This window comes from Spermophilus citellus (assembly GCF_964194105.1).
Source record: "Spermophilus citellus genome assembly, chromosome: 11".
NCBI classification, from domain to species: Eukaryota; Metazoa; Chordata; class Mammalia; order Rodentia; family Sciuridae; genus Spermophilus; species Spermophilus citellus.
Window position 1 is genome coordinate 63160887 of NC_138192.1, and position 72089 is coordinate 63232975.

Genomic DNA, 72089 nt, shown 5'->3' on the forward strand with positions numbered 1-72089 from the left:
CTTAGCATTTACGCCTTCCAGTTCATGTCCCAGACACCATGGAGTAGGGACAAGCCATCCTTGTTATAGGACCTTTCCAAATTCCTGACCTGCAGGCATCTTAAAATGGTTGACAAAAGAGTAAGTTCCTCGTATTTTCTTGTGCCCTCTCCTCCTCTCTCTTTCAACCTCCATAATAGCAAACAACCCCACAGAAGGAAAAAAAAAACTAGATCAAGGGCAGCTTCTTTTTCTCCCAGTCCTGTCCTAAGCACTGTGCTGAGTGCTTTCTCAGCGTGGTGTCATTTATACTCACAATTGCCCACAGAAGTGGCTGTTGTTCTCCCAACCTAGGGATAAGGAGGCCATGGCTCATGAAGTTAAACAGCATGAGGAGCCGAGCCTGCCCTGGAAGCCCATCATGTGTGAATCCCGGCGCTCGCTCCCAGGCATAGGGCTGTCTTGCATTTGAGCACAGCGTGGGTGTCCCGAGCAAGCCCCTAGACAGTCTTCATACAAATTAAATTTCCTGGAAGTTTGTGTTCTTGAAAAAAAAACAAATCAAAGCACTGTTGAAAGGGGCACAGCAACTTAGGAAGGATTAATCATATCAAAACACCCCTGGGCATGTTTTACCCCAAGATGGCACAGGCAGTGTTCATTTGGTTCCCTTATGTGGATATTTTCTTTTAAATTCACAGCAAGTGTTCGCCTCGACAGTGAAAGACTTTGCAAGGTACAAGGTCCTGTTTCCAACTCTATCTATCCTTTGTGGGAAAGCAGCTTGGCAGTGGGCAAACCATGGGGTTGCTGTTGCCACAAAATTCTTTCTATACCTCCTGGGGTTTTCTGCTCAGATCTCCTGACATCCGTTTGTCCAGAAGGAAAACAAAAGTAGCTTTTCATGTGACTTGTAAAATTAAAAAGTTGAAGAAACAACTTTATATTTATCGCGCACAACCCTTTTGACTTGTGGTTTCTGATACGGCATTTAAGGAGCTTAGAAGTTGCCACTCCATCCTAACAATTAAAAACCAGAATACAGAGAACCACAACACAGAAGCCGAAATCCATGAACAGAAATCCCCATGGGAACTTGTGCTCGGGTAGAAAACCCTCAACTGTAATCAATGGGTTGCTGGAGGCTTGGTGTAGATGAGTCTGTGGGTTAAAGACTTTGGGGGTCCCAGTCTCAGGGAGCCCCCACACTTTGATGAGTTCTATTTCCAAAAGCACTACCAGGTTCTCACAGTGAGAATGAGAGAAAAATCCCCTCGTGATCCCTGCACAAGGAACCATATTTGAAATACACAAAAGGACTGTGTTCTTTTTTTTTCCTTTTTTTAAAATTGATTATTTAAAGCATTACATAGCTCATGATATATCATCTTTCATACATTTGACTCAAATTGTGTTTTGAACTCCCATTTTCACCCCAAATACAGATTGCAGAATCACATCTGTTACATATTCACATTTTTACATAATGCCATATTAGTGACTGTTATATTCTGCTACCTTTCCTATCCCCTACTATCCCCCCTCCCCTCCCCTCCCCTCCCATCTTCCCTCTCTACCTCCCCTGCTGTTGTTCAATTCTCTCCCTTTTTTTTCCCTCCCCCTTGCCCCTCATAACCTCTTATAATTCTATGTATCACTGAAGGTCTCCTACTATTTCCATGTGCTTTCCCTTCTCTCTCCATTTCTCTCCCCCCATTCATCTTTGTTTACTGTAGTCTTTTCCTCATGTTCTTCCTTCCTGTTCTGTTCTTAGTTGTTCTCTTTATATCAAAGCAGACATTTGGCATTTGTTTTTTAGGGCTTGGCTAGCTTCGCTTAGCATAATCTGCTCTAATGCCATCCATTTCCCTGCAAATTCTATGATTTTGTCATTTCTTAGTGCTGCATAATACTCCATTGTGTATAGATGCCACATTTTTTTATCCATTCATCTATTGAGGGGCATCTAGATTGGTTCCACAGTCTAGCTATTGTGAATTGTGCCACTATAATCATTGATGCAGCCGTATCCCTATAGAGTGCTTTTTTAAGGTCCTCAGGGAATAGTCCGAGAAGTGCGATAGCTGGGTCAAATGGTGGATCCATTCCCAGCTTTCCCAGGAATCTCCATACTGCTTTCCAAATTGGCCTCACCATTTTGCAGCCCCACCAGCAGTGTACAAGTGTACCCTTTTCCCCACATCCCCGCCAACACTTATTGTTGTTTGACTTCATAATGGCTGCCAATCTTACTGGAGTGAGATGGTATCTTAGGGTGGTTTTGATTTGCATTTCTCTGATTGCTAGAGATGGTGAGCATTTTTTCATGTACTTGTTGATTGATTGTATGTCCTCCTCTGAGAAGTGTCTGTTCAGGTCCTTGGCCCATTTGTTTATTGGGTTATTTGTTATCTTATTGTTTAATTTTTTGAGTTCTTTGTACATTCTGGATATTAGGGTTCTATCGGAGGTGTGGGGGGTAAAAATTTGTTCCCAGGATGTAGGCTCTCTATTTACCTCTTTTATTGTTTCTCTTGCTGAGAAAAAACTTTTTAGTTTAAGTAAGTCCCATTTGTTTATTCTTGTTGTTAACTCTTGGGCTATGGGTGTCCTATTAAGGAATTTGGGGCCCGACCCCACAATATGTAGATCGTAGCCAACTTTTTCTTCTATCAGGCGCAGTGTCTCTGATTTGATATCTAGCTCCCTGATCCATTTGGAGTTAATTTTTGTGGATGGCGAGAGAAAGGGATTCAGTTTCATTTTGTTGCATATGGATTTCCAGTTTTCCCAGCACCATTTGTTGAAGATGCTATCCTTCCTCTATTGCATGCTTTTAGCCCCTTTATCAAATATAAGATAGTTATAACTTTGTGGATTAGTCTCTGTGTCTTCTATTCTGTACCATTGGTCCACCTGCCTGTTTTGGTACCAGTACCATGCTGTTTTTGTTACTATTGCTTTGTAGTACAGTTTGACCTCTGGTATCGCTATACCTCCAGATTCACACTTCCTGCTTAGAATTGCTTTTGCTATTCTGGGTCTTTTGTTTTTCCATATGAATTTCATGATTGCTTTGTCTATTTCTACAAGAAATGCCGTTGGGATTTTGATTGGCATCGCATTAAACCTGTAGAGAACTTTGGGTAATATCACCATTTTGATGATGTTAGTTCTGCCTATCCATGAACAGGGTACATTTTTCCATCTTCTGAGATCTTCTTCTATCTCTCTCTTTAGGGTTCTGTAGTTTTCATTGTATAAATATTTCACCTCTTTTGTTATGTTGATTCCAAAGTATTTTTTTTTTGAGGATATTGTGAATGGAGTGGTTTTCCTTATTTCCATTTCAGAGGTTTTGTTGCTGATATACAGGAATGCCTTTGATTTAGAACTCAAATTACTAACATACGGGATGAAAAAGGCAATATCACAACAGACACTACAGAAATACAGAAGATAATTAGAAAGTATTTTGAAACCCTATATTCCAATAAAATAGAAGATAATGAAGATATCGATAAATTTCTTAAGGCATATGATTTGCCCAGATTGAGACAGGAAGACACACACAATTTAAACAGACCAATAACAAAATAAGAAATAGAAGAAGCCATCAAAAGACTACCAACCAAGAAAAGCCCCGGACCAGATGGGTATACAGCGGAGTTCTACAAAACCTTCAAAGAAGAATTAATACCAATACTTTTCAAGCTATTTCAAGAAATAGAAAAAGAAGGAGCTCTTCCAAATTCATTCTATGAGGCCAACATCACTTTGATCCCAAAACCAGACAAAGATACTTCAAAGAAAGAAAACTACAGATCAATATCTCTAATGAACTTGGATGCAAAAATTCTCAATAAAATTCTGGCGAATCGAATACAAAAACATATCAGAAAACTTGTGCACCATGATCAAGTAGGATTCATTCCTGGGATGCAAGGATGGTTCAATATACGGAAATCAATAAATGCTATTCACCACATCAATAGACTTAAAGACAAGAACCACATGATCATCTCGATGGATGCAGAAAAAGCATTTGACAAAGTACAGCATCCCTTTATGTTCAAAACACTAGAAAAACTAGGGATAACAGGAACTTACCTCAACATTGTAAAAGCTATATATGCTAAACCTCAGGCTAGCATCATCCTAAACGGAGAAAAACTGAAGGCATTTCCTCTAAAATCTGGAACAAGACAGGGATGCCCTCTATCACCACTTCTATTCAATTTAGTTCTCAAAGTACTAGCCAGAGCAATTAGACAGACAAAAGAAATTAAAGGCATAAAAATAGGAAAAGAAGAAATTAAACTATCGCTATTTGCGGATGACATGATAATATACTTAACAGACCCAAAAGAGTCTACAAAGAAGCTGCTAGAGTTAATAAATGAATTCAGCAAAGTGGCAGGACTGTGTTCTTAATGAGGCCTGCCCTCAGGAGAAACTACTGTACCAGAGCCTAACCTGCCTGGAGAAAGGGGAACCCAAGTTCAGCTCCCTCAAGGGGGAAGGTAAATACTTGGCCAGGGCCCCTCTAGACTTCCTGTCCCACTAAGGCAGGGGCTGGGAAATATGAGAAGCACTTGTGAAGAAGAAGCCTGGGGCACAGGCTCACCAAAAGACTTGGGCAAATCATAGGACTGTAGACTACCTCCCTCCTCATAACTTACCATAACATTACTGAGTTCCTTTTACCCAATTGTCCCTGGTGAGAGAAGCGCTCTCTCTGCCTCCTGGCCACCATGTCCTGAGAGGCTTTCCTCTACCATGCCCTTCCGCCATGATATTCTGCATCACTTCAGACCCAGGGTTCTGGAGTCAGATGACCATGAACTTAGCCTCTGAAAGTCTGAGTCAAATAAACTTTTCCTCCTCTAAATTGCTCTTGTCAGGTTCTTTGGTCACAGCAATGAAAAGTTGGCTATAACACCGGTGCACAATGTCTGGATTTTAACAGAAATTACAAAGCATACTAAGAAATGCAATTTGAAAAAAGAATCATCAGAACCTGACTCAGGTATGACAAGGATATTGGAATTCTCAGACCAAGAATTTTACATTGCTGTGATTAATATGTTAAGTACACTAATGGGAACGGTAGCAACAGGCAAACACAGGTGGGTGCTGTAAGTCAGATGAAAATTCTTTTTTATTTTTATTTATTTTTATTTTTATTGGTTGTTCAAAACATTACAAAGCTCATGACATATCATCTTTCATACATTTGATTCAAGTGGGTTATGAACTCCCATTTTTACCCCAAATACAAATTGCAGAATCACATCGGTTACACATCCACGTTTTTACATAATGCCATATTAGTGACTGTTGTATTCTGCTACCTTTCCTATCCCCTACTATCCCCCCTCCCCTCCCCTCCCATCTTCCCTTCGAGATGAAAATTCTAAAAAATAAATTCGAAAGAAAGGTTAGAAATCAAAAATACTATAACAGAAATGGAGAATGCCTTTGGTGAACACAGTTGAGGGAAAAATTAGTGAAACTGATGATATGTCTGTAAAAATTTGCACAACTGAGAAGCAAAGAGAAAAAATACTGAACAAAATATCCAATGACTGTGGGATAACTGCAAAAGGGGTAACGTGCACATACTGGGATTATGAGAAAGGAAAGAAAGAAAGGACAGAAGAACTATGTGAAACAGCAATGCCTGACTGAGACTTTCCCAAAATTAATGTCAGTGAACCATAGATTCAGGAAGCTCAGAGAATACTAATCAAAACACATGCTAAAATACTACACCCAAGAATATCATATTCAAACAGCAGGAAGTGAAGGATAAAGAAACAACCTTTTACAATTATGAATAATAAATGCTACTGTGGTGAGGACATATAATTGAGACAACAAAAATAAGGTTGAAAAATCCATCCCAACTGTAATCGCTGGTAGCATTTTGGTGGTTTAACTTTCCAGATTTTTTTTTCTGACAAACTGGGAGGATAATTACAAGGAAATACCAGTATACACCTATTAGAACAACTAAAACCCCAAAGACTGACAGCACCAAATGCTGATGATGCTCCTGCACAATAGAAAATTTCGTTTACTGCTGGTAGAAATGCAAAATGATGTAGATAACCTGGAAGTTTCTTACAAAGCTAAACATAAAATCCAGCAATCACACTCTGAGAAATTTATCCAAATGAGGTGAAAAATTATGTTCACAGAAAACTTTCAGGGGGGATTTTAGGGTAGTGAGAGTGTTCTATATAATACTCTAATGATGGCTACATGACTTTATATAGTGCTGAAAACACATAGAACAGCACAAAAAATAGACACTAACATAAACCATGGATATGGATTGTAACAATTGTACCATAGTAATCCAAGAAACTAGTAGGGAAACTGTGGTGGATTTGGGGAGAAGATGCATATGATAATTTTGTAAACCTAAAACTGCTGTAAAATTAAAGCTTATTACTTTGAAATGAAATGGGATGGTGTTGATGTACTCTTTGATAACCTGCTTTTCTCATTCACCAAATTATAAGTACATTTGCAGTCATCAAAAATCATTTTAATATTTCATTAAATTAATGTACCTTAATTTTCTCAGCTAATGTTTTTCAGTGAGTATATGGAGTTTTTAAAACAATTCACTTCAAATGAACTTCTGCCCATTATCTGTTACTTCTGAAGGAGAATCATTTTTAATATACTACCTAAACTTCCACTATTTCCTGAGTTCACATAACCAAGCAGTTCCCTGGATCATTTAGAGAGACATACTTCTTCTCCAGAATGGAATAAAATTTTGGCAGTGAATCACATTACTAATTAACTTTATGCTGCAGTACATGCAAACAGTGGTTTCTGAACAATGTTGTCCAACCAGTGCCAGAGTATGGGATCCTGGCCTGGATCTGTGCTTTTCAGATTACTCCTGGTGGATGATTCTGTGAAGTTTCCACTTGCAAGCTGTCATCCGCCCCCGACAACATCTCTTAAGATACAGTTATCTCCTTTTTTTGTTTTTAAAGCCTCTTTTTTTAAAAATCTTTATTTTGTTTATTTATTTTTATGTGGTGCTGAGGATCAAACCCAGGGTATCACACCCACATCTTGCAAATTCACCACTCCTCCACTGCACTACAGTCCTCCAAAGACATCTAAAATGCTTTGGGATCCTTTGCAAGTTGCCTGGAGACAACCACGTGCCCTGTGTGTCACTCCTGTCAAGCAGATGAAGGAGAATTTAATGCCTGTCTGCTCTTCTTTTCATGTAGAATGGCTTAAGTTTTACTCTGTTTTTAATTGACACATACTGGTCAAACACATTTATGATACACAGTGTGCTCTTTTGATACATATATAATCATAATGATGAATCAGAACATAATGTCTTCTAAATTAAACACTTTACATGTAGATATTTACAGATTTAAATGTAGTTATAAGAAATAATAGCAATAGCATGTATCCTTTACCCAATTTCCCCCAATGGAAAAATCTTACAAAACTATCCTACAGTTACAACCAGACATTGATATTGATGGCCAAGATACAGAACATTTCCATCATCATGACACATCCTCAAGTTCCCTTTGTAGCCAGATCCAATTCTGCCCCCAAACTCTTTTTTTGTTGTTGTTCTGGGGATTGTACTCAGGGATGTTTTACCCATGAGTTACATCCCAGTCCTATTTATTTTTTATTTAGATACAGGGCTTCATTAAATTGCAAAGGCTAGCCAAACATGCAATTCTCCTGCCTCAGTCAACAAGTATGTGCCAACCTCACCTCCTTTCTAACTCCTAACATCCACTAATCTGTTCTCTGTTTCTATAAATTCTGTAATTTAAAGAATGTAATGTAAACAGAGTCATACAGTAGAAAACTTTTGAGACTGCCTTTTTTGTTCATTCAATATCTGAAGATTAATCCAGGTTGTTCCATGTATGAATAGTCTATTTCTTTTCATTGCTGAGTGGTGTTCCACAGTTTATTTAATTATTCATCCATTAGAGGACATCAGGTCATTTCCAATTGGGGGCTACTGCAAATAAAACTTCTATAAATATTTCTATAAAAGTTTTTATGTAAACATAAGTCTTCATTCTTCTGGGATGAAATGCCCAAGAGTACAATTGTTCTCAAGTTTGTTGTGCTATAGTTCCATGTTTTGATAGCTCTAAGAAACTGCCAACTGCTTTCCAAAGTGGCTGTGCCATTTTACACTCCCACCAGCAGACTCCATGTCCTCTCCACATCTCTGCACATCTGTTGTTGCTGCTACCTTTTACATTAGTCAATCATAAATGTAGATTAGATCCTGTCAACTGAGGTTGTGAAGTTTTTTTATCCTTGGTTTTCTGTCTATTGTATCAATTGTTGAGAGAGACATGCCGAGTTCTCCTGCCATAGTGTGAGTTTTCCTTCTTCTCCTGTTCATTCAAGTAGTGATTGCTTTACATATTTTACAGCTCTGTTATTTGGTGCATATACATTTAGAATTACCGTGTTTTTTGACAAATTGACCCTTTTATCATTTTATAATGTCCCTCTGCATCTCTGATAATTTTCTTTGTATTGACATCTACTTTAATATTAATATAGTAGATTGGGCTTTCTTTTGATGAATGCCTGTGTAATATATCCTTTCCTGTTTACATTTTTGCCACTTCAACCATTTTACATTGTTGTACAACCATCACCACCATCCACCCCCAGAATTTTTTTCATCTTCCCAAACTAAAACTCTGTACCCTTGAAATCATAGATGTCTGTTTTCCCCTTTACTCAGCCCCTGGCAGTCACCATTCTACTTCCTGTCTCTATGAATTTGATTACTGTGGGTACCTCAGGTAAGGGAAACCATGCAGTATTTGTGTTTTTGTGACTGGCTTAGTTCACCCAGCATCATGTTCTCAAATTTCATCCATGTGGGAGCAAGTGTCAGGATTTCTTTCCTTTATAAGGATGAATATTATTCAATTGTATGTATATGCCATATTTATTTGTCCCTTCATCCATTGATGGGCACATGGTTTGCTTCCACCTTTTGTCCGTTGTAAATAATACTATTATGAAAATGGATGTACAAATATCTGTTCAAATTCTTTTGGGACTATAACCAGAAATAGAATTGCCGGATCATATGACACTATCACGTTTGATTGAGCAACCACTGTTATTTTCCATTACAGTCACACCATTTCACATTACCATTATCTGTTCAAAAGAGCTGCAATTCCTCCACATTTTTGCCAATATTTGTGAATATCCGATGTGTGTGTGTTCCCTGATAATTGCCATCTTCATGGGTGTAGAGTGGTTTGATCCTTTTACTTTCAACCTGCCTTTATCATTATACTTGAAATGAGTTTTTTATAGACAACATACAGTGTTATGGTTTCGATTTTGTATCCCCTAAAAAGTTCCCATGTGAGACAATGCAAGAAGGTTTGGAGGGGAAATGATTGGGCTATATCCTTAACTAATCAGTAAATTAATCCTTGATGGGATTAACTGAGTGGGAACTGGAGGCAGGTGGGGGGTGGCTGGAGAAAGTCCTTCATTGGAGGCGTGGCTATGGGGTATATATTTTGTATCTGGAGAGTGAAGCCTCTCTCTCTACATTCTGAACGTCATGTTGTGAGCTGCTTTCCCCCACCGCACTCTCCCGCCATGATGTTCAGCCTCATCTTGAGCCTCGAGGAATGGAGCCTGCCTTCTATGGACTAAGACCTCTGAAACCATGAGTCCTTCAACTTTTCCTCCTTTAAAATTGTCTAGTTAGATCTTTTAGTCACAGCAGCAAAAAAGCTGACTAAAATATAGTTAGGTGATGGTTTTTGATTCACTTGTGAAACCTCTGTCTTTTAATTGATATTTTTAGACCACTTTTGGTTAATGGGATTGTTAATGTTAGGGGCTGTCTGCTTTTTAATTTTTTTTTCTGTTTTCAATTTCTTTTTCTCCCCCCACCCCGCCCTTCTAGTGAATTATTTGAATGTTTTATAGAATTCCATTTAGATTCATCTATAGTTTTGTAGTGTATCTCTTGGTATAAATTTTTAGTGATTGTTCTAGGTACCACATTATACATACATAATTTATCACAATCTATTGGTGTTATTTTAGCAGCTTGAAATATAGAAATCTTACTTCCCCTTTGATTACTTTACACTCCTCTGTTTTTCAATATTACTACCTTAAATATTTTCTCTATGTACATTTAAACCACCTTAGACAGTATTGTGATTTTTGCTTCAACCATCAAACATAATTCAGAAAACTCAAGAGGAGAGGTAAGGCCTATTGTAATTACCCATATTTTTGCTCACCAGGTTCTGTCTTTCTTCCTGATATTCCGAATTTCCTTCTTTTTGTCCATTTTTCCTTCTGCATAAAAAGTTCTTTTTCCCCCCCTTTTTTAAATGATATGTTTGCTTGCAACAAATTCTATTAGTTTCCTTCATCTCAAGGTGTCTTTATTTACCCTTAATTACTAGGATATATTAGCTGGCTATAGAATTCTGACCATTCTTTTCTTTCAGCACATGTTTGTTTGTTTGTGGTCTGGAGGTTAAACCCAGGGTTTCTTTCAGCACTTAAAAATTAAGGCAATTCCTTCCGGCCTCCATAGTTTCTAATGAGAAACCAGTCATTCATATTGTTTTTGGTTTTTGTTTTTCCCTATAGGTAAGGGACCATTTTTCTCTGGATGCTCTCAGATATTTTACTTGTCATTAGCTTTCAGAAATTATTATATATGTTTTGGTGTTTCTTTCTTTGGGTTTATCCTATTTAATATTTGCTCAGTTTCTGGAATCTATAGCTTTTTATTGCTTGGTAAACTTAGGAATTTTCCAGTAATTGTTTTTTTTTTTTTTTTTTTTTTTTTTAGAGAGAGAGAGAGAGGAGAGAATTTTTAATATTTATTTTTTAGTTCTCAGCGGACACAGCATCTTTGTTGGTATGTGGTGCTGAGGATCGAACCCGGGCCGCACGCATGCCAGGCGAGCGCGCTACCGCTTGAGCCACATCCCCAGCCCCTCCAGTAATTGTTTTTTAAACACATCTTTATTCCAACCATCTTTTCCCTCTCTTCCTGGAACTTTAGTGATATCAATTAGATCTTTTGATATAGTCCCACAGAAGCTGTATTCATTTTTTGGAGTTTTCCCCCAGTCTGTTTTCTCTATGTTGCTCAGATGGGGTCATGTCAATTGTCTATCTCCAGCATACTCTTTCTTTCCTTTGCCCCCTCCATTCTATTGTCGAGTCCATCCATTGAGTTTTAAATTTTTGCATTTTATATAAAAAATCCATTTCATTCTTTATATAATCGATGCCATTGTTGAAATTATCTATTTCTTTGCTTAAGCTTTCTATTTTTTCTTTTGTTTCTAGCATGTTGATAATTACTAGTTGAAGCATTTTTATCATGGATGTATTAGAAGCATCATCAAATGATCCCAACATCTCTGTTGGGATCATCTGTGTTGATTCCACCAATTGTCTTTTCTTATTCAGTTTGAGATTTTCTTATTTTTGGAGTATAATGGGTAATTTTCAATTGAAACCTGGGTGTCTTCATATTATTTTTTGCTTTACCTGGCTTTTTTTGATACCATTCAAGCAGGGAGAAAGGGATTAATCTGTCTTGTTATTGCTCTGTGAAGGTAGAATCCTTGGTTCCTCACTTAGCCTCCATTGACACAGGGGAATAGGAGGGCTCCTGACATCATTTCCACTGGCCCCATTGTGGGTATGGCCTCATGACCACTATACATTGGTGAAAGTCCTAACTCTCCACTAGGTCTCCCCTAACACCACCACAGCAAGGGGTGGGTGTGGGGAAGAGCATACATTATCAGCCTTGGCTAGGGTGGAAGTTCAGTCTTGCTTTGTGATTCACACTAATACTGTGGGGCAGTTGGGTGCACACTGCCAACCAATAAGAGTTAAAGTCCCAGGTCCCTGCTTGGTCTTCTCTGATGCAGGGCTGCTGGAGTGTTGGAGCTCCTCATTATGGCAGTTTGAGGCAGAAGTCAGGGCTCCCTGATGGCCTTTGGTAGCGAGGGTGGAGATGAGCCAGATTTTTTTCTGTGGTTCTGACTGTAGTACAGCTGTTGTTGTCTAAAAGTTTGTGTATTGCAAGGCTACCCTTTCTCAGTTCTTTGGAGAAACAGCAGACTTTTGTAAGGACCTTCTTGTATGCATTAATTGCTGTTCCCAGGGTGCTGGCCTCTTTAGCTGAAAGTCTTAAATATATGCAGTAAAAAGAAAGCCCAGAGATCTCATCACTGTGTCATTCCTCAGGTTCAGAGTTCCTAGCCAGTCTGACTTCTATCTTTCAGAGTCATCTTTCATTTGTTTTATATATAATTCCCATGGTTTTAAGTTTTAAGGAGGAATAGAGAAAAGTATATCTTACTCCATCTTCCCAGAAGTCTGAGAAAATGACTTTTAGCAGAAGAATTTTTAAAAATGAGGTTGATATCAAGAACAGCATAATCTTGTTTAGTCAAAGTCAATCAATACTATAGATATTTTGTATAGCCAAAGGCATAAGAATGAACAAAAGCATTTTGCACTTTGTTCTGTAGCTGTGACATGTGAAAATTATTCCTTTGTGATCAAAAATGTCAGAAAAGCTGCATTTGATCCCCTCTTGAGACTCTCAAAGAAATTATAGTTATTGCTCTGAGAAGATCTGTAGTATTAAGAATGTATTTAACTTTTTAATCTAGTGTTTCCAAAAATTTAACCAAACATGAAACATGCTTTTCTATAATATCTAATAATATCCTGTAATAATGTGCACTTTGGAAATACTGAGCTGCATAATCCAGAGAATTAGCTCAGGGCCCAGTCTCTGCAAGGGAGGGAACTGGCATTTTACTATAGCAGCTGTCCTGCTAGGTCCCCAAAAGGGCAAGACAGACACAGTAGAGTGCTGGGGCGGGGGGATACAGTCATCCTTCTTTTTATTTTATTTTATTTTTCTTTTAACTCTGTACACACTTCTACAAGGTAGGAAAGTATCACTGTCTCCATTTTCCAGGTGACTGGCAGAGGTAAGAAATGTAAGGAAATACTCCTAGAAGAACCAGATCTAGAACTACAGTCTTCAGACTTAAAAAAGCCTTCCATAATTATTGAGTCCTTGAAATTACAGACTGGAGCCCTCTCTTGCCAGAGCCAGTGCAGTCTGAACTTCTGGGTCTGCCTTCTAGGATCCTGACTCTTCTCTGGACCTCCATACCTAAAAGACACCTGAGGAGCTTCTAGAACATTGCTTTCTGCTCACCTCCTTACACAGGGCTCTGCCAGGGATGGCCTTCCTGCTTTCCAGAAAGCTTTGTTCCATAGAAAACAAGTGCTGTTTTCCAGAAACAAAGCCTCCAGGGAGGTGAAGGGAAGCTAGAATCCTAAATACAGGATGAGGATCAAAATTGCTCCCTGACCCTTATTTCCTTCTCAGCCATCACAGCCCACTGTGCGACTCAAGAGAGGAAGTGGCTGGGACTTCAGAAAGTGGACTTACTAAGAAGAAAAAGGCAGCATGCCCCCACTCCAAGGACTACACAATAGAGACTTGTCTGCCATGTTGCTTCAGGGAATAGGGAGAAGGAAATGACCACTCTTATTTTGAGGAAGGTTCAGAATGAGGGCAAAGTTAGCACATAAAATGAGGCATAGGGTGATGCTGTAAAAATGAAAATTTGTTCCAGAGAAGAATTCCTTCTGAAAGATATTCATCTGCCTCCATGGTTATGTCACAGTCCCCCTTCTCTCTACAAATGGAGAGAGGAGGGAAATTCTTTGGAAAGGAAAGAGAGAACAGGAATTTCATGGTTAACATCACTGGACTTTCCAGAAAATGGAATTTATTGTGGCCCTGCAATTAGTTCTTCCTTCCTGTTTAGCAATTCTTCTTGCTATTAAAGGTATTAACTAAGTCATTACATTCTTAAATAATTCCCCCACTAGCCAGGCCTGGTTAATGCAATAGAAGTCATTGATGGCCATTCTTAAATTCTAGCTATAAACCCTAAGAGGGAAAACAGGGTCAGTTGTTTATGCTTTAGCTTAGATTCATTTTTCCAGCTTGACCAGATAGGCCTAAGGAATCAGATGTGGTCATATTGGAGTCATATTGGATTGGGAGGGATATCAGAAGTAAGAGTATGTCTTGGGAGAGACTCCGAAAGTCTCTGTGGTCAGTCTGGGGCCAGCAGGAGAGCCCTGAGTCCTTGAGGCAGGCCCTGGAGTCACACTGAGATGAAAGCAGAATTGTGAAGTCAGGTGAAGTCACCTCCCCCAGCAGCGCTGGATGCTGCTGGGCGGCAGCTGATCCTGCATAAACACTGCCCTTGGGTGGGGCCCAGAGGAAGGAACAGGGAGCGGCCCAGGACCCTGTCTAGACCCCGCCATCGCCACCTAGCGGCATACAGGGGTAATTGCAGCGCTTTCGCGGCAACTTCCTCCTGGGGCTAGATGGCGCTTCCAAGGCCAAGGAGGGGAGGGCATCTTTAATTTTTATATGCCTATCTTTCTATTATATATTCATCTCAACCTATTATAGAAATGTATGAAGTGAAAAGTGAAACCCACTCCACGGAGATCATTGCTACCACTCCACCCCCACCCCGCCCACCCCTGCAGACCCAGGGTTTCATTTCCAGACAATTGGAGCAAAGAGTTTAAGATCTTGAACTCCAGAACCAAATAACCCATGTCAAATCCATGCTCTGTTCCTTCCCAGCTGTGAGGCCTTGAGCTCAGCTGTCCCAGCCTGCCTGTTTCCTCATCTGTAAAACTGGGCCAACGATAGTATCTGTGATTCTGTGAATCATCACAAAGGAACGTGACCGTGTCTGACATGAGGTCCACGTATGCTTGCTGTTTGTATTGCCTCTGATCTCTGCTTACAGTAAGGGAACAGTAAACATAGCAGACGTGGGTGCTACCTTCAAGGTAAATTCAACTCCTTGAATATCCTTGAACTACTTGTTTGTTTTGTGCATCCCTGTGCAGACATTTCACAGAAGGAAAGAGATGCTGTTTGGAGCAGACGATGGAGAAGGAGCCACCCAGAACTGTATACATAGCAGTGTGCTGTTCCTTCAATGATGTGAATCCTCAAAAGGAAGCTGGAAGACCTGTTTCAAATGAATGTCTTAAAGAGGCATTAGGAAAGGGGGAAAAAGTAACCAAAGACAAAACTGAATTTCGTATTAATAATGATGTGTGTTTTTTAAAAATCTGTTTCATGCAGATATTCCCAATCGGGCATTATTTGGCACTGAATATTTTATAGCAGAAAAATGTTTTGTGTCTGAAAGAGCAAACAAAATTTTTCTGCCTCCATGGCACTGTCTCAGATGGATTATATTCTGCCTTCTTCACCCACATCCCAAATTAGCCAATGATATTTCCAGGCTCCCAGCAGCGTTCTCACCTGAATGCATCCTATGGGGCCTCTTCAGTACATGATCTCAACAACTCAGCCCTGAGCTGATAATTTGGTGTCCTGTAACCTCAGATTTCTAGTCACTCCAATTAGCCAGGCCCTACAGAGGCTTTCCCTCCTGTCTCTGAATTCTGGTTGCTCCTTTCTCTGGTTCCTCAATGCTTTGTACATATTACAGAGGGTCATGGGGCTGGAGAAACCAGGGGCTGGTTGGAGTCAGAACCTCACCTAACTTCCATAAGGGCTCAGCATCCTCATCTACAAAGTGTCCTAATACTAGTATGAGCCTCAGAGGCTTTTGGCAAAGTTTAAGCAAGATGATATAAATAAAATGCCTAGCATCATATCTGATACCTGATGATTTTTTTTTAATTCTTGTAAAAAGTTAACAATTCCCCTTGTTACTTCCCATTAGAATACATGTTAGTCAGGCTGTCAGAATGCAAACTTGTAGATTGCAAACTTCTTAGTGGTCAGAATTATGTCTTTTCCATCTGATTTTCTGTGGTTCTGGACTCCAGAACAGCAATAGTGTATAGTAGATAGCCAGGGTATCCATTATGTACTGCCACAATTATGCTATAGTAAACCAAACTTAATATAGTAATCTCCCTAGTGCATGATTCAGCAATGAGGCTGTTTAAACCTAGCTCTGCTGGGTGGTTCTTCTGGTCTTGGGTGAGCTCAGCTATGGGTCGTAAATTACCAGCTCTGCTTCCGGGGATGAAGGCAAATGGGGGAGGGATAGGGCGTGTGCCTCTCATCAGCTATGTCTGAGCCAGTTTACCAGAACCCAAGCCTGACAGGTTTCCTACAGAGAGTGGAAAAGCAAAAAGCCAGACAAATCTGGCACATTGTCACAAAATCTGGCACAGCAGGTCACAAAGCCAACTGAGGTTCAGGGGAGAGAAAGACTTCATTTTCTACAGGGAAGGACATCTTTTTAAAGGGCATGGATTCAGAGGGATTGAATTGTCACCAATTTTGTAATTTACCACACCAATTTTTTTTTTTAAATAAAGGAGGTTAGTTAGGGAGAGAGAAATGAACCAAAAGGGCAATAAGAAAAAAAAAGTCCAATTTATGTCCTCACATTCATGGGCAATGACACTTATATTCTAAGTTGCTCAATACCAGCAATATGAAAATTGACCTCTCAAACCATTAAGTAGTTGAAAGTTCTCTAAGGTGTAGTAAAGAGAATATGTGCCAATTGGGGGACAAATCAAGACACTCCTCTCCTGGTGTCTTGGGAAGGCAGACGAGCCTGGATTTATGGAGGACACTCAGCCTCCTGACAGCAGGATAATTACAGACTCCAGCATCATTAATCAGCAATCCACTGATAGCCAAGGGAGTCTATAAACCTCTAACTTGCTCCATTCCAAAATTGATTGACTGAAAAACAATTATTCAAATTCCACATATCTGAGCATTTGGTTTAGGAGAAAGTAGAAAAAAAATATATTACAGAGAAGTTTGTGTTTTTTTATTAATCACCAGCTCCGAGCATCTTTTATTAGCCTTTTAGTAAAGTAATGAACCTTCTGTTGCAACACACACACACACACACACACACACACACACACACACACCCCTTCTATCAGAGATAATGTCACCAAGGATTCTACAGAATCTCAGACAATTCAATTCAAGGATGAACCAAAGGGCCCACTGACCTAAAAGATATGTTGCAAAGACACATGCACACAGCTAGGTGTCTTTCATGAAGCCAGTTTCCCAGACAGGTTCAGTAAGTCTCTACCTTCATGTAACCATCTTTTCCACAGGTTCTCCATCCTCTGGGTCACCTTTCCCTTCACAGCAAATACAATGACACCGGTGCTAAGACAAGTCCCCATTGTACTTAATGTGGGAAGTCCAGCATCCTCCAGTGCTTCTGTGGACTTCCAGGGGCGGGGACTCACATTCTTCTGGTCAGTGCTTGTTTACAGTCTGCTGCCTCAGTGTACCCCCACTTTCTGCAGGGCCCATTTCTTCTCTTTCTTAAGGTGGTCTGCTATGGCACAAAACCCCTTTTCCTTTTTTCCTGAAAAGTTCTCTGTACATGAGCCACCTGTAACAGATTTTACTGAAGGTTTTGTGGCTGAAGTGGGCCATTACAGATAGATGAACCCTAGACCCTCTGGACCACTGGGCCATCTGTTGGCCTGATCTGTCCTCTCATTTTCCCTTCCTGCTGGATGCCAACAAAACCTCAACATTTCTTCGTTCCCAGAATCAATTTAGCCTTCCTTTCTTTTGTCCTTACCCATCTAGTTTAGGCCCAGTATCCTCTCCTCTCAGCAGCAGCAGGTATCTGTCATTGTTTCCCAAGCAAATGTTCAGTGTGCCCCTTAAGAACAACTCTTTCTTCCAAACCAAGAAAAATAGTGCACTCAACTTCTGAGATAACAAGTGTGTTCTATCATCAGTCTATTGTCTGAATGCAGTTTGAAAGCTCAGAGGGACCTGTCGCACCCGATGCCTAACACTCATACCAAGAGAGTCATCCCATCAGGTGAAGGGATTATATCCAGAAGCATAATCAAACATTGTATCTGGGAGAAGTAACCCACCAGTTCTCAAATTAAAAGTTCTCAAACGTTTGTATATATGAAAATCTTCTGGTGCACATGTAAAAATACAACTTCCCTGGTAGAATCCTGAGACAATTGATTCTGAAGACTTAGGTAGAGCCTAAGAATTTGAATTTTTATTTATTTATATATTAATTGTTTTTATTTTGGGGGGTGGGTACCAGGAATTGAATCCAAAAGTGCTTAACCATGCGTCACACCCCCAGCCCTATTTATTTATTGGTACAAAGGATTGAACTCAAGGGCACTTAACCACTAAGCCACATCCCCAGCTATTTTTTGTATTTTATTTAAAGACAGGATCTCACTGAGTTGCTTAGGGCCTTACTAAATTGCTGAGGCTGGCTTTGAACTCACAATCCCCCTGCCTCAGCCTCCCAGACTGCTGAGATTATAGGTGTGCATCACCCCACCCAGCTTTATGTTTTTTCTTTTGAGACAGGGTCTCGTTAAGTTTCTTAGGGCTTTGCTAAGTGGCTGAGGCTGGCCTCAAAACTTATGATCTTGGGCTGGGGTTATGGCTCATTGGTAGAGCGCTTGCCTAGCATGTGTGAGGCATTGGGTTTGATCCTCAGCACCACATAACAATGAAATAAAGATATTGTGTATACACCTACAACTAAAAAACATTTTTTAAAAAAAACAACTTGCGATCTTCCTGCCTCAGTCTCCAAGTTGCTGGTATTATAGGCATGTGCCACCAAATCAGGCAGAAATTTGCATTTTTAAAACGTGTCCCACCTCCACCTCTTTCCCAGGCAATTCTGAATAAGGATCACCTGCCTGTAAGGTGCAAAATGAATGATGGGAATCAGATTAACATCTCTTTTAGTTTCCTAGGGTTTCTATAAACAAATCACCACAAATTTGTAGTGGTTATTCACAATGGCTAAAAGGTGGAAGTGACCCCAAAGTTCATCAACAGACGCATGGATAAACACAATGTGATACATCTAGACCATGGAATATTATTCAGCCTTAGTCCGTTATGTCCCATCTCCCTATGTAAAATAGAAATTTTGAGACTTAAGCAGTTAAAGCAGAAGAAAATTCTGATACATACGATAACATGGACAAACCTTGAGGACATTATGCTAAGTGAAACAAGCCAGAGACAAAGGAGTAGATATTGAGTGACTCCGTTTAAACAAGGTACCTAGAATAGTCAGATTCATAGAGATAGAGAACATAACATTAATTACCAGGAGATGGAGGGGAGAAGAGGGAAGGATGGAGAGTTTAGCTTAGGGATGAAGAAAGTCTAGAGATGAATGGTGAAAATACACAAAATACAAAAAAAAAAATATGAATGAGCTTCATGCCACCTAATGATATTTTAAAAAAATGAGTAATATGGTAAATTTTATATTATGCATATTTTAACATAATAATATTTAAAAACAAGCCCCAGAAATTTATTCTCCCACAGTTCTGGAGGTTAGATGTTAAAAATCAATATCACTGGGCACCATCAAGTGTCAGCAGGGCCTGCCTTCTCCAGAAGCTCCAGGGGAGATTCCTTCCTTGCCTCTTGCAACTCTGATAGCCTCAAGAATTCTTGGTTTGTAGACACATCACTATAATCCCTGCCCCCATCTTTACATCACCTTCTCCTCTCTGTGTGAAATCTCCCTCTGCCTCCCTCCTGTAAGGACATTTAGGATAGATTCACCCAGATAATCCAGGATAAGCTCCCATCAATCACATCTGCATAGTCCTTTTTCACCATACAAGAAGTCACTGGTCCTATGAAATACCATGTAGGCTTCCTATGCAGACCATTATTTAGCCTGTTATGCCATTTGTCAGGGTTCCCAAGAAATGGGGCCAAGAAGCAGGGAAGAGAACCAGAGAGTCAAGAGCTGGGATTTTGGCCATGGGGAAGCAGGTCCAGAGGAAGACAAGGCATCCTGCTCATGTGAGGGCAGTCCTTTGTAGCTTCCTGGTATTAGGGGTGCTTCCCCAATTCAGGGAACAGTCTAGCTCAAAATGAGGTCACTTGTCAGGGAAGAGGGTGGCAAAAATGCAGCCAGTGTGCCAAGGTCCCTGCCCAGCCTCACAAATACTCCATGGCTGACCTGGTGGGAACCCAGGTACACCCAGCATCTCAAGCTGTGGGATAGGAGGCCAAGCTGGATGTGACTACATCCCCCCTTATGCACATGTGGGTCCCGCTGACAGCAATCCACGTCTGAAGAAGGAACAAAGAGTCAAGTTTAGTTCCTACTTGGTGCCAAGCACAGGGTCAGGTATTCCCCATCCTTAGTATCTAATCCCCACCCAGCTCCAGGAGGGTCACATCAGGGCTGCTTCCCAAATGAGGCACCCACTGCTCAGAAAGGAGAAGTAATTTGCTCACAATTATGTGTGTCCACATTCTGAGTCCTGGGAGTTCTGTTAAGGTGAAGGGCTCCAATTGGAATTGGACAAACCTGAGGTCACTTCTTGGTCCTGCGTGCACTGGCTATTGATCTCGGACACCATCTCACTGCCCCTATTCCCTCATCTCTACACCAAGAAGCAATATAGTGGCATGGTCTACCTGATAGGGTAGGGTTAAATATGAGGATAAACACAGATCTGAGCAAGAGTTTGGCACCAAAAAACACTCAGATAACTAATATTAACATTCCCAGTCCTGCTCAGGTGCAGGGGCATGGTCTGTGCCAGCCAGCCAGGCTCCTCCCTCCCCTGCCAGGTGGGGCGAGCACAGGAGGGATACTGAGCAGGGCCTGGCTAGAAAGGGGAATTATAAACAAAGGCACTCTTGGGTTTGGAACAACTGGACTCTGCTAGTCCCTGCCCCTTCTCCTCCATAGTGAGTCCACCATTAACCCTCAACAAAGCAGAGAGCAGGGAAGCCCCAATATAATTCCCTGTTTGTCCTCTACCACCAAGGCTGACATGAGTCTCAATGGGCTTGAAGGACTGTGTTGTTCTGCTTGCTCAGAGCCTCTCAGCAAGCCCAGCCTCATGCCCAGTGCCAGCTGCAGCCATGGGGCTGGCAGCCAGACTGCAAAAAGCAGGGGTGACCCCATCCATGCCCTTGGCTGGCTAGGGGATTCTGCCTAGACAAGAAGTCCTTTCACAGCTGTGAATCTAATTGCAGGACAAGCCTGTGGTTGTGCAAGTTGTTTAAAAGAGCTTTAGAAAACACAACTGGTCCAATAATCGCCCAACTAACATTGACTCTGGAGGTCACAAAGCCCTGGACGTCCACAGGGAAACCACTGTGGCCCTGCCTGAGGCATCTGAAGTCTGGCAATGGGCGGATAAGGGAAATTGCACTTCACACTCACACAGGAAGGAGGGAATCTGTTCTTCATTGAGTGCTATTATATGCCAACCTCTGTCCTCCCCATCACAGATGAGGGGCAGAGCCCTATAAAATGCCCTGTGACTCTGTCCCAAGGCCTCACTGAATTTGGCCCAAATGAACATTCTCCCCTCAGAAACAAAGCTACCTGCTCCAACCTGGTATCTATGGTTCTCACTCTGAGTCCCCTAACTTACTTCTGTTTCTCTCCCCAGACCTTCAGAGAGGGCGGTAGGAAGAGATCCAGGCTCCCCAAGAGCTCCTATGCTGCAAGCACATTCCTGTGTGCCTGGCCCAGATGTGAGTGGCCAGTGCACACTGGCCCAGCACTCACCTCCCAGCTCACAGCAGCTTGTTCTCTCTATTTATCAAAATTCTATGCATCTTAATGCTCATCCTTTAAAAATAAAAAGTCCTGCAGACACAGCAATACGCCCTGGGCCTGCTTTATCTTTGACATCAGGAACAAAACAGAATAAAAAAGCACTGGGCAAACTTTCTTCACTTTTATTAGAATTTTCTTAACTTCTTCAGACTATGGAGCTGCAAAGGGCCTTGAGAATGTGAAGCCAATTCTTAGTTTTATAAATTAGGATTTGGAGCAAGGTCACCTCCCAAGATCTGCAGCTAGGACTGGAGTTGTAAATCGCCTGAAAACTCCCTGCCCACACCCATCACACATCATTCCTGCTCGCAGGATGACAGTCTCCATCGCAAGGTGCACAACTGCAGTCTTCTCAGAAGGACTCTCCTTCAATGAGGATGTCAGCCTTCATTTGGAGAAGAGGGAGTTTGCAGAATGGACTCCGGACAGCCTGGGATGTATAAAGGCGATACCTGGAAGAGGGTCAGGAGGCAAAACAAGTCACAAACATACCAATTGGAATAGCTTCACAGATACTGGCAGAGAGGGGCACCCAGATTCCAGCCCTGGGATGGCTCCAGACTTAGCTTTGAGGTTGGGAGGGACTCAGAGATGGGACCCTCCACTCCCACAGGGCTGCAGTCATGACAATGGCTAAATGCCACTGTGTCTCTGGTTTCCCTGTTCTTATGAAATTGGATAGCTGTCCAAGTTCTCAACTCTACCAAGTTCAGAATCTGCTTTTTTTCCCCCTATTAATATGAAGTAGAAACTTATCATCTGGATCAAGATTAATTCTTTTCAAAATCAACATAAGCAGGTCTATTTTTGTATGTTTAATGATATGAATAAGAACAGTTCCTCCCAAGCCACCTAAGGTTCTTCCCACCAAAGAAGTTGTTTACTCATGCAGACAAACTTTGTTAAAATACACACACACACACACACACACACACACACACACACACACACACATGCTGGGCCAGTGTGCATATTTTTTTTTTCCCAACCTATCTGTGTTTTCCCCTTTCTGGTTTGGCCTGTGTAGGTAAAATAAGAAACTGAAAATTTAACTAATTTTGTAAATCCATCTAGCTCCATAATAAGCTACAAATCCTGCACTGGGAAGGGATAGGTTAGTCAATAGTCTTCATAGGTGGCCCTACTACTCTGGGCCTCAGTTTCTCCAATTATAAAAATTGATAGAAGATGGAAAGATTTATGTAATGAAACTTGACGTTCAAGGGCCCCACTTTCACAAGAAATTTCAAGGCTTGTAAGTAGTATATTTATAATTTTTTTTAAAGAAGGCACCCAAATTGCATATGCCTAAGACTGTAAAACCTGATCCATCCCCAGATGGTATCATTAAGCTAATTCAGAGGCACTAAAGATTTACAACATTTTGAAGAAGAAAAAAAAACACTCCTTAAAAGACTGAAAACCATGATTCCTTATCAGTTTTTGAAACTTTTTTTTTAAACCAATACTAAAGAGTTGGAGATGTTGGTAACGGCAGCAGCTAACACCAGATATTCATTAACATGATTCTATTGAAAAGCTACAGAGCTTTCAGTTACAATGGTGTCTATTATTAATGAAGAGATAAGGAGTTTCCACTGTGAAAAATAAAACTAAGCTCATACAAAATTCAATGTAGCTAATTTGAATTGAAAGTTGCAAAGCAGGAGGAAGCCAGGAAGGGTAGAAAAAAGAAGTAGGAAAGACTGTGAAGCAGAGAAGTAGTGGGAGACTGGTCTCTAGAGAAAAAAAAAATACCATCCTCTTATCTTGGGGCCTCTGCACACTATGAAGAAGACACTACCTGACCCCAGCTAATGTTCTATGTAGCAACTGAGAACAAAATACAGAACAGACCCCCTTCTTTGCTAAAAAATTACAATGATGTGGTATAAGAGGATTCAATCATTCATTGTTCATTCAACAAATATTTTCATTATTTGTAGCTTCATGCTAGGGACATAATGATGAGCAAAGTAGACATAACCCCTGTGTCCAGTCTGGAGGGAATGTGGCCTTGCAGAGGCTAGTGTGATTTAGTGTGATATGTGTTTTATCGATGGAGGCAGGGGATATTAGGGGAACACAAAGAGGGGCATCTAATCTACTCAGGATCCAGAAAATCATGTGAGACCTGCAAAATGAGTAGGCATCCACTAGAAAAAGGTATGAGAAATGTGTTTTTGGCAGAACAGAAAGGGAAGCCGTGTTCTGAAGCACCATGGACTGTGTGTGTTGGTGTTGAGGGAGGAGAGTAGAGGAGGCATTATTTAAGCAGCTGATAGGTCATATGGGTTTTGAAAGCCTTGGTAAAAAGTATGGACTTCACCTCAAATGACAGGAGACTGACTATGATAATGCCCAGATGGTGTGGGGGACTTTCTGCAAGATTGGGAACAAGGAGAGCCAGCTAGGGAGCCACAGCAATTGAGGCAAAAGATGATCATAATCCAAACAGAAAACACAACCACTTATGAAGGGATGGACATGTATTCAAAAATTATTTAAGAGGCAAAATAGACATGCTGTGATAGTTGGTTAGAAATGAGGTGTGAGGTGCCCAAGGAATCTAGGATGACCTCAGATACATCTGACTTGAACAGTTGGGCAGCCAGATGGTAGGACCATTTGTGACTCCAGGAGGAGCCTGTTCAGTGCTTGCGAACTGAATCGCCATTAGGCTAAAAGGAGGCTTCAGATTCCACAGCAGAAGGTCAAGTTGAAATGCCCAAGAAAGATGGACTTACTACAATATTGAGGTCAGGAGAGAGGAAGAAAAAGCAAGAGGTTGAGGAGTTCAGCTGAAAAGATGTTCAGATGAGAAAAGCAGGCTACAAAACCATATGTACACTAAGATACACACATATGCACAGAATGTGGACAAGGAAGAGATGGAGATGTCTCCATCAATGTTGTAGTTAATTTCTTAGATCACTGGTGACTTGTAGTTTTTTGTTTGTTTGTTTGTTTTGTTTTGTTTTGTTTTCTGCTTGGCTGTATTTGAGAAATTAAAGATTACACAATAAGTGTGAGGTATTTTGTAATAAAAAATTATTTTTTGAAAAGTGGTTATGTAAGTGAGTGAGACATTATGAAAGGCTAAAGGCAATCAAAGCCAGGTGGGCATAGTGGTGCACACTTAAAATCCCAGCTACTGGGAAGGTGGAGGCAGGACAATCACAAATTCAAATTTAACTTAAAGAACTTAATTGAAAAGGGATTAAAGGAGGTAAGATGATTTGCTGTCTCACAAACTTGGTTGGAATCATTTGCAATGTTTAAAATATACTGGGCCTAAATCCCATCTCCAGAGATTCTGATTCAATTGGCAAAAGGTGTTGTCTGAGCCCCAGAGATATTTTTTTTAATGTTCTCCAGGTGATTTTAATGGCAGCAAAGATGGAAAACCACTTAAGTAATTATGAGAAGTAAGAAGGATAACGTTTTAGACTGTCAGCCTGAGTTAATTAAAAATAAGCAAGAATCTTGAGAAGGTTCTCGTGGTCAGGCCCTGAAGCACAGTCTAAGATTATTCATGAGACAGCATCCCAAGGCTGGGCATGGGGTTCATCAAACAGCATGCTCTCAAATGACCGGTAAAGTGAGCTGAACTCAAACTAACATAAATAAATAAATAATAAAGGAACTCCAAGAAACTCTGCAAAAAAAAAAAAAATGGACATTTTACAGGGAAAGAAAATCTGAGATCCTGGAAGGTTCTCCATAGTTCAGAACAGGTGGGAAATGTTAATGTATTCAAGGCAAGCAGCTTGCACATCCCTAGGTGTTAACTCAGCAAAGGGCAGCAACTCAGCTGAACACCTTCAATGCATGAAAGACAGCACATGGATTATTCACTAACATGAAGAAATGATTTTCAAACAATCTGTCACCAGAGTGTTAGCAGTGGTTGTCCATGCCAAACTGCAGTTTTCCTGGCAGGATCACCCTTCCAGGGACACTGGAGATGATGCCACCTTTGAATTCAGTTTCCTCCACAGTCTAGCCTTGATTTCTCAGGTAAGGTATCTCATTGTCCTGACCTCACACTCTGCATCTGTGAAAGAATACTGCTACTTTTTTTCATAGGTTTCCCAGATTTAAATACTCAATAATTTGTGAAAGCAGATAATTAGGCTTTTCAACATTTCCTGATTGCTAGAGTTTGAAATAGGAAGAGAGACTACAGAGCTGTTAAAGTCAGCTTGGGTGTGGGTGGTGGCTCAGTGGGAGAGCTTTTGTTTCGTGGGGTTGAGGCCCTGTGCTCCATATCCAGCACTGCAAAAGAAAACATCTGTACGGGTCTTCTTGTCTCTCTTTCTTTCACCTGTCATCTTCCTTTAATCTCAAAGGAAGGTGGCTAGAGAGTAGAATACTTCTTAGTAAATTAATGGCATAGAGTAGGTGGGCCTTTGAAAAACATAAAAATTTAAGAAGCAGAATCAATGAGCTCAAAATTTTATGTAAAATATCTTGATGTTAATAATCTGCAGAATGTTGACAATAGTTATTAAAATGGAAACTCTACAGAAAGACTAATGGCAATCATAGCCAGGTGGGCATAATGGTGCACACTTAAAATCCCAGCTACTGGGAAGGTGGAGGCAGGACAATCACAAATTCCAGGATAACCTGAGATATTTAGCAAGACCCTGTCTCAAAATAAAAAGGGCTGGGGATGTAGCTCAGTGGTAGAACTCTTGCCTAGCACAAAGGTAGGCCCTAGGTTTGATCCCCAGTGTGAAAAGAAAAGAAAAAATAATTGTAGTGATATGGAGAGAGGGGTTGCTTATATTTCATTAAACCTGAAGTGCTTTTATTATAAGGTACACCATTGTATACATGATTAAGGGAAAGAGACGTTCCTAAACTATGACACGATGCTTTCTTTACTCATATATTTTTTCCTTATTGAGAGAACTTTTAGATTTATTTAAACATCTGTTGTTACATGTACCACTCTTGTATGTATCTAAAAAAGGAAACAAGCAAAATTAATTGGTTAAGGTGTTTCTCAAAACTTTGTCATTCCCGTTTTTCTGAATCACTTTTTTGTCATCGATACCCACATTCTTTACACAGTGATGTCTCTAGGCTTTCGGGTGAATTGATGACATGCTCTCATTTTCTCCTGTATTTTCTTATGAACCTTTGACATTTCTCTTTGCACACTTTTTTTGCCTAGTGTGTGATAGACAATGTCTTCACTATATCTTGATAACAAAACATAACTCAGCTTTATCTACTTGTGGCCGTCTTCCCTTCTTAAGTCCAGTAAAGCCTTGCTTCTCAAACTTCTGTGTTCATACAAATCACTTGGGAATCTCGTTACAGCAACTATAAGTCTGGGCTAGAGTTGCAATTCTGCCTTTCTCACAAGCTCCCAGATGAGGCCAATAGTGCTGGTCCCAGACCGACTTTAGGTAGCAAAGCTATAAAGCAATTGATCCAAGTGGTTGCTTTTTTTTTTTTGCAAGGAAACATGGGAGTGTGATTATTCCTCCAACAAATGTTTGTTTTGCTAATATCAAATTTATGCCCTGTTCCTCTGTTTCCAGTACTCTTCTGTGTGTGCAATAATTTTTCATTTCAATGCCAAATTGTAGTATAATCTTTTTGAAATCACTTAAATAGCAATGAACTCAAGATGTATAGCATTAGCAATGCACATAATTCATTGAGGTGATGGCAGAGTGCAGAGTTAGGGCCAAGTTAAGGCTGCACAGTCAACGATGCACCCCAAGGCCAACTGTAATGCACAACCGACTACAAGCTGCACCCCAATGTCAGATGCTAAAAAAACAGAAAATATATGGCTTCAGATCAAGGCAATACGGAGAAGCTGTTGCAAACCTCTGTACTATTTTAGCTTCTGCTCTTTGCAGTTTTTTTTTTTCTTTTTCTATTTAAGAAAGTGCTGAAATCAGCATTAGGAAGTATGAGTGAAAGCAACAATAACTCTAGCGTGCTTCTCACTCTCTTTGCTTTTAACCTTTCGGCTTCACCTTTGTGAGTACAACACACAGGATGAAGCCTCTCAGGGTGAGCACCAGGGATTGTGTTTACAGATGACTTCCCAGCAGGCAGAGACACCTGAGCACTTCTTGCAAATTCCTAGCTCTGACCCAGTTGACTGAAGCAGCATCTCTGGGTCCCATCCAGGAAACCCTTCAAGTCCCCCAGGAGAGGCTGAGGCCACTCAAGATTGAGATCCACTGGTTTAGGGTCTTTGGACCTTCCAACAGGATTTAATTCCCTTTCATTAGAAGGCACTTACCATGTAGCCAACACTTCCAGGTGTTATGGGGTCCCAGCAGCACTCCTCCCCACCTAACGGAGCTTATACTCCAAATAGGATAAAAGAAAGAGAACACTATGGGCACTCAGAAGGGGGAAGGAAGAGGGTTATTTTCAGTAGATATGATTTAAAACGGTTTTTGGAAGAAGGTGGGAAATGTGCACAGAATGGGAGTGAGAAAATGTGCTTCAGGCAGGTGGCAGAGCATAAGCAAGGGCAAGGAGGTCAGCATGACAGAGTCCTGCGCCACGGACAGTAGGCCAGGTGTTCTAAAGAGATAGTTCAGGTAATAGAATCAGAAAATAGATACTTAGAAATTTAACTGAGAGTATAGTGATGCCCCAGGAGAATTTGCCATTTTGTATCAATCCTTCCATCATTTGATTGGAGTTAATTTGTTATTTTACTTACTTCAATGCTTCTTTTTCTTCCCTCTTCAAGTTCAGAGAGAAGAGACCCAGAGCCTGTAGTTTTTCATCAGGGCCTCAGGACACATCCCAATCTTTTCCTTGGTGCAGGCTTTCCTAAATGTACTTCTAAACGGCCTCCTCTGTCCAACTCCCCTGCCGTCAGCTGGTGCACAAGGAGAAATGCAAGCTCATTGCAATAGTAATCTGAGCAAAACACAACTAGAGAGGAAATTTTGCTGCTCTGTTGCAAATAGCATATGGTACATCACAAAAGCCAAAAGAAATGATTTTTTAATCATCTGCTGTTCAGGATTATCCACGCTCCCTTTCCTTAACGTGGATAATTGAAGGTTGGCTGTATTTGGATTTCAAAGTACTTTGGACTTTATTGAAAACCAAGGCGCCCAGTTGGCTCCCTGCCCCCAGTGGGTATCCATGCCTGTAATTAAATTGATCTGCAAAGGGAGGGCAAGGAGGTGCCTCTGACGTGAGTAGTTACCAGAGAAAGACAATTGACATGTTTGTGTGTTGCACATGTGTCCCACATGTGGGAACAAAATGATAGCAACTGCTTTCCTTCAGGAGAGAAGCTCCTTGTGCTGTGGCCCTATGGTGCCCTTCTCTCTGGATATTTCAGATCTGCCCTCCAAACAAGGCTGCACACCTTTTAGAGTAAGACCTTACTATGGCTCCGGTGGGTCTCACAGTGATGCAAGCAGAGACATTAGAGGGGATTTGTTTTTTAGTTGGGCAAAAATTAGCCAACACATGTACACACACATTCTGGGAGCTGAAATTTTAAGTCAAGGGAACCAATGAATTTAGCATAGTTAGAAAAAAACATTTTTTTCCCATGCAGGTGTGTGCAATTTGTGTGTGAGAAGAAAAGTGGGCAGCCTCTTCAAGGATCCGTGGGCTCAGGAGCAGAAAGTGTGTTATTTCAAACAGAGCTCTCCCTATATTCAGGGGACAGATGAGGTAAAAAGAAAAGGCATGAGGCAGCCCTTCACCTGGATGTGTTTTCCATCTAGGCAAGAAGGAAGAACATTTTTTAAAATAAAAACACAGGGGTCTGGGGTTGTGGTTCAACGGGAAGGTGCCACAGTCTGGCTGGGCACAAATCACGAGCCACTCAAGCAGGAACAAACTTTATTTCTGAACTCTACCAGCACACTCCACACACGCTCCCTGGGAGCTCTCTCCAACGCCACACAGCTCCTCCAGGAACCACCAACCGGAAATCCCTCCTCCGGCACTTCCCCAACCAATGCGAACTCTTCAGGAATCCCCGCAAGAGCTCAACCGGAACTCAACGGGAACTCCTCGAGAACTCAAAAGTCATCATCTTAGTGGCTTGCTGGCGTCACCTCTCAACCACTACTTCTGAGCAAAAATGCCAGCGTCATCCCGACTTGGCTGTGGCCCTCAACAGGAAGGCGCTGGCCTAGCATATGGGAGATGCTGGGTTTGATCCTCAGCACCACATAAAAATAAATAAATAAATGAAATAAAGGTATTGTGTCCAACTACAACTAAAAAAAAAATAATAATAAAATAAAAATAAAAACTTAGGAACACACACAAAGCAAGCAGTTGAGGATGTTCTCGGCAGCTGCAGGGGCTCCTTATGGATTGGAGGGTGGAGATATTGGGAGTGGGTGAGGGGCCAGGTTGTCACTGGTTGGGCTGCTGGCTAAGCCAACTTGGGGGCCATGGAATCAAAGCATAGATATGTCAGAGCAGGACTGGAACCCTGTTCTGGCTGGCCAGCTCAGGAGATGCATCAACTAAAGCGTCTTGGGCACTGTCAATGACTTACCTGCACCGTATTCCTCCCAGTTGCCAGTGGCCATAGACAGTGTTATTCTGCCCCACAGAGCCAAACTCAGTCCCCTGTTGAAAAGCAGAAGCTGGATGTGGGCATCATGTTTGGCCCCACTTTTCTTTGCTGCAGACAGGACACACACACCCCTTATCACTATCCCCCCTTAGCAGCCTCTCCCCACCATTCCCCCTCCATGCTCCCCCCCATCAGCATCCTGCTGCAGCCACGCCCACATCTGGTTTGCCATCTGGCCCCAGCTGGCCCAGGAGAAAGGGCCAGAATCCAGGAAGGCACAGCACATGTGCAGTGGCCAGGCCTGCCTCTCACTCTTGCTTCTCCAGCTCCTCAACCCACTTTTCTGCCGCACCCCTGAGACACTGCTCCACTTACCTTTATAATGTCACATGCTCCCATCAAGATTCCCTGCACTTTCCTGGAGCTTATTACTGAATATTTATGCCTCTCCACTGTCCCTTGGCACCACACAAACACTGAGAGACGGCAACCCTGCACAGCCAGCTGGCTCGCCACTGAAATGAGAATGAGCGTCTGGGCAGGAAGGATAGCCATCCAAGGCGTCATTTTGTGCCCTCCTTGGAGAGGACAGCCCTGCCATTTTCATGATTAAACCCACTAACCACTCCCACCAGCCTCTGCGACAGCTTCTCCTGACCATAGTGGTTACTGATTAAAGAGAAGCTGGGTTATTTTTCTTAGAAGATAATTAAAACCAAACACACAGAGATAGAGAGTTCTGTCCACTGCAGTGTTCTTGATGGGAATTACAGATTGCTCAACCCATCTTTGTTGTGACACCAGGCATCCCTGGTCACCTAGGAGATGGTCCAGGGATATGTGCTGAGTCCAAGCAAGTGCGCATGTCATAGAGGTGCAGCCACTATGGTCTTGCCCTTCACTGAGCATATGTATTGAGTCCCCTGGATCATCAGGCACTGTGCGGGTCCCTGAGTGCAGAAGCAATATGTTCCCAGGCTCCCTCTGCACAGGGACCCGGTCAGTATGAATGGAGTGGCTGAAGGAAGGATTCAGGAAGTCCCCTCTCAGGCTGCTATATGATGGTTGGTTCTGCTCCAGATAAGGAGCCATCCATCAGCCTCCAAGGCACTCACTGTCCCTCTGGTTTGGGAACAGTGAACTGTCCGTTGGCAGTTTTCCCACAGGAATAGCAAATCTGTGCTTCAAATAAAGTTTCCTCTTAAAATAATAATAATAATAATAATAATAATAATAATAATAATAAGGCACTACCCTGGTGTATGAAAAACATATGAAAAATGTGTGCCTGACTAGTGAGTGCACCCTGGATGGCTCAAGGATTTCTGCATGGAAGGATGTGGAGGCAGCGACTTGATCAGAAATATTCTGGCCAGGTCTCTGCTCATTGAGCACACTGGTTATTTGGGAGATGCTGATGGAAGCTTGGAGGTTAGACTCTCTCCCATTGCTTCCAGCAGTCTTTGGTAGCATCCCAAATTGAGCATTTGTTTTGTGAACAAAGACAGCATAAGAAATCAGAGGAACCACTTTCTGGTTTTGACTCTAATCAGCTAGGGGACTTTGCACCATCCCAGAATTCTTCTAAGCCTCAGGATTCTCATCTGTAAAGAAGTTGGGATTGGGCCACATCATCTGTAGGCCTTTGGGAAGCAAAATAAATTGGAGATACAGTCCCTAAACCAGAAAAAGCTAATGATGGTGAACATATAGCACCAAAAGGAAAAATTGTACCTAACTGTAAATGGTGGAAGTAATGGAAAGTTCTTGCATTTTGTCCACAGGCATCTATCACCACTACTTCTGGCAACAGCCCCAACACATTGCTTAAGCATTGTCTAATTAATCCTCACATAACACCAAAGTAGCTCTGCTTCCATGTTTCCCAGATGACTGCGTAAGGCTAAGGGGAAAAAATTGAGTGACTTAGCCAAGGTGATAGTCCGTAAGGGTCATATGAAGGCTAAACTTAAGGTGGTCTGATCCCAATGCTGCCTTCAGTACTCTACCCCCAGGGCCCCCAGAGGCTTTTCTCTGGGGAAGGCAGCAGCCTGGCTGACTTGATAGAGCCTGGGTTAGGGATGGTTAGCCTGAAGGCAGAGCGACCTGCAATTTGCGTTCTTTCTATTTATACAGGACTTTTTCTTCAAAGTACTCCACCTGTTTCTGCAAAATTACTATTACAAACCTTTACCAGGCAAGTCAAGAAGAGACAAGATGCACAATGACAACAGATGTTCTCCAGCCTGAGGAACTGAGGAGCGTCCTGCTTCATCAATTGATGAGGCTGACAGGGCCTAGGATTCACAGTGCGGGCCTCTGTTTTTTCTGCAAGAAGTCATGTGGTGCCTCACAGATGTTTAATCCTTACTGTCCATTGGCCACAGCAACAGGGTACAAGGTGATGAAGCTCGTTATGTTGTAAAGAGTGGCGAACATCTTGCCCTGGTCCCTTGGGCTCCTCTCCTGTGAGATCCACTGAGGAAGGCTTTTCTGAGCTGCATTCAGTCTCAGTTGTCTCCCCAACCCTGCCCCAAGGTGGGGCTTCATTTCTCTGAGCTGGGCTCACACGGACCTAAGTCCACCTCCTGGGCCTGAGGTCTTTCTGGCAGCCAGCTGCTGACTGTCCAGGATTTTGTTCTCAGGAATGAGCCATGTGTTCTCACTAGGCTAAGGCTTCCAAACGGCATCCAGCGGGTTAGTGGTAGAGGATGCAGGGAAAGACCCAGGGATGCCCTGGCTCCCCTGCAAGCCCTAGGCTCTTAGTGAGGGGTGATGCTCCATTCATCCATGGTGGCATGCTCAATAGCCCACCAGGAACCCTTTCTAGGCCTGGGTTAATGTCTTCCGCACCTCTCTGTCAGGCCATGGGGTTGCTACCTCACACCAGCCTACTCTGCACTCCTCCACCTGGACATGCAAAAATCCTTTGGATGGCCCTGCAGAATGGAACTTGGGAAACTACTCAGCGTGGAGTCTGAACTTAGCTACAAAAGATGAAATGACAGTATTCATCTGATACAAGTATTGACTACCTTAAGCTGTTCTCAGACAAATAGTGTCTGGACATGCCAGATTTTGTCTGGCTTTTGACAGCACCCCTTAGGCTTGTACTAAATGACCATCTGGCTCCTGACCTCTCAGGATCAGAATTCCCATAACTCCTTGGTCTTCAAGGAGGGAGGCGCATCAGAACCAGGGAGTCCTGTGGGACAGGACCACATCCCAAAGTCTTTAATTAAAGGAAGGTTCTGCAGAATCAAGCATCTCAGGTTATCTCAGTTAACAACAAAGACAGTTTCACTCCACTGCAGACTGTCGGCTAGCAATTCTCAGCTGAACATCAGTGGACAACATATACTGCACAGCCAAAAGCAGCAAGAGACCAATGCTTCTCCCTGTTGTCTCCATTTTCTCCTTCACTGAGATGGAGAATCCCCTCATCATCTCTCTCTAGGATGGTCAAATTCTCACCACCAGGGAACAAAGCAGCCACCGGCATCTATAGGTGCCATTCATGGCCAGGTGACCACAGTGGTTGGCCAAGCTGCAGTGATGCCCAGCACACCCCCACTTCTGAGTTTGGCTCTGTGACAGCCATACCTCAGTAGCAGCTACCACCCTGAACCAGAAGGACTCTATGCTATTGAACAGGGACCCCTCTCAGACCCAGTGAGATCAGGGTCAGGGTGGATATCTTTGGGAACAGCCTGGCTCTTGCAGGAAGAAAGCCATGCATCTATTCTCCCTTGGACTAATTAGCTCAAAGAAAGCAATGATAATCTTGCTATACAATGTTGTTTGAGGTACCAGATATGAGTGCCATAATCAATATCTGACACTTTTTAAGCACTATTCTGAACATACTTGGCTATTAACGAATTAGTCCCATTACAACTTTTTCAGGTAGATACTAAAATTATGACCACTTTACAATTAATTGAGGCACAGAATTTGTATGTAATTTGTCTGTGATTACATGTCAAGGAAGAAGAAGAGCAGAAAAGTAAGCCCTATTGTGGCCTGCTTCCAGAGGTCTCTGTAGCTTGGACATGAGAACAGGGTACCAGATGGAACTGAAATTCTGACAGACAAGTCAGTGCTCAGGGATCTGTCCAGTTGGACAGCAGTGGTGACAAGGGCACCATCTGCCTAATAGGATGGCTAGGGTAGTCAGGACCTCTGGGGTCAAGGTTTTCCTAACTGAGGTCATAGATATGTGATTGGGTGACATAAAAGTACCATCAGAGTGTTCTAAACAGGTGAACCTGGTAAAGCAGAGAGAAAACCCACCAGCCATGGATACCTGAAGTGTTGGGGTAACTTTAACTTCTGCTTCCCATCTTCTCTCTTCACATACACACAACAAAAACGCACCTGCAAACACAAGCACACCACAAACACCACACAAACACACCTGCAAATAAGACAGCAGGAGAGAGGGATCAGAATCCAGCTCCAAGGAGCATTCCTGTCAGCCATCTCCTGCTCCAGGGCTGCTGGATTGGTCTTAGGGGATCCCTGGTGCCTCTCACCTCTCCTTCAGCCAGGGATCTGGACACCTGGAGAGCAGGCATTGAAGGCACAGAGGAGAACCAAACAAAACCTGCCTGATATGACTGAAGTTGGCATTGTTTGTGTGTAATTCATAAGTGTGCTCTCACCGTGAGGCAAAAGCCACCCACCTTCTCTAACTGTGTGCATCTATTGGTGACAGCCCAACCTTGCTGAGACCTTCTGTAAGGGAATGAACTGGATGCATTGTTAGGAGTAACGGCTCCTGCTGTAACAAGTGGGGAGTGGGAAACATTGAATGGTTCTGCTCAAGCAGAAGAGCAGAGGGTAAGGGCAGAGGGCAGCTAAGGGAGGACAGAGGGAATCAGGGTTTAAAGGAGGTTCAGAATAGGGAGGAGGTCAATGCTTCCCAGGAGGCTGAAAAGGTGGAGGCATAGCCACTCCTTTGGGTGGCCAGGGAGCAGTGGTAAAAAGGCAGCCTGACCCTTGGATGATGATGAGTAAAGCAGATAACAGGAACTTCTCTAGGAACCAGGCCATGCAGGGCCTGAGATGGAAGTAGGTAGACTCAGCTGACTGAGCAAGGAATCAGAAACCGGGAAAAGAACTTTGAGGAAGAGCAGTGTCCTGGGCTGGACAAACACATCTGAGTCAGCACTTATTGAGAAGGAGGTGAGAAGAAAAGTGGAAGACAGTATTTCTGAGTCTCCACTCCAGAAGGGGGCTGTTAAGGGAGGCTTCAGTCTCAATAGGACATGAAAATGCCCCTTCCACAAACATACAACACACACACACACACACACACACACACACACACACACACACCCCTCCTGCAAAGATGCAACATATATGTATGCGAACAGATGGTCACACACATGCACAAACACCGTATCTGACTATGACCACATTCTTGAGGCCTGATTCTGGAACCGTGCCACCGTCTTACAAGGAATTTTAAAATGGCAGTGGCTATGTTCTGTTGAATAAAGTCCAATAAGGCTTCCTTGTTCTATTCTCCATTGAATGCTGGTGCAGTGAGGTTTTAGCTATTAGAATCACAAGCCATCTCAAACGATCATCTAGTACCTAAGGGAACAGGCCAGACCCCACCCAAGTCTTCCTCAGTGACTTGGTCACCTCATGAAAATTCTCTCCCTCAAAATCCTAGGAGAGTTGATGAGGTCTTCTTAGTGGGGGAAATGGTGCCAGCTACAGAGATTTATAACCAGACTTGTAATCTTCCACTATTTGTTTATATTTATTTATCAGCACTTCAAGCATGGATTTTTATTGGAATCTATCACTTTAGATTCAACACCGGTCTTCTTGCAGATCCACTCCCTCATGATGGGAGAGAGAGTCACTATGGGGCTTGTATGTGCAGAGTATAAACTCTACGGGGGCAGGCCAGGCACATTGTGTATTTTAAAAGAGAAATTAAAAGTGCAACAATCCAACAGTAATTGTCCCAAAAGTTCAGAAAAGCACTCAAATCCCAAAGTGTCTGTCACTGCAGACCTCATCTCCTACAACCCATGTCCTTCATGTCTTTATGTACAATGTATTCAGTTCAGAATTATCCCAGTGGTCCTAGTACCACTAAGGACATGGACTGGCAAGCTTCGGTCCTTTATTTGGAGAAAAATCAAACCCACTAATCAGCGAATGCATCCAGGGCAGCGAAAGTAGTGGAGAGTGGAGAGGAGAGAGAAAGCTCTCTCTGCAGCTTTCATCGTCTAACAACTCAGCCATTAAGCCAAGCATCGAAAAACACAATTTCCACAAGTTCTTGGCTTTTGATGTAAACTGTTTCTTCTAGCAGGGCAAAGATGAAAGTTCTTGAAGGCAGCATTGTTTTAGTGCTGCTGTCTAGCACTTCAGTAGGAGTGCAACATGGATTGTCACAATCCATGTGATGCTTTACTGAGTGGGCACCTTCCACCTCCCCAGGCCTCTCCTCTGGTGCCGTTGCCAAGGGGAGCAGGGAAAGATGATCACTTTTAGCCATGACCTTTCTGCTAGGAAATCTCTTAGTTGATCAGTGCCTGATATGTTTAATGTGATATTTGCTGGATGACCTTCATTAACTGCTAAGGTCAAGTGCACTGTTGGAGGAGGGAGCCAGGAGACATGGTAAGAGTGGTAAGGAGACCATCAAAGAAAACAGAATTTCAGCCCTCCCCTGGGTGTGAACTGAATCCAGAAGAATTGAAAACAAGTCTCCAGGGCAATGACCACAGCATCCTGACACTAAAACTGCTCGTTCACCTGTAGATGTGTTGTAAACAGAGGTGAGGTCTGGCTGCCTGGAGGCTCAGTTTCCTCAGCCTCTGTGAGGAGCCAGAGTATTTGGGAAAAGGCATGGAACTCAGCAATTCTGTCTAGGAGTTTCCCACCCTTTCTAAAAAAAAAAACAACTCTTGTGGTGTTTCCTGCATGCCCAACCAGGAAATAGAGAGGACCCCTAAATGTAATTGCCAGTGAATTTTTTAAAGTCTGCATATGATTTGCAAGTGCCTAGAAAACCAGGCTATCAGAGCATTCTCAGGTAGTATCCAAGTTAAAATATTATTCTTGTGACCTCAAAGTGTCATTTCTTGGGTCTTGTCTTTATAGGCTCTCCCCCAGATCCTTTGCAATGGAGATCTAGTTCATGTGAAAAAGAAACAGACTAAAACAAAAAAGCACATGCCTGGGGCCCAAAGCTTCTGCATTTCCCTCCTGACTCTGCTTCTTACTAGCCAGGTGACTCTGGGCACGTTACCAAGGTTCTCTTAGCCCAGGTTTCATTGTCAGCAGGAGATAATCATTTGGAGTTCTTGGAACTACACGTCACAGAAAACAATGCTAAATGCTGATGCAATCAAGGGATTTGACTGGCTGGCAACTGAACCCTGAGGCTGACAGTAGCTCAGCCCGAAACTCCTGATCCCTTTTTCTTTGTGTGTCTTGGCTCATGGAAACAGCTGTAGCAGTTCCAAGTCTATATCCATCCACAACAAGGTTGGTAGAAAGAGAAACCATCTCCTCTAGTAACTCTCTCTTAAAAGAGAAAGCAAACGTGCTTTCCAGAAGCCTGTACCGACCTCTCCTTGTTTCCCATTGACCCAAAGGAGTCACATGTCATTTTTATACTAATTGCTGTGGCAAGAATGCCACACTCCCATTGGCCCTGAGCTGGGTTCCTCAGCCAGAGATGACAATTAAGCCCACCACAAAGCTGGGGTCAGAATCCTGTTACTGGGACTTCTGAAGGCTGAGGGCAAGGGCAGCAAAAGTAGTATGTGAATCTATTGCTTGGGTGGGCAGCAATTCCAGCAGAGTATCCAACTCATAGAGGTGGTAAGAATTAAATGAGATGTGTAAAATTACTTAGCCCAGTCTTGACTCACAGTAAATCTCAATAAGAGTTTCTCAAAGGTGGGAGCTTGGAGAAAATATAGGAGATGAAAATCCAGAAATGAGTCCCTTGCATATCTGAGGGCTGCAGTTTAGAAGGTGTGCTCTGGATAAGTTCTATTCCAATGACTAGACCACAACCTCACCCTAAAGGCAAATATTTAGTGTATTACAGTTAGAACATCCTCACAATCCTTCCAAATTCTGGAGTAGGAATCAGAAGACCATTTACTCCCTGAAAGACACAATATGTCTGAGCCTTCATTTCCTCCTGTTAATTCACTCGTAGTTATTTGCTAAACTATAAATGACCTTATATCATTTCCCCAGACGCCACCAATGCCACAGTGCTGTCCAGTAGAATTTCTCTGCAATAATGGAAATCTTTTGTACTGTCCAAAACGATAGCCACTGGCCACACATGGCTATTGAGCACTTGAAATGTGGCAAGCATGACTAAGGAGTTAAATTTTTAATCTTACTTGTAATTTGAATTTACACAGCAGTACTATATGGAACAGAGCAGCACTAGACTATATCTTCCCAAGAGCTGAGACAGAAGTTTCTGCTGCCTTTGCCAAAGCCCTGAGCCAAGCACAGAGCCCTTGGCAGGTTCTCCCTAAATGCATCTGATCAACTGGTCAAGTGATCCTAGTTTGCACAGAATCCTGAATAGCCCTGTTAAGTGAAGGTGAAGTGACTGAGCCTTAGCAGCCATGTGGTATGGCAGAGAGACACACAATTAGTCAGGGTGCTGAGAGCAGTGCTGCTTGCTCCGTTCTCTGCTACAATGGATTGTCACATTATCCAGGTTATGGTGGAGCTTGTCTTTGCATGTCTGCAGATATACATGTTAATTGTTTGTGTAAGTGAAAATGGCCCTGGAAAGGGGAGAGGAGCTCACCCTCCTCCTCTTCCCAAGTGCATGGCTCCATCCTGTCTCCTCCCACTCGTGGCACTTATTAAGATGAGATAGGCTTAAAACTAGGAAGTTAAACCCCTCTCCAAGAGCTCAGGGCCTTTTTGTATCCCTGCCTGACAGCTGAGAGAATCACCCCTTCTTCCATTGTGTTCAGCAAATGCCAACGCTGATGTTTTCTGGGGAGTGACAACAGCCAGGTCTGGCCTTTTCTTAGAGTGCCGATGGCTTTCATGAGTGCATGTCAACTCTGTCCTGGTGAGAGGGCCAGACCAATGGGTCCACAGCACCCTCAGGTAGATGTGACGACTCCCCTCCTCAAGATGATCAAAGTCCTGTCATTTTTTTTTTTAAAGAGAGAGTGAGAGAGGAGAGAGAGTGAGAGAGAGAGAGAGAATTTTTTAATATTTATTTTTTAGTTCTCGGTGGACACAACATCTTTGTTTGTATGTGGTGCTGAGGACCGAACCCGGGCCGCACGCATGCAAGGCGAGCACGCTACCGCTTGAGCCACATCCCCAGCCCCAGTCCTGTCATTTTTAAATGGACCCAGAGGTTGGATTTAGGGGCTGTCTTTCAGCTGGGATGGGGAGTAGCATCCGTAGGAAATGCTCTGCTTCTGAGCCCAGCCTTGAAGCTCAATTAACTGATGAAATCGCTTCCTCTTCTCTGACATTTATTACGGTCTGGGCACCACCTAGGGGCCACTGTCTGAAATTCAGACTCTGAATTCCAGCAATCAGCCTCTTTTTTTCTCATCAAACAAAAGATCTCAGAAAACCCTTCCTTGCTGAGTAGACTCCACTTTGCACCTCCCTCCCCAAGGTGGCTTCCTATGATCCCACACCTTCCTCTCATGCATCCCTGGGCCTGAGGGAGGCCTGCACAGTCAGAAGCCTTTCCATGGGTTCCAGCCTTTCCTGGTTGTCTTCACACTTAAGGAAGACACTGAAGAAAGATGGTGAAACTTCCTGCTCCTGTCCCAGAGCTATAGGAGCTCCCACAGCGCTGGGAGAGGCTTGCAGGCACCTGAGCGGCATTTCTGCCCAGGTTTTTCCCATTAGTCCTGAGAAACTGATGTGACTCCATTTTTGAGAAACCAGCCTCTGTCTCAGAGCAAAGCCTGTCCAAGGAAGGGAGCGTGACCCTTGTCCTTGGAAAAACCCACAGAGCACCCCTAAGCACATACCCACCCTGCTGAGTGTTTGTCTTCAAATAACAGGATAGATCTGTGGCGCCAGGTGTCCCTGACTCAGTCAGGCTAGGTGAAGACCCATAGCAACCCCCTAGCAACCACCAATCAGCATGAGAGAGGGAAAATACCTGGGATGCCAGATGACCCCCCACTAGTTTATGGTGGTTGATAACATGTTGGGAAACCATGTAGTTTAACATGTACACCCCTCGTGGCTTAAACCAATCAGTTCAAATGAATCCCCCTCTTGTACTAACCAATCACCCCAAATCAACTTGTTCCCACCAGTGAATATGCTAATCAATGTTAAGAATTGTTGTTTGATTTTCCCACGGTATAAAATGATTTGCTGTGTGATGTTGTGATGCATAGAGTATCCCCCCCAAAACCTATAAAATCTCACTAAACAAAAGACCGGGGCTCACTTCCTGGGACTGCTGCGTCGGGAACGATTGTGAGTCCAGGCTCGAGCTTGCAATAAAGACTCTTGTGTGATTGCATTGCATTCGGCTCCTGGAGGGTCCCACGAATTGGAGTCCCACGAATTTGGCATTATAGTCCCATTTACCCAGGACTAAAGAACCAGTCTATTCTATCCTCCAACCAGGACCATGTCTCTACTACACAGCTTGCCCCAGGGAAAGACCCTATACTAGAGGAACCAACCAAATATTTGATTGTCATTATTATTGTGCTAGTTTTTTATTGTGACAAAATATATATAATATAAAGTTTATTTATTTATTTTTTCATGGTGCTGGGTTAACCATCTTTAAGCACACAGCACAATGGCAGTAAGTTCACAAGGCTGAATAGCCCTCACCGCTATCCATTCCCAGAACTTTTCCATCATTCCAAACAAAACCTCCATCCCCATGAACCATTAACTGCCCATTTCTTGCTGCCCCCAGTCCTTGGTAACCGCTATTCTATTTTCTGTCTCTATGAATTTGCCTATTCTTGATACCTCATATAACTTGAATCACAATGTTTGTTCTTTTGTGTCTGATTTAGTCAAGAGTTTTTCGTTGTGGCCAATTTACTTAAGCAAAATGGACCTGGCTTTTCTGTTTTCTCTGAAGCAGAAATGGAAAAATCAGCACAATAGATTTCGACTATACCCAGCCTTACCACCAGCTCTAGCCATGATGTCTGGTGGGGTATGACTCTGACTACTGCCATGGTTGTGTGGAAAGAAGGAGCTGGGCTCCCGTGTCTCGAAACAAGGAAGAGTGACCTGTTTTAGGCCTAGGTGAATCAGGCCCTGGCTATTGAACGTCTCTTTGAAGCAAGAACAAAGGTCAGGCTGTCAATGTAGATAGATAATTGGGTGTGGGAGTCGAGGAGATAGGACTGGAAAGATGGAAGCTGATTCAAAAGAAAATAGAATAATACTTTCAGGACACATCCCCCTCACTCATGGCCAAAGTCATCTGCTTCTGGGGTTTAGAATGTTAATACCTTCAGGACACTTCCCCCTCCCCTAATCAATGACCAAAATGTCACATGCCTCCCAGGAGACTCTCTCCCAGCAGGAAATTATTAATGAGTATTCCCTGGGCAGCTCCCCCTGAATTGCCCCTCTCCTGCCTTTTTACCACATGGGCAGGATAAAGGGAAGGGACATGAGAAGTAAGAAACCTGGAAATTATAAAAAAGGAAAAGATTCACCTCCCTCTTGTGGGCACCCAGCTCTGGGCCCCCATCTCTGCAGAGATGTTTGTGTTACTATTCTTTAAATAAAATTTGTTTTGTACACTTTCCTTGGCATTTCCCAGATGTTCAATCTTCACATCTAGGGAAGTGGAACTCGGAACTTGTTGTCACCTGTAACCGGCAGTTACAGTTACCCTGGCCCAGTTTTAAAACCATCCAGAGAAGATCACCACTGTGAAATATGAGGAGAGGAGCTGCCACTGCACAGAGGTGTGTGTGTAAAAAGAAGACCTGGCCCTGGATGCAGGGGAGGGACAGGCAGTAAGCCACTTTGAGCTTCTGGACATGCTGGTGTGTGGTTTCTGGTTTGTGTGTCTGGATATAACCTGGGACCTCAAGGGAGTGATGTGTATATTTCTCCCTGCATCCAAAGAACTGACTGTGGTCTTTGCAGTCTTTTTCTTATTGCACCACGGAACCTTTGATAGAAATGGCTATTGCTATGTGTGTAGGTTTCAGTTGTTTTTATATTATGAAATCATAATTCTGAAAATGCCACTTCCTGAGGAAAGGGGGTTTGGAGCACTGGAGTAAGTCATGGTAATAGTAACAACTAACATTTATGCAGCACTAGATGTTTCATAAGGCATTTTTCATAGACATGATTTCATTTCTCAGCCCAGAGAACAGAGAAAGCAGGCGAGTTCATAGTGAGTAGCACCAGGAAAAAAAGAGACAACATTTATTGGTTTCAAGAAAATGATGATGATCTCAGATCTGAATTTGGGATTCAAACCTGAGACATCTCCTTGGCTGAAAATGGGGATTCAGAAGGAGTTCCCTCCAGAACAAGAAAACATCAGAGAAAAGCCTATTTAACAAGGAACTCTAGGAAACTGAGATGTGCAAGATCCAGGCTCCTCATGTGGATCTCCAGGCCAAGGCTTCTTAATCACTAGTGGGAAACACTGGGTTGGTTAACATTAACTTGCCCCCTCACAAGACTTCTCAGCGATTTTAAAATGCCAGTGTGCATTGTAACTCACCAACATGGGTCTGGGGTATCCAGTATAGGATTTCTCACACATATTTGATAATGGAATAGTGTTTGAGACCAATGTTTCTTAGGACACACATTGGAAAATGCAGATTAAGAAGTGGCATAGGTGGTCCCTGGACCCTCAAGATAGCAGGACCACTTCAGTGGATGAATGGATAAAAAAATGTGGCATTTATACACAATAGAATATTACTCAGCAATAAAAAAGAATAAGATCATGGCATTTGCAGGGAAATGGATGGCATTAGAGAAGATTATGCTAAGTGAGGTTAGCCAATCCCCAAAAAACAAATGCCGAATGTCTTCTCTGATATAAGGGGGATGACTCAAAATGCAGTTGGGAGCAAGGGAGGAAGATTACCTCTAGATAAGGGAATAAGGGTGAGAGGGAAAGGGAGGGAGAAGGGGAATAGCATGGATGGTGAAAGGAGACCCTCATCACTATACAAAACACATGTATGAAGATGTGAATTTGGTGTCAACATACCTTATATGTAATCAGAGATATGATAAATTATTGTATAATGGTGTATTAAGAATTGTAATGCAAAAAATTAATTAATTTAAAAAAAAGATAGCAGGACCACTAAAGGGCACATACAAAGAACTTTCCAGAAGGATGAAGATGGCTGAAGATCTAAGCAGAATGGTAGGAAGCCCAGAGAAGAAGAACAGCAGCAGCACAGGGCTGACTCCTGGAACGGGTTGGGGACAAGTCTGAAGGCAAACAGCCAGCTACATCATTGTCTGGCCGGTTCCAGTGGGGTCAGTTCAGCACCTGCCTTTCCACCTCCACTGACTTAGCAGCTAAGAGGTCAGGGAAGGCTCAGGTCCCTCCAAATGCATAGGGAGTCTCAAAATGGTCAGATGTCATCAGGCGGGAATGCAAGGATACCTCAAATCACTTAGTTTTACTGGAATGAACAGCACTGAAAAGGTTTGGAATTCAGCCCCCATTACTTTTCAGATGGGTTTACTTGAGTGGGGTTTAATTTTTATCAGGTATAAACATGAAGACTGTCAACTTTTTGTTTTCCAAACCCCTTAAATCAGAATCATGGTGAGAGCTACGTAGGACTGCTTTCAGCGTACTAAGCTCTCAGTTTCCACCGGACACTCTCACAAGACATCAGGAGAAGTTTTATTACTCTATTTTATTGGTGAGGGACCTGCATCTTAGAAATGTTAGTTGCCCGGTCATTGGTCATACAGCTGGTAGGCAACAGAGACCATGTTAACCCAAGGAATCTGGCTCTAGAAGCTCAGCACTTAACTGTGAGACATTACTGCCTTGTATATATGCCAACAAGACTGCCATCTGCCTCACCTTCCTGCTCATTCTCTCTAGCCACCTCAGTTTTAGTCCAAGAAGCCAAGACTTATCCCCAGCCTCCCGTCCAGCTAGGTGCCTTAGATGAAGCCTAAGTTGTCAGGTGTAGAGCCTGGGAAGGATACTTACTACCTTGCTAGCTGGGCCTGGTGGCACACATCTGTAATCCCAGCCATTCAGGAGGGTGAGGCAGGAGGATCACCAGTTTGAGGGCAACCTCAGCAGCTTAGCAAGATTCTATCTCAAAACAATAAATAAATAAATAAACAAACAAATATTTCTAGGTATGTAGCTCAGTGGTGGAGGACCTCTGGGTTCAATCCCCTGTACCAAGAAGAAGGAAAAAAACCTTACTGCAAACCATACCTGTTGACCCTTTCCTGCTTCCTCTTGCCTAACGTTTGGTGGTGATAGCTAGAGTTTCAGCAGCCATCTTGGCCTTGAGGTGTCCTTGAGGACCATTCTTCACTGCTAAGGTTAACAAAAAAGCAAGAAGATAGAAATCTGGGTTTTTAACAACCATGGAACAACATGCCTACTATGGACTACATACCTCCAGAGACACATTAGCTTGTATAATATCTAACGCACTGTTGTTCCAGTTTTCTGTTCTGTGTAGATGAAGTTAGTATTAACAGATGTACCACACTGTATTTCACATTGCTTTCTGGATTTGGTTTATAGCAGCCTCTCCCTCCCCCTCAACAACCCTGCAATGAATAATTTCCTCCATTAAGCTCTGGTTCCCTTCCACACCCCATTCCCTAGGGACAGACGTTCCGCCTGTCTGACTCAAGTCTAAAGTCCCAATGACCTTTTCCACACCCACCCAGCCTCTCCCTTTCTGTATCTAATAATTAATACCATAACCCATATCTGGGCTTTGTATTCCTTTTGACATAATTCAAAATAATATTAGGAATCTTTTATACTAAAAACTATTGGGGACAGGGCATGATTTGGTGTAAGAAGCACTGGCCTGCTACAAGGCTGAAAGGGAGAAGGGTAGGAGCTGTCTCCCTCTACATGTGCCACAGACCACTGACTCAGCCATCAGGACTTTTCCATTTTACAGGAAGCAGATGGCACTTTCATGGACTTTAAGGAACACACACTAAAATCAGTGTGCCCCTTAGTGGTGGAAGGCACAGTCACAGAAAGGAAAGTGACATTCACAAATCCCTCCTAGATCAGTTCCTGTAGAAAGTTTGCTTCTTTGCTTTCCCCCAACCCCTGCCCAAAAGCAAAAACAAAAGGAGACACGGGTCCTTGACATTCTAGATGAAGCAAGTCGTGATTGGATAACACCACAGTGTCACCTACTTTGTCCCGAGGAAAACAATAAAATGGAGCATGTCTAGATGCAATAAGTATTGAATCTAGAAGGAAGGGGAAGTTAAAAAGGCAATGAAAGACCCCTCAGGTGACTGGCAAAGTTCTCTCCTGTGACAGATATTCATTATAAGAGTTTTCACCATGTTTAGTAATGACTGAAACTAGACACTTATTTTATGTTGTGCATTTAGGTTATATTTAACGTAAAAGATTAAAAGGTAGGAGAGGTCACCTCTTCCCACCTGTAGATAGTGTAATGCTCGAATTCGGGACCCCCAAAAGACCACCAGAGACCAAGATGGATGTAAACAGCAAAGAGATGTTTATTGCGAGCTAGCTCGGTCCTCCGTGCGCACACAGCAATTGGTGACGCTGAGAGGCCCCAAGCCCAGGGTTTGCAGCAGTTTTATACATTCTTTGGAGAAGGCAGGGACCCCCACATACATCATAGTATCTCTTGGCAAATCATCACTGCGGGAAAATCAAATAACAACTTTAAAACATGATTAGCACATTCACTGGCGGGAACAAGTTGGGTAGGGGTGATTAGTTAGTACAAGAGGGGGATTCATTTGAACTGATTGGTTTAAGCCAAGAGGGGTGTACGTGCTGAACTACATGGTTTCCCAACACGTTATCAACCACCATAAACTACTGGGAGGGTCATCTGGCATCCCAGGTATTTTCCTGTCTCATGCCGATTGGTGGCTGCTAGGGGGTTGCTATGGATCCCCACCTAGCCTGACTGAGTCAGGGACACCTGGCACAGCAGATCTCTCCTGTTATTTGTAGATAAACAACTTAGCAGGGTGGAAATGTGCCTAGGAGTGCTCCGTGGGTCTTTCCAAGGACAAAGGTCATGTCCTTTCCTTGGACAGGCTTTGCTCTGAGATAGAGGCTGGTTTTTCAATAGCAGAGGGACACTCTCTGTCTTCCATCCCATCATCAAGGAAGCAATAGCAGCTCAAAAGAAAATAAGATGGAAGTATCCTATTTTTGCAGATTTAAATTTGACAATAATATTGTTCACCTTTTGAGTTCCTACTCCTGCTGGTTAGAGTTAAAAAGTATTCCCGTGTGTGCATATTATTCTTTCCTAATTTTAAAGTGACCCCATGGGACAGTTACTTTCATAAATCCCGTTTTACAGATGAGGAAAATTAGGCACAGATTGGCGAGATAACTTGCATTTAGTCAGTGTCCAGGTCAGAATTCAAATAAGGCAGTTTGTATTTTGCTAAAAGTCCATTTGACTGGAGGATGAGGGGGACATACTAGAGTGATCATGCTGGGGACTTCAGGGTTTCTTAGGACTTTCTTAGGACATGGGACCTCCAATGCAAAAACTGAAAGAGTACCAGGCAAACTGAGGCAGTTCATCATCCTAGTTGGGCTCTTCCTGCATATCCCAGGTACAGGAAGAATCTCCTCCAGAGCAAAACTCAGATGACAGTAGGTCTTTATGATGATCTCTATGCAACAAATTCCCATCAGTGCACACAAAGAAGAAAAGACTCATAGATCCTGGCTGGGCTGGAGGGGCCTTCCTAGGATTGAGTCAGCTTCCTAATACAGAAGGTTCAATTCATCCTGACACCTAGAAAATAAAATTCAGTGGTAGACTGGGAATGGTTTGAATGAGAACCAAAAAAAAATTATATTTCTTTATATAGGGCCATAAATCTCCGCTGAATCTCCCATTAGTCTAGACCATGTTTAATTCTGTCAGGCACTCTGAGACACAACCATGGTCTTAGCAGACAAGGATGTGCGCACTGCTATAATCCCCTGCTGTAGATCAGGGCTTGAGGCTCCACAAATGTCACACATATCCCTGCAGCGGACTTGGGCATTCAGCTCCCTGTTGCAGGGCTTATGATTCAGTAGAGGACACACAATTTGCCACCAGCACTATTTTTCTAGTCAGTAATGAACAGGAGAGGCAGACATGGAACTATAGAGTCACAAAGGTGGAAGGGACATGGTGGAGATATGTAGTAGGGACCTGTGGAGAGGAGTTTGATGCTGCATTCAGGGTATGGGGAGAACATTAAAAATGACTATCTGGGGCTGGGGATGTGGCTCAAGCGGTAGCGCGCTCGCCTGGCATGCGTGCGGCCCGGGTTCGATCCTCAGCATCACATACCAACAAAGATGTTGTGTCCGCCGAGAACTAAAAAATAAATATTAAAAATTCTCTCTCTCTCTCTCTCTCTCTCTCTCTCTCTCTCCTCTCTCACTCTCTCTTTAAAAAAAATGACTATCTAACTACATTTCATTCTTATTTTTCACTCCTTGATATTCATTCAACAAACATTCATTATGCATTTTGTGGATGTGTATTCTAGGCACTCTTGATGGTCCTTAGCTGTGGAAGCCCTACTGCAGTCTCTGCCTCCATCTTCACGTGGTCTTCTCCCTGCATGTCTGTCTTCACATCTTCACATGGACACCTTCCTGAAGACACCAGACATACTGGAGCAAAGTCCCGTCAACTAACTTCATCCCCAGGAACCCCATTTCCACGTAAGACTACATTCTGAGGTACTGAGGGTCAGGATTTCAACATACCATTTTTAGGAGGACACAATGCAACCCATAACAGACGTTGGTCAAGTGTTTTAGTTTTCTTATCTGCAAAAGAGAGATAACAACAGTACCAACCTCTGAAGATCAGTGAGTGCCTAATAATATAAATACATAAAACTGAATTATCAAACTCTCAAAATAGTGCCTTGGATATAGCAGTCACCATTTAAGAAGTTGCCATTGTTTCTTTTGGATGTTGGTCATAAACCACTGCGTGAATTTCACCCCCCCCACACACATTTTAAAGATTACCATAATTGCCGTAAATGTGCCTGATCCATTGCTGGCACAAAGGAACGCCAACACGGTCTCCAAGCCTCTGTGACTGAGCCCTGCTGACCAGCTGGCCTCCTCTATCCCAGGTGAATTTCTTTTAGTTGCCTGAGAAGGCAATCACACGTGTTCCCAGCTTCAGTCATGCTCCTGAGCCACTCCTACCCCAGTCATCTGGGAAACTCTTACTTTACCCATCCAAACAGTACCTCCTCCAGTTTGTCCCCCTGACCACCAACTTTGAGTTACTGCCTTCAGTTCTCCCTGCACAGCATGTATACACTGCTACGTTGTTCCTGAAGTCTGGCCATTAATAACTCTGAGCCCTAACCAACTCCAGTGCCTGGAAAGCACTCTTGCTGCCTTCCCCACAGCTAACTCTCCCTTTTTCCTTCCAAATGGACCCTGATTTTTCTTTGGTATCAACTACTTCAGAAGAATAAGGGACAGATATCTTAGGAAGAATCATGCTTCATTGGTCTCAATCATGGAAATCCATTCACCTTCTCAGGACTGATCAAGGGATGGACATCATCCTTAATGGTAAAGGAGACATGAGGGAAGGGCTGCTGGGGTGACTTCTGGGATAGTTTCAGGAAAATTCCAGAGTCATAGGAGAGGAAAGAGCCCATGCTTTTCCCTTAGTGAGTGGAATGGCAGCTGTACCAAAGCCATAATAATGGTCACAAGGACAAATGTCACCCTGCTGAGTACGGCAGAACTGAACTATGGAGACAACCTGAGTTCTTGATGATTTTGCTAAGATTCTGCATTAACCAGCACTGGCACTGTGCCTTACAGGACTTCTTGTGATGAGATATCTTTTCACTATGCTGCCTGTATAATAATACCATTACCTGTGTGGTGATAATATCTCACTGCAGAGATATTGTTTTCCTGATTGTTTATTTATGTAAAGTTTTCTGCCTCTTGCCGATGCACATAACCTAACTGATATAAGCACTCAGGAAATACTTTTGAACGAATAAGTCTGTAGACTAAAAACGTACTAAAAAGCAAAAAGAGAAACAAGAACTAAAAGGTTGACCATCTACTGCAAGCCAGGCATGAGAGGCTTCTTTTATGTACATCATAATACAAAATCTTCACAATAAACTCATGGCCATAGAAATTGTACCTATTTGAGAGATAAGGAAACTGAAGCTCAGAAAAGTTCATGTATCCTATCCAAGGTCGTGGCCCTAGTAAGTGCTGAAGCTGAGCAGTGTTTAATTACTATTTTATGAGGACTCACTTCAGCATTTCGTTCAGATGTTTCACTTATAGCATAGGATTTTATTATTTTGTTTGTTTTGTTTTACTTCCACTTCCTATTGAATTTTCAGCTGCTGGCCAGTGAAATTAGGATTCTAATGTAGACCTTATCCTGCTCTCTCCTAACTTTTGACCCATACTGTGTTGACTTTCCTCTCATAACTTCTCAATGTCATCACTGTCTCTATACCATGCCTCTGAGATCAGAGTCCAGGAGCTTTCTGAAGAGTCCTTCCCAAGGGTCAGAGCACATGTCCCTAGTCTCCCTCAATCTCCCCATCGCCCATCAAGTTCATATGGGAGCTTCTCCAGGTTAACTTAGGAGAAGGCCCCATCAGCCCATGCTAGTCCACCATCTTGGCAGGAAGCCTGGGTGTGGGAGATAAATCCCAGTATGTCTAATTACAAAATATTTCCACTACACCACGAGACCCAAATAGACATGTGTAGCCAACAAGTATATTCTCTTTAGTGATCTTAGCAAGAATAAAACTAGTTTGTGCAGCTTTCTGCAGCTCTTTTCTCTTCCCCTTGGTGGGGTGAGACATGGGAACTGAGAACACAGTCCTTCCTCCACCTGCCAGTATGTCTGTTTCTTGCAGTCAGCATTTTGCAGAGGAATGTTATAAAAACGTCTTAGCAGCATCCAGGGAATTTCAAGTGATTTATTCCTGTTTCTGAGGGAAAACAAACAAATGAACAAACAAAAACTGTCCTTTTATGCAGCAAAACCCCAGGAATTGGCTGTAGAAAGGATCTTGTGAGCTGGAAATTGTGTGCCCTCTAGTGGTCATCTATAGGAAGTCCCACCCAGAAGAACATTTCCACTGAAAACAGAAGGAACCAGGCAGAGAATGTGGGAGACAAAAATTTTTGAGAATGTCTTGAATGAGTAACAAGTTGTAATGGTACAAAGACACCTGCTTTCACCTTTTATTGAAAGAACCAAATATAGGTCATCGGTGTAAAAACAGACATCCAAGCTCACAAATCCTGGCAGGCTTTATTGAAGCTACCCTGGAATTAGCCTCCCAGCACTGAGCCCCAAAGGCTTGGATGGGTTCCCAACACAAGGGTGCTGAGCTAGAGAAAAGTCACTCACCAGAATTCCTCCTGGGAAGGGAAGGCTGTTTCTGATGGGAAAATATTTGGTAGAAAGCTGAGACGTGTGTGGACAGAATGGTCTGTACAGATCACAAGAAGAGTTTGTAGTTTATTGCTGGCTGAGAAAGGGAAGATGAAAAGGATGGAAGAGAAAGCCAGTTGAGAAAAGGCCTCTGATCCTCCTGGATGTGTGAGCTTGCCCAGGACAGGCCCTACCTCCACCCCACCAAGTCTCCACTACACTCACACGTGTGAGGGGATCCTCAGGGGCACCTCAGAGAGGAACTGAGCTCTGTGTCAGGGTTGATGCAAGGTTCACAGCAGCGTGTAGCACAGGGGTGGGGCAGCCTAGAGAAGAACCAGGAGATAAACCCAGGAATTCACAGGTGTCAAGGAAGGGAGTGGCTATAACTAGATAGGGCCAAATTTAGCCAGATCTTTGTGGGGGAGGGAAACTTCAGCTGACAAAGTCGCTCAGAGATAAGCATGACTAAAATAGATGTTGGGGATGGGTGTGGCTCAGTGGTAGAGCACCTTGCTTAGCATGCCCAAGACTCTGGGTTCAATTCCCAGCCCTGAAAAAAAAATGGGGTTTCCCGAGGGGTGCAAAGGAAAGACAAAAAAAACAGGCCCAAAAGAGCAATCCAAAGTTCAGACACTTGTCCCATGGAACATGTCGAGTTAGAAGCAGATCTAAGACTCAAACCCAGGTCTTCCGTTACAAATTGCACATTCTTCCTATCTCCTACGCTGCCTCTCCCAAGCAGAAAGCTCTTTTTTTTCCTTGTTTTTATTTTTATTTTTTATGGTGAAATAACTACAACTGAGAAAAGCTCATAGTTAAATACTTCCCTCTGACCTAATCTACTGCCTTTCTATCGCTAGTAGAGAAACCAATATTATAAGAGCCCTAAAACTGCCAACACATCAGAAAAATATTTAGCTCTTTGTCTAAGGATGGGACCCAACTGACCAAATAAAACCCAAATAAACAGCAAATAACATCTCCTCCTCAGATCTTTCATGTGTGCCTGGAAACAAATTTTATATTCCTTTCCCTGAGACTTCTTTTTCCCAAAATAATGGAATCTGTGGCTTCGCAGTGTATGGACACTTTGAGAGCTGGGTAAGGTTTTATTTATCTTGGCTTTGCTGGTGCTGGGCACATTTTTGGCACCTTTTGGTAAAAGGGACATGGGCAAATGTCCTTATATCAGCAGCAGGAGGATAGACTTGTGCTTTTCCAATTTTGCAGCAAGAGACCACATAAATAAAAAGAAAGAGCTTAGTCACACAGGGGCACACGTCTCCCCATCATTAGCCTACAGCACAGCATGTCAGAGGCACAGTTTACCCAGAAGTGTTACATTTATTGCAGGATGATTCATTCAGATACCACCAAATGTCTTCTCCATGATCCACATTTTTCACTTTATCGTGCCTGAAAAAAAAAAAAAGACAATTTAGAGTCATTTGCCTTGTTTCTTAAATCAAAGAAAGACTTGGATTTACACAGCTTCTTTTCTCCAAAAAGCCCAACATACTTGCCCATCTGCTATCTCATTAGTCTCTGGTTCTTCCTTGTAAAGTCAATTGAGTGTTAAGCTGGTGAAACAGACCAGGGAAGGTGACAGAGTAGGTAGGCTTATACCTACTCACCACAAGGGGGAGCCCACGCACCCTCCTATGTACTCCTTTCCACTGCAGACACCTATTGCCCACCTAAGTGGCCAGAACGGTTTCTAAAGGTAAGAGACCTCTATCTACAAGTAGCCCCAGCCTGGAACTGTGAGTCTAACAATGAACAGACACAAGAGGCCAGAGAATTACAATATAATGTTAAGAGCAATGCTGCAGGGGTGGCCTGGGCATGAGTGCAGAGAATCAGAAATGGGCACAAAAGGAAAGTATGAAAGGCTTTTAAAACTAAAGCTTCAGCATAAATTGTAGTAAGTGAAGTAATTGGAAAAAAACAGCTTTTTTTTTCAGCACAGGGATTGAACCCAGGGATGCTTTACCACTGAAAGACATTCCCAGTCATTTTTATTTACATATTTTTTATTTTGAGACAAGGTCTTGCTAAGTTGCCCAGGCTAGCCTTGAACTTGTGATCCTTCTGCCTCTTTCTACTGGGTCACTTGGATTACTGGCATGCACAACTGCACCTAGCTGGAAAAATAGCATTAAATCCTTTTTGATTATTGGTCAAATTAACTAAATCAGACTTTCCACTCACCAAAACGACTATACCTTATATATTTTTTACATTTGATCAACAAATTGGGCTGAAAAGGATTAAGCTTTTTTTTTAACCTCAAAAATCACAAAATAAACAGGAAAGAAGCCCTCCCCCCAAAAAGTAAAACTTCAGATAACATTTGTTAGAAGGATGTGGAGAAACTGGAACCCCCACATGTTGTTGATGTGAATATAAAATGACTTGGCTACAGTGAGAAGCAGTTTGACAATTCCTTAAAAGGTTAAATCTAGAATAACCATACAACCCAGAAAATCCTCTTCTAGGTAGGTATTCAAAAAAAAAAAAACTAAAAAAAATTCCCTGCATATGTGTGTTTATAGCAGAACTATTTATAAGAGTCAAAAGGCAGAAACACCCCCTTGGTGGATGAAGAGTTAAACACATTGTGGAATGCACATAATGTGGAATAGTATTCAGCCATAAAAGGACTAAAGCACTCATGACCACTTGGATGGACAGAAAGCATCATGTTAAGAGAAAGAAGCTAGACATAAAGGTTGCATATTGTATATGAACTAATCAGAAAGTGCAAATCTATAGAGGCAGGACTCAGATTGGTGGGTTCAAAGGGAGAGTGTTAGCCAGGGGAGCTATTGCTTAATGAGTGTGGGTTCTTATTTGGGGATGAGGGAAATCTGGGACTAGATAGAGATGGTGGCAGCATTATATTGTGAATGTGCTACATGCCGTGGAATTCTTCGTTTTAGAGTGGCTGGTTTTATGTTATGTGAATTTCACCTCAATAAATGAAAAAAAAAAAAAAAGCAAATTTTTAGTCAAGAAGTTCCTGGGAACCGGAGGACAGCAGGGTTTTGACAGGTGCCCTCGAGGAGGTATTTGAGTCAGAGAGCAACACACGTAAGAGGGAAGCAGCACAAGGTGGGCAATGTCAGTGCTGCGTGGGGGGACTCGTGGGGACCTAAGATAGGAGAGGGCTCTACCATGGGCAGAGGTAGTCATCCTTGCCAGGGACCCTCTCAATCCTTTAAGCTATTGTCTGGGGCACAGGTTCTTTACATTCATTGTGCCATTGACTGCTACATGTGTCTTTGTTAACAAAAATAGTGAAATAATATAATCAAGTGACAGTATAATCCTTATGCTACCGTGGTTAAGTATAATTGATGTTTTGAGTTATTGCAACAGCTCGAAAATAATCTTAAAATGTCCATGACTTCTCTTGCTGAAGAAGTCACAGGCATTGTGACTTAATAATAACCTATTATGGTAGATTATTGCCTACATTCGTGATTAAAGGAAATGCTAAATTTCAGGTACAGGTTAGTAAAAAATAAAGATAGATTTTTTGCAGACCCCATCTTTGGAACCCCTGTATTACAACCTGGAAGAGAAGTTGCAGGGCAGTAGCTAAAACTCACCTTACACCGCTGTTGTCTGGCAAAGGGAACTGAGAAAGGGAAAAAGATGGAAGGCCAAATTGGCTGAGATCTGTTCTCAGTAAGGATGGAGACAGTGACTAGGAGAGATGCCAGGCAGCTGAAGGAAGGTAATATCAAAGGTATGGGTAGGAGGGCCTAGGCAGTGTCAGCAGGAGGGAGCCAGCTAGGTGGCACTTGGGTTTCCCACATGCCAACATGGATGAATGGGAGCATGGTGGTGTCTGAGGTTTTCTTCCCATAGAACTGGTCAAGCAAGTGGCGCTCAGGGAGTTTCACCTTCTACCTCCTAAGTAGGGTTTTATTCTTAAGTCAAGCAGCTCTGTTGCAGGGGTGGGGATGAGGGCAGAGAGGATGTATATTGGGGGGAAAACTCTCCAGAAATTGCTTACCACACACAGAGTAGAGGAGAGAGAAAATCCAACTCAATGTGCTTTGCCTCTTCATTGTACCCCAAAAGCCATAAGGCAAGGGCACTCCTTCTTTAAAGAATCCCATTTCCCTGTAGAGACCACAGGAGGCACCGGGAAGGAGCGGTTATTGGATTGACGCCTTATTCTCCATCCATACCCCACCTGGATCTTTGAAACAGTCTCCTCAGCCGGCCCCCAACCCCTATTCCCCACCATAATCCTTCTGCATATTGAAATTAGGGAATTCTTAAAATAAAATTGGATTACGCCACCCTACCCAAAAGCCATCGCTCTTCAACTTAGCCTTCAAGTCCTGACATTTCTTGGCTCTGGTGGCCCTTCAGCCCCCTCATTAGCCATGCCTGTCATCACACTTGACCCCCAACAGGACTGGGTCTACTGAATTTGCAGTTTCCAAAATATGCCAGGCTCTCTTACCTCTAGACTCTTCTCTGCTATCACCAAATGAGGGCAGGGACTGAGTCATGTTTATATAAGTATAGTCTCAGTGCCAGGAGTGAGCTAGTGCTTGTTTGTTAAATAGATTAACATTTGACTGCAAATCAACACTGAATGCAGTGGAATCTAGCTGTGTAGGTCTTATATTAATCTGCTCCGACTGCTATCATAAGATACCAAAGAGTGGATGGCTTAAACAACAGAAATGCATATTCTTACCATTATGGAGGCTGGAAGTCCAAGATCAAAGTGTCTGCAGGTTTGGTTTCTCCTGAGGCCTCTCTTCTTAGCTACCAAACACCTACCTTCTTGTCCTCACATGGCCTTGTCTCTGAGAGCATAACTTTCGTTCTTTCTCTTCCTGAAAGGCCACAAGTCATATTAGCTGAAGGCCCCACCCTAACAGCCTCATTTTAACCTAATCACCTTGTTAAAGACCATATCTCCAAATTCAGTCACATTTTGAGATACTGGGGGTAGGCCATCTGTAGCCAGGAAGAGAGTCCAATCTTGATCTTGGCTTCCCACCTCTTAGAAGTGGGGGAAAATATATTCCTGTTGCTTAAGCACCCAATCTATAGAATTTTGTTAATACAAACTTGAAAGAAATGCCAAATCCCAGATCCTGCCCCAAACCTACTGACTGAGAACCCATATTTTAATAAAGGTTGGTTTGCATGCACACTGCTATTTGGGAAGTACTCTCCTAGAACACCTGTTGTCTTAAAATTCTAGTCCACTCTTTTTTTTTTAAAGAGAGAGAGAGAGAGAGAGAGAGAAAGAGAATTTTAATATTTATTTTTTTAGTTCTCAGTGGACACATCTTTGTGTTTTTTTTTTTTTTTTTTTTTGTATGTGGTGCTGAGGATCGAACCCGGGCCACACGCATGCCAGGCGAGCGCACTACTGCTTGAGCCACATCCCCAGCCCCTAGTCCACTCTTAATAAAATAAGATGTGTACTCATGAACTTCAGCTTATACAATGAGAGATAAAAGACAAATTGACTGAAATATATTTTAATGAGAAGTATAGGGAAGTACTAACCTAACACCAAAACATGCAACTGGAGTGGATATCTGATGTTCTTGTCTGTCCAGTGCTTGTCTTTCTGTTGAGAAATGTCCCACCCTATGTCATCCCTGCAGGGCTAGCTATTCACAATGCTCCATGTGACCCAAGCCTGGCCAGTCATGGTGCTTCATCAGCCTGTCATTATAATTTGTTAGAGCATCTAAACTAACAGTTCCAAACAGACCTGCAGTAAGAGTTAGTGTACAGATTCTAAAAGGAAGGTCTCTTTCTTTTGGATCATACTATAGAGTCATGGGCTTAGAGCAGCCAGTAGAAAAAATGAAACCAAAATGCAAAGAAAATGAGAGATGAGAAATGGAAAGCGTACTCTGATGGCATTGTCTGGGGCCCTCAAATCCAGCTATACCCTCAGATTTACTACTTGTGTAATATAATTTGTGGCTAAGCTAGCTAGAGATGGGTTTTTATTACTTGCAACCAATATGATCAGGTATTAAGACAGTTTTCCTTAGAAACTGTGTTTCTGATAAAGCAATAGTCAACTCAAAGTTTGATCAGTCTGGTACCCATCTACTTTAGTATTATGTTCCAGGCAGGCATCACGCTGAGTGCCAGGGATACCTATGTGAAGAAGGTGCACCCCTACCTTCATCCCAACAGTCTAGAAGCTGAGGCTGGTGGAGATTCCCAGATGTAAGCAAACCATGCTACGCAAGGTGGCCAGTGCTGCCATGGAGCTCTGAACAAGAAGTCGTGGGAGGGTGGCAGAAGCCCAGAGAACAGGCGAAGGCTTGACAAAGGAGTTAGCATTTGTGCTGGGGGTGTAGCTCGGTGGCAGAGCACCTGCTTAGCATACACAATACTCTGAGTTCAATACTCACCACCCCCAAAAACGAGTTGGCATTTGAGTACACCCTCAACACAATTTGATTCTGAACATGGTGTTCCAAGCTGAGGAATCAGCATGGGTAAAGCACTCAAGGTTTATGACCTGGCAAGAGCCCTGGATATTGACTGCAGAGGTGAGGCCAAGAGAACTGGGAGAGGTGCAAGAGTAGAGGACAGGTGAATGATATAGTGAAAAGACCTTGGCCAGCCAAGGAGTCAGACTGAATCTGGAGCGGCAGTGAGCTAATAATGTGTGTTTCTGGGCAGAGAAGCCTTCTGAGCACATTTGTAATTTAATAAGATCCCTCAGGAGATTAAACGGGATCATTAAAGCTATGAACCCCTGGATGGCAGGAATGTCCCTGGTACATGGTAGTATTTAATACATATTTATGGAATAGGCAGACAGTGACAGTATTGACAGAGGCAGGAGCAGTGGGAAGGGAAGGTGGGCATTCTGAGACACTTTATAGTCAGAATCAATAGATTTTCATACAATTAAAAGAAAGGAAAGCATTAGGAATGACAGGGCAGTTTCCCTCTTCAGTGATCTGATGAGTGAAATAACAGGTTACCAGATTATCAGGTAAAGATAATAGCCTCACTTTAGAACGTATTTTCTTTGAGGAGCCAGGGAATCCAGGATAACCTGTTTGGAACAGAGTTGGCCTAACACACCAGGCCCTCAAAAGAGGTTGGAGCAAAGGGAGGAAATTGAGAAGTCATCATCACAGAGAAGCAGTTCAGAAGAGAGGGTGCTAGTCAGGAGAATCCACCTCTGCAGTGACAGAAAGTGTTCAAATCTGTAACACAAAGGAGTGCATAACACTAGAGGGTCTTTATAACCTTTATGTACCATAGCAAAGCTCCCCACACTTCCATACCCCCAAAATAAAAGTGGCAAAATTCTCTGCACTGTAGGTAGGAATAGAACAACCACAATTCCAACAATTTGACCCCTTTAGCACGTCTGGGCCACAAACAGATCATAAGCAGCTGACATTGGACCTTCCATAAGGAAGAATGGCAACATCGTCCACTAAACCAGGCAACCAGGCAGCATTTGAAGTGCATCTGCCAAACCCAGGATAATCACTGAGCCAGGAGGCCTTCCGGTCCTTCCATTTTCCTGCCAATCTGGTCATGCACTGACTCTGCCTTGCCAGAAGCCCATGCCTGCACCTCCACAGGCACCTGATAAGATGCCACAGTCCTTGTGGTAGACATTCACAATGAGTTAGGGGGAGGGCACAGACAATGCTGGCCAGGGAGCCACGGCCCAGGGTCAGCTATACTCTGGTTGAGTTGAGCTTCAGAATGTGTACCTAGCAGAAAGCTGATTACTTTTCTTGTTATACTTCTTTCTTTAAAACAAAACTGAATTATTATAGCAGATACCTTTCTATATTAAGAAAAGCAGATAGCATAACAGTCACAGTATGCATAATAGAATCTACCTGGGTCCCCTTGACTCCTGCCAAAGTGCATGAGAGGACAGAGGAGAGGCCTTCTAGTTCTTTCATTTTTCAGCCAATCTGGCCCCACACTGACTCATCCTTGCCAGAAGCTCATGCTTCTTGGGAGAGAGAGAGAGTATACAGAATATGTCTGAAATAATACACATCCAACACTGGGAATGAGGAGGGGAATGGGGAGCTTTCACTTTTTACCTTCCCACATATTTTTATTTTTTTTTAAATAAGAAACTAGTTGATTTTCAAATGAAACCTTGAAAATTGCCAATTTTCAAAAAACATTGAAGATTTGAATCAATCAAAGAAGGACGGACCAATACTTCATTCCAAGGTCCGTGAACCAACACACATCATAGAACACCGTGGAGCCAATAGGTACCTCTTCACCAAGTCAGGACAAGTTTCTAAGGACTGGCTGAACAAGAAGGCAGCCTCCTGGCTCCAGAGTCCCTCCCTGTCAGCCTCCCTTCTTACCCAGTCAGGTAAGAACTTGTCTGTAGCATACGTGCAGAAGGGAGCCACCACAACCCTAAACGTGGGAGTCACTGGCTGCAAAGACATGGCCAGCCCTGGATTACTCATCACAAGCTCATGGAGAATTTGATACTCTTTGGCCAGACTCCCTCAAGTTTATCCTATTTGATCTAGGCTGCCATGGAGCTGATGACAGGCCAATGATCAAGTCTAAAGCTGGCTTGTCCCTGGGTTGAAGGCAGGTGGATGCATGTTCTGGCCTGGCTTCCTTCCCTCCATGAGACAGGGATTCCTGGCTGATGGAGGTGCCCTCCCTGTCAGCCTGGGGAAAGAAAGGCCATCGGGGGCACAAATACTGAGAGCCTCTGCAGTTAAATAAGAAGCAACCAAGAAGCACAGGGATAACTAGCTCAGATAAACACTTCGTAGAGGCAGAGGTAAAGGATTCCCATCAGAGAATTTAATTAAGATATCGAGTAAAATTTCTTTTAACAAAACATAAAAATCAATTTGGAAAACAACATACTCCATGTTATATTTTTTATGCTCTTTAAATATCAGGAAATTGAATGGATGTCAGTGCTGGGCAGCCCAAACAGAAGAGGTGACTGTTACATTCCCAAAAGGTCAGCTGCAAAAAACCTACCCACCCTACGCAGGAGGAGACTGGTACCTGGGAAGCTGGAGAACCTTCCTCTCTGTCTACCCCTCTCCGCATCCCCACCATGATCACAGAAGGGTACACTTCCTACTTCTATAATTGCCACCCTACCTTGTTCTCACCCGCATCCCTCCTCCTCCTCCACCTATTCTTTTATTTTTGTATATATATTTGCTCAAAATCAGTGGATTTTGGACCAGATCCAGGCAAGAGAAGGGCTTTTATAACTAGTTTATGTTCTCTAGCTCTGAGATATGCTGCAGTCTGGAGCAGAGTGAGAAATAGCATCTGCATAAAGATAAATTAGAAATATTATTCTAGCAAGTTAAGTTGTTTTCTTTCTCTGGGAGCAAGGCTGAGGTACATCTGGCCTCTAGCCCTCTATTCTCAGGCTTCACCAAGAAAACAAGGTACAGACCACCAAAAACAAGACCAACCAATCCACACATGTCACAGTGCAGACGCCACAATTCAAATCACCTGCAAAGGCAAATTTATAAAACTTCTGTAAGATGCATGTGCCATCAAAAATGAGATCACTGTCAGAGAAGCCAGCAGCTATTCTAACCCCTGTCACATTTAAGATGCATCAAAAAGACTTATCAAAGATGTGGAGAAATTGGAATCCCTGTGCATTTCTTGTGGGGATGGAGAGTGGTGCCGTCACTGTGGAAAACAGCACAGCAATTCCTTACAAGTCATGCATCATTCTGTGCTGCAGCAACTCTACTTCTGGGTACATGCCCAGAAGTAAAAGCAAGCTGCAGACACCATCCTCACACCCATGCTGATAGCAGCATGGTTCACAATAGCCAGAAGGCAGAAATAACTCAGTGTCCATTAAAGGATGAACCAATAAAGGAAATGTAGTATCTACATGAAGGGGATGTACAGATTTGAAAAGGAAGGAAATTGTGAGGCATGCTACAGCATGGCCTAATCTTGAAGACATTGGGCCAAGTAAAATAAGCCAGTCATAAAAAGACAAAAACTGTGTGATCACACTTATATGAGGTACCTAGAGTAGTCCAATTTATAGAAACAGAAAGTGGAAGTGTAGTTTCCAGGAATGAAGGGAAGGAATAATGGGTACAGTTTCATGGGTACAGTTTAACTCTGGGAGGATTTAGAAGTTCTGAAGATGGATATTGGTGACAGTTACACAACGGCACAAGTGAATGTACTTAGTGCCACTCAACTATACACCTAAGAACAGCCAACATGGTAAATTTTTTATGCTATGCGTATTTGGTAATAATAATAATGTTTTGTATCTGGCCACAGAGAGCAGCATTAAGTCCAATATATGTTCATCCACATCTAAGTAGGTTCTTTTCTACCTTGGAAGTTGGTTTGTTTTTCTGGTTATAGAACCAAAGATCAGTCAGTTTTCCTTGATAGTATCACTGGTTCAGATTTTCCATCCTGAGCATCACCCTATCCTGTGCTCGGAAGCTCGTCTCCCCTGGTCTCCCTTGGCCACAGAGCAATGTCAGCAACCTCTGCTCAACTGGCAGAGTCAGAGCTGGCTTTGGTGGACCTTGTCCCTCTATGTTTTAATTCTGAAGGTCCATCCTGATTCCTGATGCAGGTCCATCCTACATCCTGAGGGTTGTACCAAACCTCACCACCATTGTCATTAAAACCCCTTAAGCATGCCAGCATGTATGTACAGAATGAACCAAAGACTCATCTCCTGTGTCCTGGAGGATAGTATCCCAAGGATCACAGTGTGTTCATGGGGGCAGAATTTATTTCCCAGGATGAATTTTCAAAATTCTTAGTGGAAGAAGTCCTGCTCATATGGATTTAGAAATATAACTCAAGATAGTAATCTCCCATTTTCTAGCTCAGCCTCTGCAGATGAAAAAAAATTCAAAATTAAGCAGAATATTTCTACTCTCTTCCTTAAAATCCAGGTATCTGTGGAGACTTTGGAATCTCAACTTTTGGGCCAAGCAAACTTATTAGAAAATTATTTTAAGATAAGTATTTAAAGATAGATTAGTAAATAAAAGACATTATCTATCTAGTTATAGATATGCCCATATGTAGACCAAGTACTTTTATAAGCATGATCTGATTTGACCTTCTCAAGGATCTTGGGATATAGGCAGAATCATCAGGCCTCTCCCTTATAAAAGAGGAAAGTAAGGACCAGAGAGGTTGTGTGGGGACCAAAGTTAAAGCTGACCAATTAATGAAACCACAACTCACTCCAAATCTGTCTTGCCCTACTACACCATGGAATCAAACAATCAACGACTGTAACCACCTTTACTTCCTACTATGCATGAAACCCTGAGCTGACCCTATGGTACCAAACAGTCCCTGCCTTCTCTGGAAAGTTTAGTGAAAAAGGAAGAAAGCATTCAAAATGAAGTGGCCCAGAGCTAATAAATGAATTCAGCAAAGTGGCAGGATATAAAATCAACACGCATAAATCAAATGCATTCCTGTATATCAGCGACAAATCCTCTGAAACGGAAATGAGGACAACTACTCCATTCACAATATCCCCCCAAAAAATAAAATACTTGGGAATCAACCTAACAAAAGAGGTGAAAGACTTATACAATGAAAACTACAGAACCCTAAAGAGAGATATAGAAGAAGACCTTAGAAGATGGAAAAATATACCCTGTTCATGGATAGGCAGAACTAACATCATCAAAATGGCAATATTACCAAAAGTTCTCTATAAGTTCAATGCAATGCCAATCAAAATCCCAACAGCATTTCTTGTAGAAATAGATAAAACAATCATGAAATTCATATGGAATAAAAAAAGACCCAGAATAGCAAAAACAATGCTAAGCAGGAAGTGTGAATCAGGCGGTATAGCGATACCAGACTTCAAACTATACTACAGAGCAATAGTAATAAAAACAGCATGGTACTGGTACCAAAACAGGCGGGTAGACCAATGGTACAGAATAGAGGACACAGTAACCAATCCACAAAATTACAACTATCTTATATTTGATAAAGGGGCTAAAAGCATGCAATGGAGGAAGGATAGCATCTTCAACAAATGGTGCTGGGAAAACGGGAAATCCATTTGCATCAAAATGAAACTGAATCCCTTTCTCTCGCCATGCACAAAAGTTAACTCAAAATGGATCAAGGAGCTTGATATTAAATCAGAGACATGGCGTCTGATAGAAGAAAAAGTTGGCTATGATCTACATACTGTGGGGTCGGGCTCCAAATTCCTCAATAGGACACCCATAGCCCAAGAGTTAACAACTAGAATCAACAAATGGGACTTACTCAAACTAAAAAGTTTTTTCTCAGCAAAAGAAACAATAAGAGAGGTAAACAGGGAGCCGACATCCTGGGAACAAATCTTTACTCCACACACTTCAGATAGAGCCCTAATATCCAGAGTATACAAAGAACTCAAAAAATTAGACAATAAGATAACAAATAACCCAATCAACAAATGGGCCAAGGACCTGAACAGACACTTCTCAGAGGAGGACATACAATCAATCAATAAGTACATGAAAAAATGCTCACCATCTCTAGCAGTCAGAGAAATGCAAATCAAAACCACCCTAAGATACCATCTCACTCCAGTAAGATTGGCAGCCATTATGAAGTCCAACAACAACAAGTGCTGGAGAGGATGCGGGGAAAAGGGTACACTTGTTCATTGTTGGTGGGACTGCAAATTGGTGCAGCCAATTTGGAAAGCAGTATGGAGATTTCTTGGAAAGCTGGGAATGGAACCACCATTTGACCCAGCTATTCCTCTTCTTGGTCTATTCCCTAAAGACCTAATAAGAGCATGCTACAGGGACACTGCTACATCGATGTTCATAGCAGCACAATTCACGATAGCAAGATTGTGGAACCAACCTAGATGCCCTTCAATAGATGAATGGATAAAAAAAATGTGGCATTTATACACAATGGAGTATTACTCTGCATTAAAAAATGACAAAATCATAGAATTTGGAGGGAAATGGATGGCATTAGAGCAGATTATGCTAAGTGAAGCTAGCCAATCCTTAAAAAACAAATGCCAAATGACTGCTTTGATATAAGGGGAGTAACCAAGGACAGGGTAGGGACGAAGAGCTTGAGAAGAAGATTAACATTAAACAGGGATGAGAGGTGGGAGGGAAAGGGAATGAGAAGGGAAATCGCATGGAAATGGAAGGTGATCCTCAGGGTTTTACAAAATTGCATATAAGAGGAAATGAGGGGTAAGAGAAGAATAATACAAGTGGAAGAAATGATTTACAGTAGAGGGGGTAGAGAGAGAAAAGGGGAGGGAAGGGGAGGGGGGATAGTAGAGAATAGGATAGACAGCAGAATACATCAGACACTAGAATGGCAATATGTAAATCAATGGAAGTGTAACTGATGTGATACAGCAATCTGTATACGGGGTAAAAATGGGAGTTCATAACCCACTTGAATCAAACTGTGAAATATGATATATTAAGAACTATGTAATGTTTTGAACAACCAACAATAAAAAAAAGAAAAAAAAATTTAAAAAAAAAATGAAGTGGCCCATGCCAATCACCAAATATGTCTTATCAGCAGTAAACACTGAAAAGTCCCCTTTGCTTCTTAGGACATGAGTGGCAGATTCTGAATCTTGAAGGACTGAGACCTTGGCAAGACCTATGAAAAGAGATTGAGAAATTCAAAACCCTCCAAAACAAGTTTTACTCCTATGAATAGTCTGAACCCCTTCTGGGCACTGACAGAGTTGGTCTCTGTCAGTTGTTTTGTGTGATGTGTCTACACTTGGGTTTTCCCCATGCTATCCCATGATAGACCCCCAACAATGACTTGCCTATTTTCCAAAGCTTGCTATAGCTCAGATATGCTGACAAACCTGGCGTAGGGCTTTAGATATCTTTGCTATAGATTCTGCTGATTTGGTCACACACCCAGCCTTGCCTTCCATAATCACCTCTTCCTCTGTAGCTTCTGTTCCCTCTCTCCAGGAATATTGGTACACACCTGTCTCTGTAATTTAGATAAAGACTATTCAAAGTTTACTTCAGCTGACAAGTATTTATTAAGCACTTAATATGTGCAAAACATTTATGATCTTTGAGTTTGAGCAATCCGTAACCATCAATCTCATTAATAATTAACCAGTCATTTATGTCTGTGATTTACCGTACATGTAGGTGGAGTAGGTGGCCAGTGGAAACTGCCAAAGGCTTCCCCAAATTATCTTTCTATCAGAATGCCCAATTTGGAACCTGCAGAGACATCTGGGAAACCAAACACACCCAACTGCCACCATTAAAGAAGCTCTCGCTGACAGAGTACTTTTGTACCCATTAGCAGTGTTGCACTATTAGCTGAAGGAAGGTCTCAGAGGGACACTAGAAAGAATCATTTATATGGGAGCAGACAAAATGGAAAGTATGAAGCTCCAAGTATTGGCCAATAAAAACTGGTCTAAGGAATAAAAAACACTGAGTGACCTTGGGCAACTGAAACTTAATGAGGGACACCAAACATCAGGGAAGGGAATGTCTAAAAAGGGAAAATAAAGCTGAAGGAGTAGTCCTCCTCCTTGGTTTCGGCTGACCCTGAGCATAGCTAATGGAAGGTTGTAGAGGAAGAGACACCGCCTCTCAGGGCCTCCCAATCTACTCTGAGCCAGGAGGGAGCAGATATAGTGGTGCAACTGAAAGTCTTCCATATACTCTCCAAAGCTACATGAATTCCCTGAAAATCAAAACTAAAGAGCCTTCTTATCTGGAGCTCTCAACCTAATGCTCCCCTGAGGCCTGTACTTTGTAAAAAGGACAAAGCTGTCCATACTTTAGATTCCACAGCCCCTTAGACTCTTCTGGCTAGAATAAAATCCTGCTCCAGTTTTCTAATCCATCCAATTTACTGGCCAAATTATTTTTTTGCATAACATGAAATCTGTGACTAGCCTTCCTTTGGTGGTCTGCCATATTGTTAATATGTCATAAAACAGCTGAGATTAAACTATAATGGAGCTAAGGGAAATAATCTGTAATGAACAATAATAAGCACCAAGTGTGAAACAATTAGTGAGATTGTTTCTTGGATAAATCGCCTTTGTAAATGGTGTGGGATACTCTCTGATCCACAGATAAGAGTCCTCTGTTCTTGATATTCTGTCAAATTCAGGAAAGCGTTCGATGTTTGACTAATTCTCCCAGACATTTTTCCCTTGTAGCTACTCAAGATCAAAATTCTATATTTAGGGATTTTAAGGGCAAAATCATACAGCTATTCCATACTTATAAACTATAATGTTTGTTTTACAAATGTTTTAGTTTTCTTATGACTTTCTCTTTTTGCACTTGTGAATATATGAACCAGGTCATCTGTGGACTCATTCATATTAGAATTTGCTTAAATGTACCAGCTTTGATTTTTTCCTTTTCTTTTTTTTTTCTTTTTTCTTTTTCTTTTTTTTTTTTTTTTTGCTATTTGTGGGAATGTGTATTGCATCAACTTGGTTTAACTGGAACTATGTTTGTCAGAACTCCCTTATAGTTCTGAGATAGAGTTGGCAAAAAGAGGAATTTGTACAAGATTTGGAAGTTTGGAAGGTAGATAAGGTAGGTGTCAAGTAGCCATTATTCTCTAAAGGTGACAGAGAGGTGTCACCATCTACCAAGCATATCGTCATTGTTTTCTGCTATGTGTTCAACTTTCCCCAACTGCCCAAACTACTGACCAGGAGCATCACACGGCTCATGGCCAGATTCTTGGCCACAGACCTACAGAAGCAATATTATATAGAAATAACAACTCTCAAACAACTTTCCTTATGATCCTACTCTGGCAACTGGGTGTATCTGGTTTCTCAGATTCCCCTAAAAGTTCCAAATTATCTACAATGGGGGTACATTAGCAACTCTTCTCTGATCTTCTAAATCCTTCTTTCAGACCCTTACATCCCCAGCTTCTCCCATAACTATATAATAAATTTTTTTCTCTATAGCCCTCCCTGTACTTCCACTTCCTTAATTAAACCCTGACTAATTCCCTTGCCTTACCACCTTGGGAGCAGTCAACCAGCAAAAGAAATTTCACACTAGAGTCAAGAGTTGGCCTCATACTTCTTATTCCTATAGAAAGGCACACAAAGCTAAACTTAAACATTTACTTATAATTCTCAGAATGAATGAGGTGAACCATGTAGGGCAATATTCTATGTATATTCTTTTTATTGTGACACAAAATGGTCTTATACAAGGGCTAAGAAGTTATTAGTTTTAAATTATTCCTTCGAATTTCAGAGATGGTGTTAAGTAGGATGAATGTCAATTTTCTGCAAATGTTGCTATCTCAATTTTACTTGCTAGTTCACAATAGTGCGCAAATAAAAAAAATTGGAAGCCATGGTTACCATGCTGTTTAAATGATAAAGCTCCCATCTTTAATCTTGAGCTAGGCACAACAACAACATAGTAATCATAAATTTTTTCACCTTCTGAAAATATATTACACAAGAGATCACCCAAGCAGTGCGACTTCCTTTATTATTCACATATTTCACCCTCTTACATACCCTCAAGGGTTTCATCTCAGTCTGTGCCAAGGGCAGCTTCTGATTATCTCCATGAGCTGCAACCTATTCTTGTTTGCCTCCTTGCTTTCTCTGAACTTTCTTAGTTGCCCAAGGGACCATCCTGAGCTCCCAGATCTCTCATCTATTGTGACTTGAGATTATTCTGCAGTGTGGCATTACGTATGGCAAGAGGACTCACACACAGCATCACATATAATGCCAGAAAGGCTCCCACATGGGAAAGGAAAAATGGTAATCTAAGAAAACCTAGTGAGTCACCAGAGAGGCATCTGTCCATGGTAGAGATATGTATGCTATCCAGTGGACAAAGAAGCTACAGTAAAAATGTCACCAGGCAACAAGAAACCTAAGGGAACTTAGTCCAGACTCCTCAGTCCTGACTCTGCACTACTTTGCTATGTGGCCATGGGCCAATCACATCTGTTAGGACAGAAAGTGCTAGTTCCCCCTATAAACACTTTCCCTCCTAGAGTGTCCACAGTTTATGTGAGCACTGAACAGCCAAGAATAAAGACTTCATTTCCCAGTCTCCTTTGCCAGTAAGCATAGACATGTGACTAAATTCTGGCCAATGTCATTTTATCCATATCAGCTTTCCCACAGCTATGGTCTCCTTAGTCACTGACATATCCTTCCTCCTTTCCTCTCCTGACTCCATGCTCAGATTCAAAATAAGCACATACTTGCCAGGTACACACCTGTAATCCCAGAAACTATGAAGGCTGAGGCAGGAGGATTACAGGTTCAAAGCCAGCCTCAGCAATTTAGCGAGACTCTTAAGAAACTCAGCGAAACCCTGTCTCAAAAAAATAAAAAGGGCTGAGGATGCCACTCAGTGGTTAAACACTCCTGGGTTCAATCCCCAGTATCAAAAAAGAAAAAAAGAAAGAAAGTGTTTCTTCTCCTTTTCATCAGAGAAGATGTCCACAAGTCAGCTACCCCTTCACCCAAATGCATGACTATCTCTCTGTCCATGTCGACCTATACAAGAACCCCTGTACTCCAAGCATTTTCCTGTCTTTACTGAACCTCTATGAGTCCCATTAAGGAGTCAAATCAAGCAGCACATTAGATATATATCGTTTCCCTGCACCTCTCTCTGAATTGGGCCCCAAAAGGGTTGTTTATTACGGGAAAGGTTTCTCCCCAAGTCTTCTCCCTCCTTTACCCTCTGTCTTATTCCCCACTCTCTGATCTGTGCAGAGGATTTGAGCTCAATTCTCACTTGAGGTCCATTTGTGCATAGCTCCTGTCTCTAGGCCAACTCTCCAAGATGCTTAACCAAACAGAGACCTGTGGACAGAAAGCCTCTTGGGAGGCAATTTACCCAGTGTCTCCTGTGGCCTGACCACCCCTCCAACTTTCACAGATACAAGCTTAACACATGTATCTGTTCCAACAAATGTAAAGCCCTTCTCAAGGGGCTGTTCACCAGCAGCTAAGAGAATATCCCTCCATGTACCACAAACCTTGTCCAGGGGGATCCTCAGCTTGCCCACTCAATTCCTGGTTTGTTCCCATCATGGACTCATTGAAAAGAAAGAAATGCTTTCCTTTTGCTTTGCTTTTTCATTAAGAATACAATTTCTGGTGAGCATAATCTAAAACAGTTCCATGAATGCACTTAAAGGCACATATACATTATCCTTCTAGGAAAATCCACTTTTTGAAAAGGACTTTAATGTTTGCTGCTAAAGAAATTAAATGAGCACTAAACAAAATGGACTTATTTTCTCTTTTGTTTTCTTTTTTTTTTTCTTGCAGTACTGGGGATTGAACCCAGGGCCTCACACATTGGAGGCAAGAGCTCTACCACTGAGCTTCCACCCCAGCCCCAGGATGGTCATTACTAACTTTACTTCATCTTGGTGTGTTAGTCATGGTTCTCCAGAGAGATGAGGAGGTGGGGCCCACACTGGCATAAATCCCAGAGTTGAGGGCCCAAGAACCAGAAGCTCTGAGGTCTGAGGTGGGAGAAGATGGAGGTCCTAGCTCAAGAAGAGGAAGAAAAATTTTCCCTTTCTCTACCTTTCTGTTCTGTTCAGGCCTCCAAAGGATTGGCTGGTGCCCATCCACTTTGATAAGGGTAGATCGTTTTTACCAGACTAATTCAAATTCTAATCTCTTCCAGAAGCACCTCACAGACACACCTAGAAACAATTTTTACCAGTTATCTCAACATTCCTTAATGCAGCCCAGTTGCACATAAAACTGACCCTCATACTTGAGGAATTGAATCAAATTTAGAGAGTCTGACCTTTATCTCTGGGCCTTAAACTACACACATAATTCCCAGAAAAGCCCATTAACCTCAAGAGCATACGGAAAATGGTAGAATGCTTCAGAAGGTCATAAAGGTAAGAAGAACATTCTGTTTGCCAAGGACAGTCCTGACATAACTATTAACAGAAACCTTTTCATTCTCAAAAAATGTTTCCTTTTAGATAATAATCTATATGATCACCCTCAGCAAGGCACCTACAGTCTGGTGGCTATCGTAGTGGCTGGCCCTATAGGGTTTGACAGTGTACCTATAGGGTTTGAAAGTGTGGGCTCTGTAATCCAGCTGCTTTGGTTCAAATTCTTGTTTCCATACCAGAATACCCAAATTAGTTAGGGTCTTAGTTCCAAGTAACAGAAACTGACTCTGGCTGATTTAAGAAGGAAAGGAATTTATTTAAAGGATCAGGGTGCCTCATCCAACATTACCAGGAAAGCTGGAGAACCATGCTTAGAAACTTGTCTTTTATGAGACTACCCAAAGTCACAATGTAGAAGTAGCCTGAAAGTGGAAATTCTATTGAGATGTTACACATCTCTGCATCCCCATCCACCATCCACTGGAGCTCCTGAGTTTCTGATTTAACCATCTGGGAATACTCTATTATAATATTTATATGAACATGAGTTAATGAGCACAGGGCTCTTCTGTGAGGCTATCAACCATCTCTATAGATAAAGAAAAAAAGAATAGTATAAAAATTCTCTAATTGATCTGAAAATATGAGAGGGACATGCTCAGACTTTATTTAGCAAAGCAATCTGTACTCACAAAAATCATTAATCCACCCTTAAATCTGTCCCCACGGCGGACTCTGCTATACTGTGACTGCTTTTTGATTTATATTGGGCAATTTTTTACAGACATTGTCCAGTCCTCAGGATAATCATGACCTGGAATTGCACATTAGCCACTGACCTTGCTAAATCAGCAGATCATTATCTCAGAGTTCTGTACCTTTTAGCTCTCTGGAGAGGTTGTGGGCAGAGAAACCTGGTCCCCAGCTCCATTCAGATTTACCCTACTGGTTTGGCAAAGATGCACAGGCAAATAAATCCATGGGAAGACCAAGCATGGAGTCAGCATAAAATGGAGTGGCAGATGCTGTCCAGGCTGGTCTCTCCAAAGCTGGCATTCCTATCTCCAGTGAACAACCGAGATACCATCCATGTTTGCCAAAGTCCAGAATTAGAAAGCTGAGCCTAGGCTACTGTTGTCCAAAGAATTTAATGGATAATGACTAGATTTGAAAGTGATCCAAATGCTTCAGCACTCAAGCATGCCACTGGTAGAGGAGGTTTTCACTGTGGTAAAATTTTCTGTTGTAATTACAAACTACTAACGAAATGTATTTAAAATTTTGTAAATAATGGGCAAGTCCAGACCTCCACTCTTATTCCACAGTAAGGTGCTGTGAGAAAATAGTGACAATTATTTCTTCAGGATTTCCATATGTTTGAGACTGTGAGATGCTTATGAAACCAGAAAGGAAGGCAAGGCAGGAAGCCAAGCCACTTCACCTACCCGGACCTCAGTTCCTCTGGCATATGGTACCGGTTTGGTATGCTTCCTTCCCCTGAACCTTGAAATTTTACAGAAAATAAATCTTGAATTGATCATAAAAATGATGACAGTAGGGCTATTTCTGCTAAAAGAAAGGCTGAACATATTTTTAAAATCAAACAAACTATATAGTTTATACATAAACACAAGTAAAAAAATGATTGAATGGGAAAAAAGATTTGTGTTAAGTATAGCTAAAGTCCATGAATAAATCGGATATTGACCTCATGGGACTTCAGCCAGCTTGAAAAGTGACTTGGTGCAAATTAAAGGGAAAAAAAAGTTTGGGTTACTGAAGCCGTGGGGATCACAGTTCTGTATTGAGGCAGAAGAAGGCCTGGGGTGCATGGTTTGGAGGGTATTACTGGGAGTTTATCCTTCAGTGGGTTGAGCAGGTGCCTGGGCTTATTTCACAGCTTGAGTCTCATCTCAGTTTCTTTCTTTTCTTTTCTTTTTTTTTTTTTTATGTGCTAGGGATTGAATCCAGGACCTTGTGCATGCAAGGCAGGCAGGCACTCTACCAACTGAGCTATATCCCCAGCCCTGAGTCTCGTCTCAGTTTCTTGATGAGCTTTCCTTATGCTTCACTGAAAGTAGAGTATGAAGTTATAAAGACAGTGGGACTACTATTGGTTGAATTACATCCTCCCAAAAGAAGTTGATGTCCTAACCCCCAGTACCTATA

General features: G+C 42.4%; 1 long non-coding RNA gene across 1 annotated transcript; it reads right to left on the reverse strand.

The window, feature by feature from the left end:
* Nucleotides 1–22017: 22017 nt before the first annotated feature.
* On the reverse strand, nt 22018–30345 carry LOC308631158. Its single transcript, XR_014018121.1, has 3 exons — nt 30271–30345; nt 28453–28614; nt 22018–22195 (listed from the first exon to the last, which is right to left on the reverse strand). It is a non-coding gene; the product is annotated as an uncharacterized lncRNA (long non-coding RNA).
* Nucleotides 30346–72089: the final 41744 nt, after the last annotated feature.